The sequence below is a fragment of the Pinus tabuliformis genome, chromosome 8 (genome assembly GCF_031772625.1).
Source record: "Pinus tabuliformis cultivar Carrire ecotype Pingquan chromosome 8, CPIR1, whole genome shotgun sequence".
In the NCBI taxonomy this organism is placed as follows: domain Eukaryota; kingdom Viridiplantae; phylum Streptophyta; class Pinopsida; order Pinales; family Pinaceae; genus Pinus; species Pinus tabuliformis.
In genome coordinates this window covers 1,235,779,981-1,235,852,069 of record NC_142294.1, presented here as the reverse complement: position 1 = coordinate 1,235,852,069, position 72,089 = coordinate 1,235,779,981, and the positions used below count along the sequence as shown (strand labels likewise).

Genomic DNA, 72,089 nt, shown 5'->3' with positions numbered 1-72,089 from the left:
CCAATTTGTGAACACTTAAATTTATATGACTCGCAGATGAAGAGACGGGAGGCCTCCAAACGTTAGAGTGTAGGAAATTGGAGGCGTGGACATGGTGAACATTTGTGGTGAACATTGGTAAGGAAGAAAATTGTTTAGGGTGTGTTCTTCCACGTCCATGTACTCTTCTACAACATCATAGGTAAGTCATTTCTCCCACGTTACATTGTGTTGTTCCACGTCCTACGTTACAAAATAAAAATGTTCCAGATTATATTTACTATGAGTTATCATTTCTTAAAAACTATATGAGAAGAAACGTTATAGCTCATTATCAAAATTTTAGTGGATTTAAGTACTTGCAAGGTGTTTGCATTGTGGCTTATATATTTTCTTAACTTAAAATTTTTTGTACACTCACTAATGGTAATCGTTTCACACACAGGGTTTTATCATTATATAGAATGGGAGCATCATTAGCATTAGTTGTCATGTTCATCCGATTTAATTTTTTTCAGGTCAACTGTGCCTATGGTTACTCTGTTTCTGTGTTTCTTATTCTGTTGCAACATATTCTGTCATGTACGACAGATTTATTTTTAGAGTAGAAAACATGCCCTTTCTTATTTGCAAAAGCATAAAAATCATTTGGATAACAAATCCAAGTGTTAAAAGAGCCTTCATAAAAGAGAAACAAGCCCTAAGGAGGTACTTTATTGTCTTTTAATTTTAATTATCTTCTTTTAATTTCAATTTAGAATCTTCAAAATGGTTCTTGTCAAATTTTCTTTTGTCCAAATCTGTGAACACTTCAATTTAATTAATGATCATAACATCCTAAGTAGTAATGGAAATATCTCAATCATCATTCTAGTAGGAATATAGCTTCAAAATGATGGATGACAACTTTTCATCTCATGGATTCATTTTATCTACTGCATTCGATTATATTTTCCCATCATACTGGGGTTCCCACATTCAAAACATTTTCCCAAAGCAGAACTAATTTTAAAATATTTATGTTCAAAACTTATTTTTAGGGCATTCAAGAGCTAATGTTAAGAATCTATTTTCCTTTTATAACAATGGGGATTTGGTTAGCTGGTGAAGTGAATGGACTATCATTATGCCCACCATACTCCCATTCTTGGCACATGGCATGAGTTTCAAAGGGATGATAGTTGTTGCAAGTCCAAGGCTATGTTGGCAAAATAGATATCCCTCACACCTGACACCTAGGCAAAAGGAATTCTGCTCTTTGTGGGGAAGCCCCTTAGGATATGACTCTCAAAGCAAATCTAATGAAAGGAAATATATTTTCCATACATAAGGATTTCTTGATAAGCCACAACATAGAGCAGTCTTGCAGTGCACAAAGCATTCTTCAATACCCATTTTTAATTTAATTTCATCTGAAGGCACTAAGGGGGCCCAAGAAACCCTTACTCTTATGTTAAATATTTCTCCAATGCACAATTAAAGCACAAACATCTAACCAATCGATCTCATATAACTTACTCAAGATGTTTTAAGAATTACAATCATATAAAAACTATTTACAATAATTTCCAAAAATGTGACTACTGGAGCAAAGAAAACAAACTTGTGTGTCCCTCTCTGCTTGAAGAGAAGAAAAATCCTTTTCTTTATCCCTTTGCATTTGTTTTCTCTTCCTTCCATTGAAGGCATTCAGAGTTGCTTCACTTGTAATCTGATCAGAGCTGATAGATTCTTCATCAGAAGTACTAACTTCTACATCATCGGACTCATTGCTTGATGTTCCAAGTCCTGGTGTACAAGACCTTAACAACCCCCCAAAACAATTTCAATCCCCTACCTGTTGTACAACTAGTGGAGCATAAGCAGCTATAGTCCATGAAACTTTCAAGGATATTGGAGCATCTATATCATCATTGAATTCTTTGTTGATGCAAGCCAAATATGCATGTGAGTTTTTCCAATGCATGAATCTATTATGTTCGTATGCTAATTTCAACTTTAGAATCTTCAAAATGATGCCTGTCAACTTTTCTTTTGTCCAAATCTGTGAACACTTATATTTTAATTAATGATCGTAACATCCTAAGAAGTAATGGAAATGTCTCAATCATCATTCTAGTAAGAATATAGCTTCAAAATGATGGATGGAAACTTTTCATCTCCTAGATTCACTTTATATACAACATTCGATTATATTTTCCCATCATACTAGGATTCCCACATTCAAAACATCTTCCCAAAGCACAACTCAGTTTAAAGATCCATATTCAAAACTTATTTTTAGGGCATTCAGGAGCCAATGTTAAGGATCAATTTTTTTTTTATAACAATGGGGATTTGGTTAGCTGGTGAAGCCAATGGAGTGTCAAGCTGCCCACCAATCTCCCATTCTTGGCACATGGCATGAGTTTCAAAGGGATGATATCTATTGCAAGTCCAAGGTGATGTTGGCGGAATAGATATCCCTTAGACCTAGCACTTAGGCAAAATGGAGTCTGATGTTTGTGGGGTAGCCCCTCAGGATATGACTCTCAAAGCAACAACAATGAAAAGAAATATATTTTCCATACACAAAGATGGCTTGATAAGCCACAACATAGAGAAATCTTCCAGTACACAAAGCATTCTTCAATACCCATTTTTAATTGAATTTTATCTGAAGGCACTAAGGGGGCCCAAGAAAACCTTACTCTTATATTAAATATTTCTCCACTACATAATGAAATCATAAGCATCTAACCAATTGATCTCATATTACTTATTTCTCAACATGTTTTAAGAATTACAATCATATTGAAAATATTTACAATAAATTCCAAAAATGTGACTATTGGAGCAAAGAAAACCAACCTGTGTATCCTTCTCAGCCTATGTATGTTTTATATTCCATTTAAGAGTGATTCCTAACACTCAAACTTCATTGGTTGCAATTTGACTTGTTTATAATTTTTTTTAATAGAAAAGGTTTTATGCCTTATACGTTTTCCATTTAGAATAAGTTTACAATTTTCCAAATTAATCTCGAATATAAAAATGGGTCATTTGTAGCCAGATTACAGTTCTCTTGTAATATCCTTTTGGAAACTTGAGGTTAATGTTTTTTAAAAATTTATGGCATTCTAGGTCAATAAATTTGTTGGTTTTTTTTATGCTATATTTTTTAAACATATACACCTTTAGTTTTGAATAGATTGAACAAATTGTGACAGCTTTTGTTTTGTTTCTTCTAAAAAATTTAAAAATTTGTGGATTATTGTCTAAAGGTAGGGACTAGCTGCAAATTCTCCTTGTTATTCCTTGAACCATATTTCTGTATGGATTAGAATAGAAACAACTAGATTTTCACTAGTATTCATGACATTTTTGGGCTTTGAAAATCCCCATTAGTTGCCTGCTTGCAAGCCAAACTCGAGATACAACCTGATAGAAAACAATATCCAGCTTTTTTCTGCACCTATCAGGATGAAGTGAAGGAAATCTGTATGGTTATTGACTAAAGGTTGAAGCTGAAGCAAAGGGATTTAGAGCCTGAACTGAAGTTTGAACAACAACAACTCAATAACTAGAAGTTTGAACTATGGACTCGACAGATTGAGGTTTGAACTATATGAACTTGGTGTTTAAATTGTTACTAATTAGAAACATATATTCTTATTTCTTTATTGGCCCATTAGGCAGTAATCATGTGGTATCTAGCTTGTGTGTTTGGCACTGAGTAATGATGAGGAGTACACTAAAGAGGTTTTTATTTCTATTTTTAAATTGTTTTGTCTTTGCAGGTTTACGTTATCTAGTTTTCAATTATGCCATCGTTAAAAAAAGATGTAAAGCAACGAGCTCACAAGGAACGCACCCAACCATATGTATTTATTCTTCCTTATAATTTTTAGTCAATGATTTATTTTGGAAAAAGTAATACAATAATATGATTTTTGGCATATTTGTTTGTAAACTTTGGAAACCTAAAAATATAAATTAGGAAGAAAACATTAGACTATTCGAATTTTGTCCATGCAAGGCTAAAAGGAATAAATTTGGGTTACTAGAGAAACACGAGGACTATGTACTTAGGGCTCGTGCTTATCACAAGAAGCAGGAAAACTTCCCGACATCATGCAAAATTTCTTTATATATTATTCTTTTCCATAAATTATTTTTGGGTTGAAATTGTTTCTCATAACATTTCAAAACAGGAAAATCTGCATCTAATTACCCATAATCTTCTTTTTGTGAAATGGCATGGATCCATAGTGGCATCTCTCATTTATGATACAGTTGCCTATGTAATTTATATATATTGGCGTGCATTTTCTTATGCATGTTCGTATCTTACTTTGTTTGTATTCTTTTCTTCATTGTGTTTCCTTCTGATGGTTTATATTGTTATTGATAATGTAGAGGCTTCAAGAGAAAGCAACATCTAGAAACCCCGATGAATTTTATTCTAAGATGATCAACACTAGGACTGTTGATGGCATGAACCTTTCAAAGTGATGAAATTCAAATATTTCATTCTTTCTTTCTTTAATTGCACCGAAGTTTAAGATGTTAAAAGTTGATTATTTTTTGTGCTTAGGAGTGGTGCAAAATAATATTCCAATGAGGAATTGTTATTAATGAAGGCCCAAGGCATTCAATATGTGCTTCAAAAAGCACAGAGTGAAAAGAAGGTACAAACATTACTAAGTACATTGGACAATGTGAAGGTGGATAACATTTTTATGTTTTTTTGCAATATTGTAATGTGTTTATTATGAATGATGCAGAAAGTAGAGTGACTTCAGTCTGCACTTCATTGCATTGGTTGCCCTCCTTCAAACAGACACACTTATTTTTCCAAAGACAGGTATTATTAGCATGCCAAATTTATTCAGTAATCCATAACACCTTTAGTGGTCAAATGTATGATCACAGATATGGAAAAAGAAAATGCATACATCAACATTAATTTCATTCATGAGGTTCAATTATTTCTGTAACATTCTCATTGAGAAATATTCAGTATCTAACATATTTGTCAATGATTTTTGTTAACTAACAAGTTATTCAATTGTTCTTTGTCATTGCACCTCTCTAGTATTTTAGATTCTCTTTGCTATTAAATATTGAATTTTGTGCTTTTGCCTTGCAATGGAATAATAGAGGGAATCCTAGGGTGATCCCTAGAGCAAGGATCCCCTCCACTCCTACCATTGAAGCTCATATGGAAGAAATTTTGAATTGATGACTAGTTGCTCAATTGAGCATGGAGACTATTTCTCTGGATTGAAGGAAATAACCTTTAGGAGTGGGCCCTCATGGAATCCACACGCCTTTGGTCCTTTGAAGTCTATCCAGCCTCTGGGGCATGATCTCCTCAAATATCTATCAGAAATATATCCTTTTAGTCCTTTGAAGTTTATCCCAGCCTCTTGAGCTGGGTCTCCTCCAATATCTATCAGAAGGATATCCTACTGGCGGAGGTTGGGGGAAGAGATTTGAGTCCTCACTACTTTATTATCTGAATGAAACCTAAGTCTTTGGCTATTGTTTTATACTAAAACTTGGTTGGAAAACAAGGAAGAAAGCATTGATTCCGTTGGACAAATGTAGTTGTAGATTCCTAGTTTGATGAATCATAGTTGCTCTAACCATAAGCATATTCCCACTCAATTTAATTTATATATACTCTGTGGTAGTGAGAATATTGTTACCTCCAAAACCTACCTAACACCTTGTAAGGGAAAGAACTATATGTAGTAGAATACATACACCCTACCCTATATTTGATACCCAAATGCTATTGTCTTGGGAATTGCCAACAATGACATTATTGTTAATATGATCATTTTTAGTGTTTCTCTTAAAATTATATGGAAAGTTATAATAGTACATAAATTACCTATGTGGGTCATTAATATTATCCTGGCCAATTTTCTTAACCCCCCCCCCCCCGCTGGAAATTAAACCAACCTAGATCCATCTTAACTTTGGATCTAGTAAGAGCTTATAGGGATCAAGACAATTGATCCTTCAAGTCGCTTGGTACATCATGAGTGAAGATGGATCTAGGTTGGTAATTATTCTATTGCACCAAGTGGAGGGCAGAGATCATAGCACTATGGGGTGCCTTATTTTGTGCCAAATGGTTATCCATTGAGAAGATGAATATATTATGACATTAAAAAGTGGTGATTGATTGGGTCTTGCGAAGGTCTAAATTTGAACGTCATTTTTTTCAAATTGGATTAGGATGATGAATGAAAATTTCAGGATAGGTAAATTTTGGTCATATTTACAAGGAACAAAATGAAGTGTTCAAAGATCTATTAAAATTTGGGCACCAGCATCTTCTCGAAAAATCAGCTATACTACATACTCCAATGATCAATATCAAATTGTTGGAAAAATTAACTTCACATTGTTTTCACCTGAATATGTTGGTTTGTATTTGTAATATTAGTAATATGTAAATCATTGGGTAATCATGTGAATGCATCAGTACATTGTGATGGAATTTCCATCCATACAAAGTGCTTAGCTTTTCCTTGTAACTGTGACAAGATCCTTTTGTTTTTTAGGGTTTTGTGAAAGGTAATTTATGGGTTTTGAGAGAATGGGTGGCCAAAATGGGTAACATGGTTTGTCAAGTGTGGATTTGTATTTCGGTATTTCTATTAAATGGATTTTATATTAATATTTTGGTATTTCATATGAAATAGCTTTTATATTCGACTCCCCGTCACTGCAATTACTTTTTTCCCTCGTGACTCACAATAATTTTATGATTTAGGGTTTTGAGAAAATATGTGGCCAAATGGTTGATCAAGCTCTAGATTTGTATTTTGGTATTTTCAAGTAAATGGCCTTGTTATTTGATTATTGTTCTCATCGTAAGTGTGAAAAGAAATTTATGATTTGGGCTTATAGGAAAGGTATTTTATATGTTTTAAGAGTATGGTCTATTAGAGGCATGTCACATGGTATTGAGATAATGGCTTATTAGGTCCAGTGTATAGCTTTAAGCATGCAATTGTATTGTTGGTGTACATACCCCATGTAGTTAAATTTTATTAAGTAAGTGACATAATCATTGTTCATATGTCCCTTGTTACTATTTGTAGGTGAACTAACCAACTACGTGTCTTTGATGCTAGCTCCAAGTGAATAAAATTGAGTTGTTCTATATTATGTATGGAGTTCAAGCTTGAATATGATCTTGATTAGTTCTTCTCCTGGCTTTTAAACATGCTATCACACAATGGTATGTAGAGATTTCTCCATTACTTTATCTTTTTTCATTGGTGGTGGCCTCGTAGTATCTAAACCTTGACCCTCTAGTTTTTTGAGCTTTTTGTTATTTGTGGAGTTTTAATGCATCTCCCTTGATGTGTTAAATACTCTCTTTGTGGAGGTAGGCTTTTTGTTATTTTTGGAGTTTTAATGCATCTTCCCTTGATGTGTTAAATACTCTCTTTGTGGAGGTCCCTACCGATTGCACTCACATAGATTCTACATATATTTTGGCTTTTATTACACTTATGGTTGCTTGGAGTTCTTATGTGGATCATTGATAGCATTGCTGGCTTGGTGTTACTTGGAATTTTTTAGAGTTTGTAATATATGTTGGTTAGAGCTTTCAAACTACACAAGCTTGATTATTGTTTTAGTACTTGATAGTGTTTTCTTATGTTGAAAGATCTTGCCAGTGTTTTAATTTGTAACCAACACCATTTTTTTCCGATATCATTTATGTAGTTGTCATTGTTAGTGATCCTTGTGCCTCTGCAATCAATCCTCCTTCATGGAAGAATTCCACTATGTTCTTTGAGGGTACTTGGTCCTTTGTGTAAAGTTTTAGTCATATTTTATGACTAGAGCACCCAACCTCCAAAGTAGTGGTGCTCTTTCCTTTTAGTGCATCTATGTGGGATCTTATTTAGTTTAATATCCAACGTGTTTTTAGCATTGTTGGTACTTATTTCCTAGGAGCCTTGTAAATCTTCTTTTCTAGCTTTCATACATTTTTTCCGTGGATGCCTCTGATAGCCTTATAGTTGAGATCGAAGTCACACTATACACCATGTTAGTTAAGTTATCATTGTGCATAATTTGACTTGTTATTTCTTAATTTCTCACTTTTATAAATATGATAGTGGAACCTTACTTTTTTGGTAGTGGGACAGATATTGACTTTTATTCTTTAGTGTATGTTAAATCATACTGAACCATTACAGTTATTCAAGAAAATCATTTCCCATATCACAAGAAATCACGAGAATCCTTCGCCGATGAAACCACAAATATTAGTTATACATGTGGCCGGTCTGATTTATCAGAGCTGGCATTCTAGTGGAGTCATTTATGAAGTAGGTGTGCGTAATCTCAGAATTCTTTTCAAATTTATATTAGAAGCTAATGCTCAATGAAACATGCAAGTATGGATAAACTGAATCTCCTTTATGATTTTATTGATTTCAAGAAGATAAAAACCAAGAAATTACGATAATCCTTCGCCGATCAAACCACACATATTAGTTACAGGTGTGGCCAGTATGATTTATCAGAGTTGGCATTCCAGTGGAATCATTTATGAAGTAGGTGTGGGTGATCTCAGAATTTTGTTTGAGAGTTATATTTGAAGTTAATGCTCAATGAAACGTGCAGGTATGGATAAATTGATTCGCTTTATGATTTTATTAATTTCAAGAAGATAAAATCGATTATTCTTTATAATTTATTGACTTCAAGCAGATAAATATTGATTAAATTTATGTTTTTGCAATCTATATCACAAAAATAAGATTTTATTTTTGGTAAAAATCATATTATCAGAGTTTTTTCAACAAGTTTAGAATAAGCTAGAGTCTAGTTTATAGTTAGGACAAGATCATGTTCTTCATTTTGTCTTGAAAATAAACCACACTGAATAATTAGAAATCTACTAAATTCTGATGATCTGATTTTTGTGCAAATATTTTTGCCTTTTCAAATAATTACTATTTAACTGTCAATTCAAAAAGAACTAATTTTCATGTTCATTCTTACCATATTTCTCCATCTATGAATGTGTCCCTCTGCACTTCTTCCATATCCGCATTCGTTCATCATTTTTGATATCTCTTGCCATATAATTCCATGCTTTACTGTAGCCTTATTGAATTTGGATTTCATTTCATCCTTTAATTTTACCAAATATTTTGTTTCTAGCTTTTCCTGTTTGTAGATCTCTCCTTCATTTGAACAAGCTTTTATTTATTCCAGTCGCCCTTCCAATCAGTTTTTCTTTCTACTGCGTACCTCTGAGTGCCTGGATTTTTGGCCTCCCCATAGAGAAAATATCATGAAATAGATTCTATTGCAAGATATACCAGAGATGAACGAATGCAGATATGGAAGAAGTGCGGAGGGATGCATTCATAAATGGAAAAATCTAGTAAGAGGTTACAACAATCGACGTGAATCAATGTGTTGTGCAGTATTTTAATAATAAATATAGTCGATGAATATGTGGTTCCAATATTTCTGCCAATTCTGCTTTTCCTGGTATTGGTCTGTGTTGTGCATGGATTTCAAACTTGTTTTGTATTTTGTATTGAGTTCAAGCTTTTGTATGGTCCTAGTGAGCACTCCATGTTTTTTAAATGTGCTATCAGGGCATGGGATGTAGAGCTTTCTTCATTGCTTCAGTTTTTATGTTGTACGTTGGTGGTGGCCTTGACATAGTGGCCATGGCTGCCCTTTCTCATGTTGCTCGTTCCTCATTCATGACCTTGGCTGACTACTCTCTCTTAGCAAACCCCTTCTTGGTGTCCATAACCGAATCCTTCTCGTTCGCTTCCTATTTTGGGTTATTGCTCTATTTTGGGTTATTCCAGCCGTGACTCATAGAAGTTAATAGCAGAGGCGTACGTTTCACAAGCTCACAGGAGATACCATGCTGGCTAAGAAATCGTTACTGCAAATTCTATTTCCAAAGTATCTGTATTTGGCTCTAACTGGAACATATATCCTAGCCTATATACATGGGTATGTTGAACATGTCTTTTGGAAATTTAAATCTTGGTGAGGGATAACAACAGCCTGAGTATAAATTATTTTCACTCTAATCAAATAGTCAACAATTGAGGTTGTTCAAAACTTTCTCCCGTTGTTTTGGCAAGCTTCCAAATCATTGTGAGAGTCATTTTTCTCTCTGTTGTCTCTATAATTTCTCTTTATTCATCCTTTTTCGCTTTTCTTGGAAGAAAACCATGAAATTTATGAGTATCCACAAGTTGTTCCAGAAGGTACTTGTCCCAGTTTATCTTTAAAAGCTTTGATCAAAAGATATATATTTTGATCCCGAGAAGGGCCATTTTAATATTTCTCTCACAATAAAGAAATGTGTAAGTCATTATAAGAAATTTCTGGCTATTGATTGCTCTCTTTTTATCTATCTTTGATTAGGTTTAAAGATTATGATTTTGTACTTAGCTGCTTAATGTTCATTTGTTTATGGGACAAGAGATCCACTTTGATATAGTGATTTGACTACCAAAATGTTAAAGTATTATATATATATATATATATATATATATATATATATATATATATATATATATTAAAGTTTTATCTTATTCTATTTTTTTAATTTCCTTTTATTGATAAGAGAAAAAAGATGCTCTTAACAATTAAACCTAGTCAATAAGCTAACACCATACATATTTATACCATTTATAGTGAGTAAATTATTCATTACTAATAATATAAAGAAACATTACAAGTACCACAAAAAAGAACATTATCAAATGGAGTGTTTATTATAAGGATGTGAAATGTTCTCCCAATGACAACGAGTCTACTTGCCATGGCTGTGTGAATGACAATAGCCTATGAGAAATTGATTCATGGTTTGAAACTTACCTTGTATTTTCACTAGTATTCATGACATTTTTGGGCTTTGAAAATCCCCATTAGTTGCATGCTTGCCAGCCAAACTCGAGATATAACCTGATAGAAAAAAAAAAAAAATCCAGCTTTTTTCAGCACCTATCAGGCTGAAGTTCAGGAAATCTGTATGTTGATTGACTAAAGGTTGAAGTTGAAGCAGTTGCCCTCTTGACCTCACCCACTGGTCCACTGCAGAGGGATTTAGAACCTAAATTGAAGTTTGAACAACTGCTACTCAACAGATGGAAGTTTGAACTCTGGACTTGACAGCTTGAGGTCTGAACTATATGAACTTGGTGTTTAACTTGTTACTAATTAGAAACATATAGTCTTATTGCTTTATTGGCACATTAGGTAGTAATCATGGTATCTAGCTTGTGTGTTTGGCACTCAGTAATGATGAGGAGTACACTAAGGAAATTTTATTTCTATTTTTAATTTTTTTTGTCTTTGCAGATTTACGTTATCTAGTTTTCAATTATGTCATCGTTAAGAAATGTTGTAAAGTGGTGGGATCACAAGGAAGACACCCAACTATATGTATTTCTTCTTCCTTAGAATTTTCAGTCAGTGATTTATTTTGTAAAAAGTAATACAATAATATGATTTTTGGCATATTTGTTTGTAAACTTTGGAAACCTAGAAATATAAATTATGAAGAAAACATTAGACTATTAGCATTTTGTCCATGTAGGGCTGAAAGGAATAAATTTGGGTTACTAGAGAAACACAAGGACTATGTACTTAGGGCTCGTGATTATCACAAGAAGCAGGAAAACATCTAGGTATGCCATGCAAAATTTCTTTATATATTATTTTTTCGATAAATTATTTTTGGGTTGAAATTGTTTCTCATAACGTTTTCAAATAGGAAAAGCTGCATCTAATCACCCATAATCTTATTTTTTTGAAATGGCATGGATCCATAGTGGCATCTCTCATTTATGATACAATTTTTTGTGTAATTTATATATATCGGTGTGCATTTTCTTATGCATGTTCATATGTTACTTTGTTTGTATGCTTTTCTTCACTGTCTTTCCTTCTAATGGTTTAGACTGTTATTGATAATGTAGAGGATTTGAGAGAAAGCAACATCTAGAAACCCTGATGAATTTTATTTTAAGATGATGAACTTAAGAACAAATACGAAAAACCCAAAATACTGATAGAAGACTCTTCTCTTCATTTCATAATAGCATTTGAATACGTGGGGGCCCATGTATGGAGATGTAGGACTAGGGCCCTTGGTTTTTTGGGTCCTCAAGGTCTGTCAAATTTATTTTTGTTGTGGACATACATGTCAGGATCCATCCCCAAATGCCATCTTCATATTATGGAAATTCTTTCACAGATGCATGTGCAACTCCAAGAGCTAACGATCTTGTGGAATACCCACTTTGTTACGCTACAAGGTTGATAAGGGATGCTAAGAACTCAATCACTAATATTTTTTTGAGATCTACCATTGATTATTTGGAATGAAGAATCCATCGAGATCACATAATGAAGGAGTTGACATGCTCAATGCTTTGTTGTGGTGTCGCTTTCCTCTGAACGATGCAGATTTTGGATGGGGAAAGCCATTCCATGTTGGTCTAGTTAGAGTAGAAGACATAAGGGAAATTATTTTCCTGCCTTCTCACCCATGTCATGATGATGGTGTTAATGGAGGAGGGTTGGTTCTTCTTCTTTCGCTCCCCATGTCTGTAATGCCAAAATTTGCAGAGTTGATCATACATGAAAGCGATACCACCAACTCTATGTGAAGAGACACTCTAGAATGCTACCTCCAATGGATAGTTGCACAACATGATTAGGTTTAGGCTCAAGATATTCTATGCTATTTATTTGTGTATTTTCTTGGCAATGTATGGGAGTTGACCTACTTTTTTTTTAGGTTTAGCAATAATATAAGAGGCAAGCTTAATGAATCGATAGCAATTGTTCTCCCAAATTGTGCCTTTGATCATGTTGTTTCCCATGCAAATTTATAAGCTCTAGAACATAAACATAACTGGTACAGAAATATCACACTTGTCACTTTAATAACATAAATAAGAATTTTATCAAAACTTAGTAAAATCACATTAAACAAAAATGTTATAAAAACTTAGAAGCACGTTTAAAGTGATGTTTCATTTCAGATATTGAATCTGAGAGTGATGTTTCATTTTATTGATTGTATCTAAGGGAATTTATTTGGATCAGGTCTTTGTTCTAATTCCTAAAACAACGAGTTAAGTACTTTTCTAAAGAAATGATTTCAAGTGAATGGGAACAAACAGTGCTACCAACTACAAATAGAGATGATATCATCATTAAAAATTATGTTTATATTAAAGAGTAGATTGATTTGTTTTTGAGCCATTTTTATATTGAGAGTTTAATAAGGTTGCAGAATTTTAATTTAATTATTAATTATTATAAATATGGTAGGGGTTTTTATTATAAATAAATTAAAATGACTCTACTATTGCATTTTCAGCTGCTCTAGGGAATCAGGTAAGGCAAGGCAAGTGATAATGAAGAAATACTAAGAGTGCACACATTTCTATTTTAGGTACACAGTACATTTATTTTATTTTATTTCAGTAAGTAGCTCTCTTGGAAATGGTATAAAACTTGCCTTACAAGAATTTATTATTTTATTCTTAACAGGAAGAAGGATGGGTGGTTTGGTGTGCCTCCAAGAAACGATTAACTATCCAGAAACAAGCTAGTGATAGAGACTTCTCTGCAACTTCCGATTGCTATGAAGTCGATCATAATAGTTTGTTACTTGAATTAGATTCATTGGATATGAAGCTTCCTCAGGAACTAGATCACCAACAATTTTGACACCAATTGCAACAATTCTCTGGTTGCAAACAGGAGATGGAGCTAACTCGAATTGTGAAAGTGAGTAGTGGAGAAGATAACTTTGTAGGTCACCAATAGATTGAGAATTGGCCCATATCATGTTGTCAGGATCTGTGTCAATTTTACATCTTTTTTAAAACCTTCATGAAGGCAATGTTAATTCAAAGCATACATCACACAGCAGATTTATAATCAAAGACTTAGACGTCAATAGCAAAGAATAATTTCAGAGATAGAGAAATGGAGAAATAACAAGATTACGCAATCAGAAACAGTGAAATAGATAAAAAAATCATTGGAGAAAAGAAATCACTTTGCATTACGTAACAGGCCTGGATCTTGGCTTACTTTCCTTGGCTAGAGAAATTACAAATTTATAGATGCTGAAGAAGGATCTAGAATCATGCATGTCATTTAGATGGAAATATAGAAACTAATGGTGGTGTAGAAGGATCTAGAATCCTACATGTGATTTAGACGGGGACCTAGAAACTAATGGCGGTGTAGAAGGATCTAGAATTCTGCATGTGATTTAGATGGAGATCTAGAAACTAATGGCAATGTAGAAGGATCTAGAATCCTACATGGATTTGGCTTCACACTTAACGTTCCCCCACTTGAAGCCAAACAAGAGTCATGAATCAAGTCACACACAATCCTACCATGCCTCTACATAACTCATGTTTATTTCATGGTAGAATCTTAGTGAGAATATCAGTAGGGTTCCTATCTGTATGGATCTTTTCCAAGGATAATTGTTCTTCCTCCAAGACATGCCAGATTTAATGGTACCTTAAGTCAATGTGCTTGGTTTTTGAATGAAATGATGGGTTTTTCACCAAGTGAATGGCACTCTGACTATCACAATAGAACACATACTTGTCATGTTTTATTCCTTTCTCTCCTAGGAATTGTTGCATCGACAACATCTCTTTACAAGCTTCTTTTGCGGCTATGTACTCTTCTTCCATTGTAGAGGGGCTAATATTCGTTGTAGCCTTGACACCCAAGAAACTGTTGCACCTGCAAATGTATACAAATAACCTATAGTGGACTTTCTAGTGTCCATATCTCCAGCCATATCTGCATTTGTAAATCCTTCAAGCACAGTCTCATCATGACCAAAACATAAACAATAATTACTAGCACCCTTTAGATACCTCAAAATCCATTTTACTGCTTGCCAATGTTGTTTGCCTATATTGGCAAGGAACCTACTCACTATTCCCACTAAATATGCAATGTCTGGTCATGTGTGTACCATGGAATACATCGAACTACCAACTGATGAAGCATAATGAATATTACTCATCTCTTCTTTCTACTTGTCGTCACTAGGACATAATTCAATACTTACCTTGAAGTGGCCTGCAAGGGGTGTACCAACTGGCTTGGCATCCTTCATATTAAACCTGTCAAGCACCTTCTTGATATATTTTCCTTGTGATAGCCACAACCTCTTTTTTTCCTATCACGCATAATCTACATGCCCAATATTTGTTGTGCTGGTCCTAAATCCTTCATTGCAAATTTGCTACCCAAATCTTTCTTCAACCTATTGATCTTATTCTTATCATGCCCAACAATCAACATGTCATCAACATATAACAATAATATGATATACTTTCCTTAATCATACCTCTTGATGTAGACATAATGGTCAGCTTCCAACCTTTGAAAACCATGTTCCAACATGAATGAATCAAATTTCTTGTACCATTATCGAGGTGCCTGTTTCAACCCATAAAGACTCTTCTTCAACCTACAAACAAGGCCTTCTTTGCCTTTTTCTTTGAAGCCTTTTGGTTGCCCCATATAAATTTCTTCCTCCAATTCACCATGAAGGAAATAAGTTTTTACATCTAACTTTTCACATTCTAAGTCTAAAGCAGCAGCTACACCAAGAATGACTCTAATGGATGACATTTTAACAACAGGTGAGAAAATTTCAGTGAGGTCAATACCTTCTTTTTGGGAAAAACCTTTCACCACCAGCCTTGCTTTATACCTCTCCTTCTTTTCGTCACCTTCATGCTTAATCCTCTAAACCCATTTGTTTTGTAGAGCCTTTCTACCTTTTGGGAGGTTTACCAACTCCCAAGTTTTATTTTCCAGCAAAGAGTTCATTTCTTCTTCCATTGCTTTCTTCCATTCTTTATTATGCTCAACTTTATAGTCCTCTTGAAAACAATTAGGCTCACCTTCATCAATCAACAAAATATAGTTTGAAGGAGGATACCTTTGTGAAGGCTTATGAGGCCTAGAAGATCTGTGAACCAACTGTGGCGATGCATTATCAGGTTGAATCTCCTGTAAAGGTTCCTGCAAGATTCCTTCTTCTTTTTGTTGATCATTTTCCACTTATTGTTCTTCATGCTCCTGAATTTGTTGTTCATTTTCTTGTATTGGTGGTATGTTTTCATGCTACTCTTCAAACCTGTCAATAACCTTCTTGACCTCCAACTCACCTACAGTTCTCTTGAACATTTCTGACTCATTAAATATAACATCCCTGCTTCTAATAATTTTATTTTTGACTGGATCCCACAGAAAATAACCAAAATCTTCATCTGCATATCCCAAAAAAAAGCATTTAATAGATTTATCATCTAGCTTAGTTCTATTTTCTTTGGGAATATGTACAAATGCTTCACATCCAAAGATTTTCAAGTGAGAATAATTCAAATTCTTACCAGTCCAAACTTCTTCAGGGATACCGCCATCCAAGGCTGTAGTTGGAGATCTATTTATGAGGTAGCAAGCGGTCCTGACTAGTTCAACCCAAAAATTCTTCTCCAAATCAGAGCATACATCACACACATCAGATTTATACTCAGAGACTTAGACGTCAATAGCAAAGAATAATTTCAAAGACGAACAAATGGATAAATAAAAATATTACTCAATCAGAAATAGCGGAATAGATAAAACAATCACTAGAGAAAAGAAATCACTTTGCATTACATAACAAGCCTGGACCTTGGCTTACTTTCCTTGGCCAGAGAAATTACAAATTTATAGAGGCTATAGAAGGATCTAGAATCCTGTATGAATTTGGCTTCACACTTAACAGAAAAAATTTCCAATAAATTGTAGATTCAAATGCATATACATTATTACAATTATTTGTTATCAAGGAAGCCAATTCCAATTATACAAGGGTCTTGAAATTATTGTTTAACAACTAGATATGAATTTAATTTCCACCATTTAATGTGATTCGAGCTTTGAATTTATATGTTAGAGAGTAAACCCTCTTGTAGGATGGAGAAATTTAGAACATTTTTCTTTTGCCTCATAATATGTCTTAAAATGAAGTTCCAACTGAGGATCATGCATGTTCAAATTACATGCATTTATTTTCAGCAAATATAAGTGTGTTGCCTTAGTATTTTCAATGTTTCTTTCCAGATTTTTTTTTCTTTTAGATTTAAAATGACTTTGTTGTTATCTTTAAAAATAATGGATTTATTTATTTTTTATTCTGTTGGTATCCATAAACAACAGAGATTTAAGGTAATTAAAATCACTATTTGGGAACTTTGAATGTTGAAACCACCTTAAAAGAACATTTAAAATGATTTTATTTATTTATATTTAAATATTTTTTTATATTGTCTCTAGAGAGACAATAGCTTGAATTATGGACATATAGTCTCTATAGAGATAATATGTTTTTAATCTCAGCTATTGTCTCTAAAAAGACAAAAATGTAATTGTCTCTAAAGAGACAAAAATGAAAGTGTCTCTACAAAGACAAATGAAATTGTCTCTAGAGAGACAAATGAAATTGTCTCTTAATAGACAATAATTCCTATCTTTATAGAGACAATAATAATATGTGTTCTATATTGCCTTTATAGAGACAATTTTTTAAGACAAAAATTTTGAGACACCCACTTAAAGACAATATTTAAGACAATACACAAGTTTCCTTTGTCTTAAGTTAAGACAATTGACTCAAATATTGTCTTAAAACCCCCTACATGTAGTAGTGTGAGGTAATTTCTTTTATTTTATTTTTTCAGGGTATTGTTTAGGTAATTCTTTGACAAAGATGCATAAATCACCTGGAATTTGCATTTGAGCTTACCCATGACCATTTTCATCTCATATCTACTTTTATTTTGATATCTATTCTATAATAAATCTCAATAGATAGCTAAACATTAACACATTTTCTAGCGTGGCTATTGTTTTGCTTCAACAAGGGTGCATGGGAAGCTCAAAAATGTCATGAGAATTACCACCCTCTCTCAATTGAACACTTCTAATGGAAAGACACAAGAGGATTTACCAAATGCCCAACATGATCCATAGGGAAGTTGATCGAATGAATTCTTACAATATAGAAGTTTTTTTTTTTTTTTTTATCGTTAAAGCTACACTACTTCTATTATTTACATTAAAATCAGAGAACAGTTACATTCAGGTTTACACACTGCCAGAGGCCTGGGTTGGCGCTCTTGCTCATGGAGCTTCATAAAGTCAGTTACCCGCGCTGGGGCCTTCTTCCTATGATTAAGCACCCACGCAGGGGTTGTATCATTGTGCCCTCTATTAAAACTGGAAGCCCATGCCATTGCAGAGGAGCTATGAAAACGAAACCAAACAAAAGTGCCTTTCCCACGCAGGGGCAAAAAAGAGACCTGTAGAAAATTCATCAGAGTCCCACGCAGGGGACAGGACACGCACTGAACATCGTAATTGTCTGACCAAACAAAAAGATTAACGCCATACATTAAGCATTGGTGGAAGGGTAAACAGCAAACGAAAAAACCTGAGCTCGAGCCCGCGAGCCCGCGACTATTCATCTGAGTCTTCCTCCGAGTCTTCTGGATAGATCCAGTATTCACCTTCTGGTGGAGGTCCCCAGTCATATTTGGCCTTGCCCTTTGCAGGTGCTGGTTGAGAGGCTGGTGAAACAGCTCCTGGCTCGGATTGTGCCCCAGCTTTGTCCTCAGCAGCTTTGGAACTCTCTGCATGCTGAATTGGGGCATGGGGTAGCTCCCTTTCCATAGGGTGAATTGGGGCCTTGGGTTGTTCCCCCTCTTCTTCTTTCGCCTCTTCCACGAATAAAACTGAAACATGAGCTTGAATGCTTGAATTACCTTGAGCATTGCTGACAGAGAAAATCGCTGAGCCAAACGCCGGTAGCGGAGCAGCTCCTGGGTTCTGTGGCCTGGCCTCCATGAATTGCTGAGCTTGGATGGGGTTGGCTTCCTCCACCCTGTGGCACAGACAGCGGCAGCAATTCGACGAAGGATTGACAGGGGGGCGTGAGGCTCCTCCTCTTCCGGTGCCGCGTCGACTGAAGGGCCTTTGCCTTGGCGGCATGTCTTCCAAACTATCAGCACTTCCTTTCGCTGCTCTTTCACCGCTCCAGTGAGCCCGAAGGTGGCTTCGTGTTCCCTCTCTGAGCCCTGAAACCCAGATCTCCACCTCCTCAATTCGAACAGACAAACATTCCCCATACTCTCCAGATTTATGCTGCGGTAGTTGGCCTTGGTGCTGGTGCGCCATAACTCACCTCTGCCACTGCGTCTAAGGCTCATCTTAGACCATAAATGGCCGTCCCTTCGCTCTATAGCTCTCACGCTCGCTGGCCAGGGCGGCGTAGAGCATTTAAGGAGAAGCTTATGCTTGAGCCCGCCCATGTACACCATGTGGCGTACTGCCTTCTCCTAACGTGGCACCCGCATCCGGGACTTACAATATAGAAGTTGATATGTAGGTAAATTTATATTTACTGAGTTAATATGGATGGATAGCCAAACAACACAACCCCCTCTCATGTTTTTTTTAAGATGAATTACTGATATGATTCTATGTGGGCTCATATGCAGTTAAGCAATTCAATATCATGAGAATTACCATACTATCCTAGCTGGAAAGTTCAAATGGAAATGATAAGATATGTAGGGATTTGCCAAATGCTTCTAGTTTTTTTGGGCCAGGAAAATTCATTTGGTTGAGTTTTCCAAGTAACTTAATACTTGCACCTCATTGACAAAAATTGGAGGGAACGAAATGATGGAGCAGAAGACTTGCTCTTTTTAGTATTATGAATCATCTAAATAAGATTGCATTGGAAGCATAAGTAATAAATGACTCAAGTCAAACTCGGTTAAATTGGACTTATCTGAAACTGACCTAGGACACTTGGAGGGGCGGTTTTGACACCTAGCAAGTGGTTGGGATTAAATTCTCCAACACTCCCCCTTAATTACAACCACATAAATATTCAATTAAGATACCTATTGTTCTATGTCTCATCTAGGTTTATAATTTAAAAATTGACTTCAACTTTTCTTCTTCTGTTTTTCCAGATCTTATAGCCTCTAAATTGTTTCAACTTTTTCTTCTTGTCGTAGGCTTCAAATTTCAAATTCTTCATTTGTTGGTGAAGGTCTTCCATTCTTCCAGGCTGTATAAGCATATCATGGAATTTTTCAAATAACAACTTGTATCTGGGTTGCTACTATATATTATCTTATGTAGTGCTCTCTTCATCATCAATCTGCTGCAACATAAGATTATAATAAAATAATATTCCTTTAGGACTCTAATACGTGAAAATTTCATTGATGTTCTCATCATCCAAGATGTCTTCAAAATTCTTTTCTTTTTCTTCTATGCATTTATTACTTCATCTAAACATGGTATTCAAATCCATGCTTCAAGAAAATTTAACTGCTCTTCAAAATCATTCCCTGTACCTGCACATTTGAAATCAATGGTAAGTGTAAAAACATCTACTGAATGACATTGGTTTTGTTATCTTTTCTCTGTAATGAGAGCTTTCGGCTGTTGCACTTCTAGTTGTGCTTCTCCCTTTGCCTCTATTTTCTCTTTATGGGCTTCCTTCTTTGCCTCTTCTTCTATTTCTTTCTTTATCCCTTCAACTTGTTTACTAACTTATGTTGCTACAAGCAGGTTGTCTTCTGCTAATTCACTGTTATGAAACCAGCTCAAGAAAAGATAGAAAAGATAAATCAACGCTTTAGAATTCAGCCTCTTCGAGGGGGCAATCTCCTTTACATTATATAAATGAACAATTCTTGGATAATACAAATTAAAAGACCTCCTTTCTATATATAGGAGTCTAAGGGGTCATAACATAATCAGAGCCCACATAACAATAATAATGTAATGGCACAATAATAAAAATAGTGGGCTTCTATGGGGCACAATAGTAACAATATGGGCACTACATGGGTACATCAATATAATAAGTGGGTTGTACTGATAACAATAAGGGGTTACACTAGGGGCCTAACATGCCCCTCTCCTTCAAAAAGCGTTGTCCTCAACGCTTGAGTAGTTCTTGATGCTTCTGTATAAAATTCTTGTCCTCCCATGTGGAATCTTCAGTGGGTAAGTTCTTCCACTTGATGAGATACTCTGAAATTGATCGATTTCGTAGCTATCGAGTTCTTGTTTCTGTGACTGCTCCAGGTTCCAATATGATTTTTCCTTCCTCTTCAACTTTTGGCAATATTGTTTGAACTGGGAGCTTGTCGCCTATAACCTTCTTTAAACATGAAACATGGAAAACTGGGTGCAATCGAGAAGCTGCAGGAAGCTCCAATTTGTATGCCATAGTACCAATCTTTTGAAACACCTTGTACGGACCATAATAATTTAGTGTTAATTTATTATCCTTCTTAGCTTGCTTAAGGGACATTTGCTTATATGGTTGTAGCCGTAGGAATACCCAATCACCTACATCAAAACTTCTTTCGCTATGATGTTGATCTGCCTATTGTTTCATTCTATTCTGTGCCAACACAAGGTTATGCTTTAAGAGTTGGAAGACTTGTTGTTGATGTTCAATGTGATGTTCCACTGCTTGAACATTTTTCTTCTTGATATGTCCTTCTATCTTTAGAGTTTGAGGAGTGGTAATTTCTTCCAATCCTTTACAAGATATGGTCGGATTCATTTCTTCATGCTCGATGTGATCTTTCACTTCTTGAACATTTTTCTTCTTGATATGTCCTTCTATCTTGATAGTTTGAGGAGTGGTAATTTCAACCAATGAATTACAAGATATGGTTAGATTCATTTCTTCTTTCTCGATGTGATATTTCACTTCTTGCACCGTTTTCTTCTTGATATGTCCTTCTATACTGAGAGTTTGAGGAGTGTTAATTCTTGCCAATTCTTTACAAGATATGGTTTGATTCATTTCTTCTTTCTCTGGGGTGGGGTCATGGCATATATCTTCTTCTTTTGATGTTTCTTGATCCTCTTCTTCCTCCTCTTCATATTCTATGTAAAATAATTTCTTCTCAGCACACTTATGACCTTTAGTGCATTTGCTATCACAATTGTAACAAAGCCCTTTTTCTCTTTTTTCTTCCAATTGTTGTGGTGTTGCTCTTTGTATCCTCATAATGTGCTATCATTTCCTCCGTGAAGATTGACCACGTAACAAGTTGTTTACGAGAACAAAGCCCTTCATACCATAAAAATTGATCCGGTTCTAAATATGAAGATGCAATACATACCTTTTGTAACAATGGTATACCATGTAGATCAAAATATTGCTCCATCTGAAGTATCCATTTTACCGGATCCTTGCCATCAAACTTCCTCATCTTGCCTTTTCTTGATTTTAGGAGCTCAATATTGAAATGACTGTAACTTTGTACTTGCGGATCTTTAAGTTCTAAAATTGCGACCTGTAGTAGCCCTCTTTGTCCTCTTTCCAATGCCACAAGTCTGACCCAAATTGGATTCTCCAAGAAAGAGTTATGGGAAATCTCCCACAGTGACTTGATTATAGACCAGTTCAGTAAATCGAACTTGTACGACATGCCACGAGTTACTGTTTTGACCTTTGGATCTGAAAAATGCATACACAAAACTAAATTCCGTCCTCTTTCTATACCTTTTTATGAAATTTCAATCCGATCCCCAGAGAGAAAGTTATGACGATTTTCCCCAGGTCACCTGTTTGGAATGAAATTCAGGAGTCTGCAAGAAGACCAACTTCCTAAAATCATATCTCCACAAATATAGCGCGAACAGCTCTGAAATTTGGACCCGAGATTCAGCACGATTTCTTCTCAAATGGGTTTTCTTTTTAGCGTCTGAAACATCACAGAAAAAAAATTGTACCAAAAATGCCAGGATGACCTGTTTGGAGCAGTGAAACCCTAGAATCCAAAGCTCTGATACCAAATGTTATGAAACCAGCTCAAGAAAAGATAGAAAACATAGATCAATGCCTTAGAATTCAGCCTCTTCGAGGGGGAAACCTCCTTTACATTACATAAATGAACAATTCTTGGATAATACAAATGAAAAGACCTCATTTCTATATATAGGAGTCTAAGGGGTCATAACATAATCAGAGCCGACATAACAATAATAATTTAAGGGCACAATAATAACAATAGTGGGCTTCTATGGGGCACAATAGTAACAATATGGGCACTACATGGGTACATCAATATAATAAGTGGGTTGTACTAATAACAATAAGGGGTTACACTAGGGGCCTAACATTCACCAAATAGCATCATGTCAATATGATGTTTTTGTTGCAACACTTGCACCCATTCATCATTAGCCAACAATTATTCATCAAAATTTACATCGGAAATATTAATTACTAGATTCACCTTAGCATATACTTGCCCCATTGGCAACTTCATTGTCCTCAACAATATCTGTTGTTGGATTCACCAAACTTTCATCAGCAAGCTCTGTTGCTGGATTTACCAAATTTTCATGAGCAAGCTTTGTTGTTGGAATCATCATATTGTCATCAACAAGCTCTGTTGCTGGAATCACCAAGTTTTTGTCCACTTGTGACTGTGCACAGTAGGGTTCACAACCATCCATGCGATCCTTCTTTGCTACTTCTACAACTTCTTCACAAACATCATCCACATGTGGCTGGGCATAGTGGGATTCAACAACTTTTCATCTCACTGTAGATTTGTTGTTATAAATCGACTTTCACCTTTAACTTCAATACTCTCCCTTACACCAAAACTCTTTTCAAGGGTATTCAAGGCCTCCTTGGTTGTCTTGGCTTTTGAAATCAAGGGAAGAATATTGTTATGAACATATTATTTTATGCATGTCAATGCAAAGGCATTATTTTTCGTCTTCACTTCCAGATCTAAAAAGATAGCAAACATCTCATGTTGTTGTTTTCACCTTCTTAGCCTCTTGGATTTTCCCATTTGGGTGCTGACAGAATACGACTCAACAAAGAAATCAAACTTCTAACATAACGATAGACATCTTTGCTACACAACTTCAGAAAAAATAAATCTACAAATTACTTACAAATGCAATACATTCTTAAAAAAAAATCACAAAACCTTTTTTAAAATCTTTTTACAACCCATTTAAATATCTATTAGTACTTCTAAAAAAACCTATGAATAAAGCTCTTAAAAAAAATATGAACCGAGCCGTCTTTTCAAATAATACATGAGCATTCTTGAAATAATACTATTGAATTTTTTTTTTTTTAAATTACATGTCTCAAATCTCATAAAAATTAATGGAATGAAATATTAGACAAATGAAATATTACATAGTCACTTTTCAGATTAGATAAGTCCTTTTTGAATATATATATATATATATCGAATCTCATAACAATCACATCTCATAAAAATTAATGGAATGAAATATTACATGGGCACTTTTCAAATTACATAAGTCTTTTTTGAAAATAATACTATGCACTTCTCATTTAAAATACAAGTGTGCATTTTATACAATACAACGTGAAATATTTCGCTCAAACCTTTAACCTTCGGCGATATGCACATTTCGATGTGCTTCATGCAACCAACGGGCTTCACCGTACCTTACTGCTGCCGTCGTTTACGAAGGAACTGGACATTACGAAATTTTGCTACCTAAATGCTATGTGTGTTGAATAGAGCCTGCGTTAGTGCGGAAGCGTGAGTAATTGAACTAACACTGATTGTTTTCTTTCTCATCTACGTTAGTAACGCTAAACCATTCTCCAAGACCTCTGGGTTGCATTAATACGCTGTCTTCAATGATGTAGGGTGCTTTAATAGGTTGTTCTCAATGATGTATGTGCGTTGATACGTCAATTTTTTTTGTTTTGTTTTGTTTTGTTTTTTTTTTTTTTTTTTAAAGAAAAAAATGACTTTGAATTGAACCTTTTTTAATCAGTTTCACCTTCGCATTAGCTGGCTTAGCTGTAGCTGGCTTTTTATTTTTTTCACCGTTTCTTCGGAGGCTTCTTCAAACTTCCTGCTCTCTCAAAGAGTCTTACGTTCTCTCTCTGCTTCTCTTACAATGCTCTGTCAAAAAGTCTTATGCCGACTCGCCTATTCTCTTTACTTCTCTCTTGGCTCAAATTGTTGCTCACTGAACGAGTCCTATGCACACTGCTCTCATCTTTGCTACTCTGTCAAAGAGTCTTACGCAGTCTAAGCTCCAATAGTATGATAAAAATTGAAGGGAATGAAATGATGGAGCAGAGGACTTGCTCTTCTCAGTATTACAAATCACTTAAATAAGATTACATTGGAAACGTCAGTAATAAGTGACTAGAGTTAAATTCGACTAAAATGAACATAATTGAAACTATACTAGGACACATGGAGCGCAGTTTTTGACACCAAACTAGTGATTAGGATTAGATTCTCTGACACTAATCTCATCCCAACTTGTCATCCCAACTTCCTTTCCTATCTATTCAGTCCATCTCAATAGATATCTAAATAACACATTTTCTAATGATATGTTTAAGTGTGGCCGTTGTTCTGCTTCAATGCAGGCTTATGGGCAGTTCAACAACCCCAAACCACCACCAGAATTACCATACCATCTCAGTTTAAAGCTTCAAAGGAAGAAATTCACAGGAATTTTCCATGTGCTCAGTTTCTTTTGCAGGTTATAAAGAGTAAATACTTCTTCTTTGCGGGTTATAGAGAGTAAATACTTCTTCAATACAGTGGTTTGTGTAAACTTGAGTCAATAATGAAAACCCATGGTTCTGACTAATAAAACTTAACAAGGATGTTCTTAGACACCACTTCTCTTTTTCTTTAGTGATCCTAGCATTTTGGCTAAGCTGTCGAGTCACCTGGTATCATTTCCATATATTTACTACGGGTTGAACGCTATGTCAATACATATTTGACTACCCAGTTACTTGCATGTGAAGGTTTTTATGTTTGGTTTATATTAATAAGAACTGCATCACGTGACTACTTGAACTATTTCATGTTTGGTATCATGAGTTTTGAACGCTACGCTAATACAAACCAGAACTCAGAATGCTTTATGATTGCAATATTCATGTGCTCTATCAAAATAATAATAATAATAATAATAATTTGTGTAGGTCAGGAAGCGGTAAAGCTAGAAGTGAAGATAATACTAGATAATATTCATGGGGCCTACTCACTTCTCAGGCCATTAACTCGAGCTCATGGATAGACTTGGTCTCTTAGACTCTTGAATGAGACAATAATCGTTTGAATACAATAAGGTCCAGAAACAACAAGCTTATTCTCCAATGAGCAATGTTCCTCTTCAACTTGGAAGCAAAGTCGGTACAGGAAACTATATTGTAACAGCAGGGTTTGGCACACCACCAAAGAATTTGTTGTTGATAACTGACACAGGCAACGATGTGACATGGATACAATGCAACCCTTATTCAGATTTTTATTCACAGGTAGATACCTTATTCGATCCCCAACAGTCATCTTCTTACAAACACTTACCCTATGATTCAGCGACCTGTACTGAATTGAGCACTTCAGAAGGCAATCGGGACCCCTGTAGTGCTAGGGGCTGCGTTTATGAAGTGGACTACGAGGATGGATCAAGAAGCTAGGAAGATTTCAGCGAGGAGACCTTCACTCTTGTTATAAAAATTTATGTGGGTTAAGGAGCTAAGAAATAGGTTGGGACAAAGTAGTCAAAGTCAACTTCAGTTGTGGTAAGGTAAATCTTAGGTTGTAGCGAGGATATCGCAACCACACAGGACTTAATTAAAACATAAATTTTACGCACAACAAAACAAAGTAAAACAAAGGAAGTTGTCGTAAATCTACTTGTGAAGGATTAATGCCATAACGCAACTAGCCACACTTTATATTATATGTTAAAACATAAAGAAATACATTCGAATGATAAATGGAGGCTGCAACTCCAAGTGAAAAACACAACAAACTTACTGTGATTTATGCATCACTCAGGTTGCAGAGTAAATTTTTGTAAAACTTCGTAAAACTGATTTTCACACGCCCACCAATATTTCCTCTATGGTTTTCTTCTCACTACCTCAAAGACTCTCGCTTTGTAACTTGCCCCAACATCATAAATGACTTTTATATCCATATTTATCTTAACATACAAATTTGGCATTAATTACATGAAAGAGAAAATATTTAATATGCAACATGGGCGATTTTACATAGGAAATGATTTTTTGAACAAGCAGGTGTTGTGGAGAGTGGGCAACACTCACGGAGCAAATGTTTGCCCATATCTATTTACTAAAAATTTTTAAATTCCTGAAGTCCTCTAGTGCGCTGCAAAATGGTAAGGGTTGTACTTCTGCTCTGACTTCAGCGCTTTTGCCTGCAAACAAAATCACAACCATGGAGTGGTTGACTCGGCTAGCATGGTTTTGGTCAGTTTGTTTAAGGCGGTGGTTGGGATTATTATTTCCGACATGCCCTCCTAATCGCAACTGTCGCCATTGACAACTCCCAAACTGTCTCTAAGATAAATGAAACTTTCATGTGCCAATGGCTTTGTGAAACTATCAACAAATTGTTCCTGTGACCTGAAGTGCTGCAACACAATTTCATCATTGTTAATCAACTCTATGATAAAATGATATTTAGCATCAATATGCTTGGTCCTCTTGTGAAAAACTGAATTCTTTGACAATGCAAGTGTAGATGTGTTGTCACAGAAAATAGTTGTTGTTCCCTCTTGGTCATGGTGAAGATCCCTCAACATCCTTCTCATCCAAACTGCCTGACACGCTGTTACTATTGCAATCACATATTCATCTGATGTTGTTGACAGTGACACTATTGGTTGCTCCTTGGAGGCCCATGAAATGGCTCCATAACCCAAATGAAAAACGTATCCTGACGTGCTCTTTCTGTCATTGACACTTCTTGCCCAATAATTGTCGGTGTAACCAACCAACCTTAAATGTTCCATTGCGATGTACAAAATGCCATATTGTTTTGTCCCATTGACATACCTTAAAATTATTTTCGTTGCTTGCCAATGTGTCTGCTTGGGTGTCTCCATGAACCTCGACACCAAACTCACTGCATATATTATATTCGGCCTAGTGGCGGTCAAATACATCAAGCTGCGTATCATGCTTTTGTATAATTTTGGATTGACATTGTTACTGCAATCTTATTTTCTCAAATTCAACCCCATGATAGTTGAAGTTGGTGCGAGCTTGTTATTCTACATATTTAACCTCTCCAAAATGTATGCCACATACTTTGCTTGAGAAATAAAAAATTCATTTTCTTTTTTCTTCACTTCTATTCCCAAAAAACATCTTAGCAACCCCAAGTCAGTCATTTCAAATTCATTCTTCATGACTTGTTTGAAATCAGCAATGGGGAAATCATCATTGCCTATAAAAATCAAATCAACTACATATAATATGACAATAAGAATATTACCATCGCTCTCTTTGATATAGTGGGTTCATCGTCACATTTGTCAAAACCATTGACCAACAAGTAAGCATCTATCCTATTGTACCATGCACACGGTGCTTGCCTCAGCCCATAAAGAGCTTTCCTCATCCGATACACATTGTCTTCTTTGCCTTCTACCTCATAACCAGACGATTGCATAACATACACTTCCTCTTTCAGCACTCCATTTAACAATGTTGATTTTACGTCCATTTGATACACTTTCCATTTATGTTGCATGGTAATCACCACAGCTGTACGCAATGTCTCCATCCTCACGATTGGCGCAAACGTCTCCACATAATCTCTTCCATGCTACTGCCTATATCCTTTGACAACTAGCCTTGCTTTGCGCCTTTCAATATTTTCCTCAGCGTTGCTCTTGGTCTTATAGACCCACTTCACTCTAATGACTTGTTTTCCTTGTGGCAAGTCCACTAATTCCCATGTGCCATTCCTTTCTATTGCTTCTATTTCTTCCTCCACTACTGCAACTCATTTTTTTTCTTTAACTGCATCTTCAAAATGGATTGGGTCATCTACATGACAAAACAAAATAAATAATGAATTCAAACCAGAACTACTATCAACCTCATCTTGCTCATAAATTTCATTTAAACTTATGAATTTGGTCTTCTTGTGCTTCTTGAAGATGGGCTTGACATGTCACTTGGTGTTGCGCTTTGTAGCGTGCTTGGAGAAGCACTTGCTTGACTGCGTGATGTTGTCCTATTATTTGTTGATGGTGTTCCTTGTTGCCTTATTTTTTGCACTTGAATAGGAGTATAGGGAGTCACTGTTGAGGAATTACTTGCTATTGTCAATTCCTCTATGTCTTCATGTGGTATACAGGCTTTCACATTGACTTTCTTCTCTAAACTTCCATCCCATGCTTCCTTTTCTATGAACTGCACATCTGTTTTGATTATGCCTTTCTTGGTTAATGGATTGTAGAGTTTGTATGCATAGGATTCATCACTATATCCAACAAATATACATTTCCCCCCCTTGTTGTCCAACTTCTTCCTAAACTCGTCTAGGACATGTGCATATGCCACACAACCAAAAACTCTCATGTGAGTGACACTATACTTTCTTCCACTCCATGCCTCTTCAAGAACTATATTTTGGATGCTTTTAGTTGGACACCTATTCAAGATATATGTTGCACATGTGACAGCTTCAGCCCAATAATCATTTTTCAAATGTTTTTCTTTTAACATACTCCTTGCCATTTCCATAATGTTCCTATTCTTTGTTTCTGCCACACCATTTTGTTAAGGTGTATATCTTTTTCTAACTTGCTTGTGAATTCCATGCTCCCTTCAAAATCGAAGGAAGTCATTTGAGATGTATTCTCCACCTCTATCAGTCTCAAGGACTTTGATGTAGTGTCCACCTTGCTTCTCAAAAAGAGCCTTGTACTTCCAAAAGCACTCAAACACTTCACTTTTCTATTTTAGGAGATAGACCCATGTCTTCCTTATGTAGTCATCTATGAAGGTCAATAAATAGTGACTGCCACCAATTGATGGTGTTTGCATTGATCCACATAAATCTGAGTGGACAATCTCAAAAGGTGCTTTTTCCCTTATTGACTTTCCTGCTGGAAATGTCTCTATGTTTCTTGCCCAAAATACATCCTTCACATACATTGTTCAGTTTTTCTATGAGTGGAAAACCCTTCACCATGCCTTTCCTATGCAGCAAATTCAAACCTCCAAAGTTGAGATGTCCAAATATCAAATGCCATAACGAGTTTTCATCTTTGACCTCTGCTTGATAGTTCACTTGTATGACAACTGCCTCTTTTCTTCCATCCTCTTATGATTTCATTGATAGTTGTGCTTGTGCACCTTCTTCCTTCAAAACTGATCTTATCTTTAGGGGAAACATTATATTGTTTTTCATATGAACCTTTGCAATTAGTTGTCTTCTTGGAGGCCTATCCAAAATTGTGCACACATCATTTTTTAAAAAGACAATGTAGCCCTTTTGCATGAGTTGTCTAATGCTTATGAGGTTATGCTTTAAACCAGGGACAAACTAAACATCTAAGATGTACTTCTTCTCCCCCTTCCTTGTTAAGATATTAACTCTTCCTTTTCCCATGATAGAGATTTTGCTATCAGTCCCAAATGTCACTTCAAATTTCACACTTTCATCTAGATTGGAAAACATTTCTATGTTTCCTGACATGTGGTTGTTGCACCCTGAATCTAGATACCATATATCACTTTGTTTTTCTTGTGCTACATTACAAGCTAAAAACATGTGATCATGGTTCTGATTTTCTTTCGTGAAATTTACACTTGGTTTGTTACTAATGTCATATTTCTTCTTTCTACATTCATTTGCATAATGACCACACTTATTACAGTAATGAAATTGAACTTGAGATTTATCATACCTCTGTCCTTGTGCTTGATTTTGTCTTGGGCCTTGACTTGGATTTCGATTGCTGCCCCTTCCACTTGAGCTTGAAGGGCTGCTTCTTCCACCTCTGTGTGGGCTTTTTCTTCTTCCTCTAGCATATGATCTTCCTCTACCTCTACCTTGATGAAAGGAAACTTGTGTCTTGAAGGCATGCTCCAATGAGGAGCTTGTTGCTCTATTCAGTCTATGTTAATGAGAAACCAGTGATGCATGAAGCTCATCCACTGAGAACTGTGAGAGATCCTTTGTCTTTTCTATGGCCACAACAATGGCATCAAACCTTGCTAGCAAAATTCTCAAAATTGTCTCAACTATTCTTGTTTCTTCAAGTGTCTCACCATGAGACATGGCTTGAGTAACCAACCCAATCACATGTGTAAATAATGAGTCTTCATTGTTAGACTCTTTCATGTGTTTCAAAATCTCTTCTCAACATTTGCAGTTTTGTTGTCTTGACTTTTTCCATGCCTTGGTAGGTTGTCTAAAGGGTGTCCCAATGTGTTCTTGGACTTTGTTACTGCTACAACCCTTGGGAAAATACTTTCATGAACTGCTTGGAAAATATAGAACAAAGCTTTAGAATCCTTCTCCCTTTTGTCCCTTAACAAATATCTTTCTGCTTGAGACAAGACATTGTATGCTGTAGCATTTGCTGGTTCTGGAAAACCATTCTCCACCAAATCCCAAATGTCCTGAGATGAAAATAGGGCCTTCATTGTTATAGACCAATAATCATATTTTTTGCATTAAATTGAGGTATCTAAGGATTAGTCAAGCTTGTGCTTTATGTTGTCATTTCTGAGTGTAAATAAAACTTTCTACCGGCTGGTAAATTTGCTCCAAAGGAGAAAACAATATGCCCTCAAAACGATTTTATTTTTCTCGTAAAAACACTTGTTTTTATACTAACAATATTTAACCTACTTTGATACCATGTTAGAAAAATTTACATGGGTTAAGGAGCTCAAAAATAGGTTGCAACAAAGTAGGTGAAGTAGGAAAAGTCAACTTCCGTTGCAGCAAGGTAAATATTAGGTTGCCCGAGGATATCACAACCATATAGGGATTTAATTAAAACATAAATTTTACGCACAACAAAACAGAGTAAAACAAAGGAGATTGTTGTCAATCTACTTGCAAAGGATTAATGCCATAATGCAACTAGCCACATTTTATATTATATGTTAAAACATAAAGAAATACATGTTGGAAATAATAGTGAGAAGGGGAGTGAATTAGTATTTACAAATCAATAACTTTTTTATTTCCATAATCATATTTATATATGCTACTTTAGTAAAGGGAACTCACATGTGCATGCAATTGTTCTTAAGGCAACCAACGTATATCCAGTGAACTTATGATTTAGTTAATTCATCATATGTTGATAATTAATCAGTGCATCAGTACTTTATTAAACATTAAATAGTAACCATGTGCAGTGATAACAGAATGAACCATCACACATAAGTAACACACATGAACACCAAGATTTAAAGTGGAAACCCAATGTGGGTGAAAACCACTTGTTGTTGTTGTCCTTGTCTTATTTTAATAATAAGAAAATATGTTTACAATCTTGTACTGGTGCAGACTCATATCAATACGCAGGCACCCACCTGCAGAAGGATACAACCTTCTCTCATTTTCCAGCTTCTACTAGAAGGGAGCCACAACCCTCTAGCTCTTGTACTAGCTGATCTATTTTCCAGTACGTAGGCTCCGACCTATAGAAGGCTCCAACCTTCACTCGTTTTCCAGATGCTACTAGAAGGGAGCTCCAACCCCCTGCCTCTTGTACTATCCAATATGTTTACCAGTATGTAGGCATTGGCCTAGGGAAGGCTACAACCTTCTCTCTTCCTCCAGGGACCACGTTTCATAAATTTTCTGACTAGACACTCCCGGAACACAACACCACAATGTGAAGGCCATATTTCATCCAATTTTCATACTGGACCCATCAACAACATTGAAGCTCAAAATCATAACTGCAATACAACCATCAAGTACATCCGAAACTCAATCATCACTCTCCAAATCAACCACAGCTAAATCAATCAACCAACCCATGAATCTCTGACACAAATGAATCAAAAAATCACTGAACCTCTGACACAACTGAATCAACCATTCATTCAAACATAATCAAATTCAACCAATCAACTGGAATAAAGAGATCACTGTAACCAGTACACAAATCTCAACCCAAATGTTGCATCAACAACTAGAACTAACTGTAACCTCAAAAGGCATGTCTCAGAATGTATACGCTCTTTTAATTAAGAAAACCTACATGTATACACTACTTCCTTTTGCCCAACCTGTGTATACCTCTAAAGATACTAAATCATAAGACCTCTGTAAAAATCAGTGATATTCTAAAGATCTATTGTCATATTACAGAGTTCTAAACAGATGGCAATAAAGATCACTTCTTCTCACTTATATAATCACTATATCAAATATAAAACTCCTTATTCATTCAATTTTACTTTCGGATCTAAGAAGATTTCATTGACAGACAACAATAAAACAAGCTTGTACTTTGCATACACTACTTGGAAGAGTCGAACTAGCATGTATACGCACTTTCACCAAACTGAACCAGCGTACAGATCTATAAATACTTACTTCATACATTTGTTCCACCTCCAGACTTCAGACAAACCTAGATCACGATATTTAAAGAATAAAATAGGTGTACATAATCATATCTAGCCCAATATCAGATCATTCAATAATAAGTCATTTCAGGTCTCATGATCTCGATCCGTCATCCATCATCAACCACATATGTGCATCCTTAGTTTAGATCAAGTAAAGCATTAGAAGCCCATTACCTACATATATGATCTAACACTTCATAAGATATTCAATACTTGCACACCTTGGCCTAATGATCTTCTCATATTTATATAGTTTTAGGCCTTTCTCAATACCTTGGACCAAAGCCACTTATGACCATTTACCTTGGATCAATACCTTGGACTAAATACATCGAACCAAAAACTTGGTTTTCCAACATGTATGCGCTTTTCCTCCTGTGAAAGTGTGTGTATACATATACGCTCATTTTGTTCTATTAACCCACGTGTATACGCTGCTTCGACAATGTGAACCAGTGTATACTTCTTAAACTACTCTCTTTATTCAATCTCTGGAGTCTGATCTGTAATATGTTTCTGTTAACTTGCTACACTGTGAATTGTCATCTGAGTGAGTTTCCATCAAGGACAACACCTGTATCATAATGCCATTATACATTACTTCTGAATTGATTCCTTTGAACTACCCAGCATTTTGTTACATCTGTAAACACAACTTTCATGCATTCTGTCACATCTGATATCTCTTTTGTAGATTCATCTAGTTTCCATATACAAGTGAGTTGTTCTGCTACAAGTGGGTAGCCATCAAGTACAACACATGCATCATAATGCCAACAATATCCCCCTTTGGACTTGATGGAAACCATGTTGGTGTTTATTACTACAAGATGTAGAAATTGTTAGAGATAACAACCAACACCAATATACTCTCCCCCTTTGACATTAAGGGAAAAGGGCAGACCAAGATATTCTCCCCCTTTGATATCAAAGGAAAAGGGCTGAACAAAGTGAAGAATTTCATATCTGAATAGCTGAATATAAACATTGATCATGCTCCCCCTAGGCATATGTTGAATTCCCTTATTGAACTCCCCCTTTATACATGTTGTGATGCACTAAGCCATCCATGCTCCCCCTGAGCACACATAGAGTCTGAAAAAATATTTTCCAAAGACTTACATGACTCTATAATTCAACTATGTGAGTTTGAACTTCCTATCACCAATCACTCATACATACATCAATCTCCCAACCAAGTGGACATATACCAAATTTTACTCATCTACGCAACCAAGTGTAGATATACCAAATGTTTATACATGACTCAAATATAACAATTATTACATCATCCTTCCTATGCATAGTGGGGGTACAAATTACATCATATGACCAAAAATGACTCATTAAAAGACTATGATAGACAGAGACATATTATTACATCATGGGCATTTACACGACCTTTACATCAAATGATATACATGAAATTTTTAACAACGACCAAAGACCTAAACAAGACCATGATAGTCATCAACACCTATCATAAACCATATATGATCTGCACTGTAAGCATCTGTCAGCAACATCCAGACTAACAACTTGTATATGTCCATCATCAGTTCCCAATATATGTCAATTTAAATATCGTCAACTTGTGACAAAGTATGCCGCATATAGATATCAACTCATCCTTTTGATCTCATCAAGATCAACTTTCTCTGTTTCCTTAGTATAAAGAGCCTTATCACAACCTTCCATGAATCAACTAAGAATATGTCATATCTTCAAGTAGTAACACAAAATCATATCATATGTATTTGAAAACACCATAGTAATCATCTATGATCATAACATCATCATAAAGAACTGAATAATCTTTCCACAAGAACATTCAAAATATCAACCATGTATCATCACTATGGAACATTCCACATCTGATAAGCATCCACCATGATAATCAACATATGTGATTATCAAACCTATCATCATAAAGTAATAAGTCATCATCATTATGTGACTAAGTAAGCCATGTCTCTGAATATCCATGTCTTCATGAGACCTGTGATAACACCATTCTCTTGGCTAACCAGTAATATTTATCAATATGTGACTTAAGTAATCATCCATGTATCCAACATAATGTGTATCCATCAAAGAGATAGCAATATGTATCTAGCAAACCATGATCTCGTGGTCATTTCTCAAGCTTTCTTGATACCATAAACAACAACAATCCTCAACCATGTGAGAGCCAAGAACTATAGGAATCTTGCATCATAACTGCACCATATGAACTTTATGCCTCTTTGAAAGAATGATGACAATAGCATAAAAGAAATGAGTGGCTCATCATCAAATAATGAAGTTGTGTACTCAAGCTTTGTACTTCTCCTTGTCCTTATGAAGATCACTATGTAAGAAACATATCAAAAATTCATCCACAATAATCCATAAATTTGATCTGAATAACAACTATGTAACCCCAAGAAATACAAGTATCATCTAAGAGTTCATCATGGGAAAGTCATAACTGTAACATAGCATGATGTATCATTTAAACAATTTACCCACATAAGCATCATCATCATTGATAAAAATCATTTGGTACCAAATACTTCTAAACATAATGCCAAAAATGCATTATTAGAAGCATCGCATATTCTCCCTCTCAACCTGTGCCACCTGTTCACTGTCATATCTGATCATCGCATATATCATTAATAAATATCAAGGCATCATCATGAATCAGATATACATCAAGTTATCAACAACTTATGAAGACCAAAATAAGTTCTAAATAACATCCACATACTGTAGACATCAATCATCAAGACAGAAAAGATAATTGATAATTGTCTAAACCATATCAAATCATTTTTCTGAGTCTTTCCCACTTCTTCATAAAACCAACATATATGCAACTATGAAGCTTCAAACTTGCATATATACGTGACTTGTCTTCATGAAAATTGCGTATGAGATTTAGAACACTGAAGTTTCACACTATTAGCTCCCCCTGAGTCTGTTATGTCTGTACACTATGCTATGCTACATCTTTCTAAGTTCTGTGCTTCGTTATTCTTCCATATCTTTGAGTGTGATGATGTTTTCTCCCTTTTTTATGGTGCCCAAAATTTGTTCTTTCATTCCTTTGCTATATTTCCAAACTTGTTACATGCATAAAATATTACATGTTTTATATTTTTTCTATAGTAGTCAATGAATTTGTGACAAAACATATTGCAAGAAAAACAATATCCCTTAAAGTACCTGGAAGCTGATGATATTTCTGTGTGATGGTCTTGAACCATTCCACTTCTGCATCTCACTGCAACATGTCCAAAATTATGAAATGTGTTGAAATTTGGTACCGGAGGATAGGTGGTTCCCTTAGGCTTTGATCTTTGGCCAGGGAAAAGTGTCCAAAAGAATTTAATTTTTCTCCAAAAGTGACTTTATAATTTTATAAAGTTAAATCTAATTTAAAAGTGACTTTAAGTGATAAAGTTACTAAGTCTAATTTTTAAAGTAACTTTTATAAAGTAAATGAAAAATTAGAAAGGAAAAGTGACTTTGGAAATAAATGACTAAGTGGGTCTTTATTAAAGTGGGGTGAATTAAAAAATAGAAAGTGAGATTTAAATGAGCATTTAATCTCAGCCATTGATCTAAATCTATTTCAGCCATTGGATTTAGAGATCACCCAAAAGTCACTTGGAGTTATATTAAAGTAGGAAAAGGAGGAAAAGGTCATTCATTCTTTCATGAGAAGATTGGGAGAAGGAGAGCAAGAGAGCAAGAGAGATTTCTGAGCAGGGAGGAGAAGGAGACAGCAGCTTGGCACACATTCCAAGGCAGCAGCTGAGCAGATTTGTACAGCTGATTCAGCACATAGTGAAAGACAGATTTTTGCACAAAAATTGAGGAGCAGTTTGCTGATTTTTCTGCACACAAAACGAAGGCTATACAACATTTATTGTTGTCCTGTTTGCTGTAATTTCTAGATTGCTGTGAGGCACGGGAAATGAGATAAGTTGTAAATTTGCTTGCTGATTTTTTGTTGAATAATTCTCACTGTAAAAAAAAAGGCAATTTTCAGAAATAAAGAAGAGCTCTCAAACTGGTTTTCCCCAAGAGTTGTAGGGGGTTTTTTTAGGGTCAAGTTGACCAAAAATATCAGTGTTTTAATGTGTTTTAATGGCTGTTTTTGATTGCTGATTTTTAATTCTGCAATTTCCAGCATTTTGAAAAATTTCCAGAATTTTTGTTTTCAGCAATATTTATTTTTTCAGTCTGTTAAATGTATGGTTATGGGAATGGGCATTTAACTACATGGGAGAAATAAGGAGAAACTAAAAACCAGGGTGGGAAAACAGAAATTTCTACATGGTATCGGAGCTTGAGTGCTGAAGGGTAGTTTGGGACAGCAAAAGGAAAAATTACAGTTGCTGATTTTTCACTCAGAAAATTCCAGCAAGCTGATTTTTTCATAAACGACAGTTTTATCTTTACTACAGCAGTGCTATTTTTCAGTTTTAGGACGGCAGGATGTCATTGGGATTAAGGGTGGAGGATAGGCTGGATGGGCATATAAATTACAGCGTTTGGAAGGAGAGAATGCAGAGTATCTTTGAGGAGGCAGAAGTCTGGGATATCATGGTGCATACCGCACAGAACCCTGTTGTTGTGCCCACTGATGTTACTCAGTTGGCTGAGTATAAAAAGAAGAACAATAAGGGTAAGAGGCTGATTCTAGACGGAATCAAAGACCATTGCATTCCTCATGTGAGAGGAAATAGCAATGCCCATGAGATGTGGACAGCATTGTCCAATCTCTACCAGAGTACCAATGAGAACCGGAAGATGGTCCTGAAGGAGAAGCTGAAGAACATTAAGATGGGTAATGATAGTGCAGCTCGATATCTCACAAAGATTACTAATGTGAGAGATGAGTTGGCAGCGATTGGAGAGGCCATTCCATCCACTGAGTTGGTGCATATTGCAGTGAATGACCTCCCCCATTCATGGTTGAACTTTGCTGATGGGGTTTGTGCACGTGAGACCCTTCCCACATGGGAGAGGTTTTGGGATGATTGTATTCAGACAGAGATCAGGAAAGGTCAGCTTGGGGCAGCCAAGCCAGTTGAGCGGGATGAGGATGTAGCACTGGTGGCAGGAGGCAAGAAAGGAAAAGGGGAGAAGCAGGCTTCCACAAGCAGTGGTGGGGGCAAAGGCAAAGGTAAAGGTAAACAGGGGAACACACAGAAGGACTATTCCAAGGTGAAGTGTTGGAATTGTCAAAAGATGGGACACTATGCAGTTGTGTGTCCGGAGAAGAAGAAGAAGAAGGGGAAGAACCAGGACGTGGCAGCTTCAGCAGAGATTGAGGACTTTGCTGGTCTCTTTGACCGGGAGTTTGCGTTCACTACATGTGAGTCCTCTAGTGCAGGATCACCTGCCACATAGGTTCAGAGGGAGCATGCTTTTCCCTCGATTAGCGGAGCATCTACAGGTATCTGGTATGTGGACAGTGGGGCTTCACGTCATATGACAGGAATCCGTGAGTACTTCTCAGAGCTTTCAGAGAGTGGCACTGATATCGAGGTAGTACTCGGTGATGATAGAGTTGTTAGAGCAGTCGGGGTGGGGACAGTGACATTTCAGAGGGAGTCCAAACCTCCCTTGAAGGTGTCAGAGGTTCTTTATGTGCCAGGGATGAGGAAGAACCTCATATCCGTCTCAGCTTTGGAGGACAGAGGATATGAGGTACTATTCAGGGGAGGACAGGTGTTGATCTATCCCAGGGGCACTCCAGCTGATTCAGCTAGAGTGATAGGTGTGCGCCATGCAAAGGTGTACAAGTTTGCATTTCAGCCCCTTTTGGCATTGAGCAGTAGTACCGACAACAGAGCTAGCAGTTCTGAGCTGTGTGAGATTTGGCACTGCAGGATGGGACATATGTATCATGGAGCCTTGAGGACATTGCGGGAGATCACGACAGGTGTGCCAGATTTCAGTACTGATCTCTTTGATACTTGCAGAGGTTGTGCGATGGGAAAGTTTGCCAAATCCCCTTTTCCCAGCAGTGATAGCAGAGCGACGGGGATACTTGATTTGATTCATTCCGATGTGAGCGGTCGGATGTCTCATGTTTCCTTGAGTGGATAGGAGTACTATGTGTTATTCGTTGATGATCACTCCAGGAGGACCTGGATTTATTTTTTGAAGACCAAGAGTGAGGTCTTCAAGCGGTTTCAGGAGTTCAGTGCTCTTGTGGAGACTCAAACAGGTCGAAAGATCAAGTCCTTGAGGTAGGACAATGGAGGAGAGTACACCCTTGGAGAGTTTGTTGACTATTGTGTGGAGGCAGGCATTAGGAGGGAGTTCACTGTTCCTTACAAACCCCAGCAGAACGAGGTTGCAGAGAGGAAGAACAGATCCATCATAGGGGCTGCCAAAGCCATGTTACATGATCAATGGTTGCCATTGTTCTTGTGGGCAGAGGCCTGCAACGCAGCTGTTTACTTGCAGAACAGGAGTCTGCATCGTGCCTTGGGGCACATGACTCCAGAGGAGGCTTTCTCTAGGAAGAAGCTTGATCTTGGTCATCTTCATATCTTTGGTTGCATTACATACTCCTATATACACAAGGAGAAGAGGACCAAACTAGAGCCCACTGCAGAGAAGGGTATCTTTGTGGGCTACAGTGAGACCTCAAAGGCCTTTCGGATTTACATTCCTGCACAGAGGAGAGTTGTTGTCAGACGGGATGTGAAGTTCGAGAAGGACATGGCCTTTAGGAGGTCACGGGAGTTAGAGTATCTGGATCAGCCAGACCCTCCGCAGCACTTGAGTCAGTCGCAGGGATCCAGTGGGCAGGGATCAGGAGGATCTGGAGGTACATCTATGAGAATGTCAGGTCCGTCAGTGAGCAGTGGCTCGCCGAGCCAGAGGGGTGGTGCTCCGGGCAGCATGCAGAGCAGTTCACTAGGGAGTCCACTGATGGACAGTTCACACGGTAACTCAGCTTCTACAGGTTCAGGTGCAGGCAGGAGGACAGCAGACAGACAGTCAGGAGTTCAGGCTACTGATGATGATGAGGAGGAGGAGTTTCATTCTCCGGTGGGAGAAGTGCGCTCAGGGAAGAGGAAGCCCAAGTGGCTTCAGGACACCTTGAGAGATGCCACATCTGTTGCTGAGCCGAAGAGGCCGGTCAGAGAGAGTAGACCACCTGAGAGGTTTTGTAGTTATATGGCGATGGTTACCAGCATCCTTGACTCTGAGCCTTCTAGCTATGAGGAGGCAGCTAGCCAGCAGGTCTGGAGAGAGGCCACGCAGGAGGAGTATTCTTCTATCATGAAGAATGATGTTTGGGAGGTGGTGCCGAGGCCTGAGGGAAAATCCGTGGTTACTTCCAGATGGTTTTACAAGGTAAATGATGCTGCAGATGGCAGCATTGAGAAATTCAAAGCGAGGTTTGTGGCTAGAGGGTTCTCCCAGGTAGAGGGAGTTGATTATGAGGAGACCTTCGCTCTCGTGGCTCGATATACTTCGATCCGCTCCATTATATCGATAGCAACAGAGATGGGTTGGAAGATCCACCAGATGGATGTGAAGACTGCATTTCTCAATGGCTTCATATAGGAGGAGGTGTACATTGAGCAGCCACAGGGCTTTGAGGTGCATGGGAAGGAGTCCCATGTGTGCAGATTGAAGAAGGCCCTTTATGGCCTGAAGCAAGCTCCCAGAGCTTGGTACTCCAGGATAGATGCATACTTGTAGGGGATGGGTTTCACAAAGAGTGAGGCAGATCCGAACCTTTATTTTATTGTGATTGGTGAGGAGCCTCTCATTCTGGTGTTGTATGTGGATGACGTGATCATTACAGGTGCAGAGAGACTCATAGAGCACTGCAAGAGAGATCTTGTGGCGGAGTTTGAGATGAAGGACATTTGCTTGATGCATTACTTTTTGGGTTTGGAGGTGTGGCAGGAGGAGGGGCATTTCTTCCTGGGGCAGGGGAAGTATATTTTGGACATCCTTAGCAGATTCCACATGGAGGATTGTAGGCCCATGTCGACACCGATGATCACCAACTGGAAGAAGCTTCATGCTTCGGATTCCGAGTTGGTGGATCCCACATTGTACAGGCAGCTGATTGGTTCCTTGATGTATTTGGTCAACACTAGACCAGATATCTGTTTTGCAATCAACACGCTGAGTCAGTTTATGTGTGAGCCTAGGAAGGTTCACTGGGTGGCTGCAAAACACATTTTGCGATACTTGCAGGGGACAGTGGATTATGGTCTGGACTACAGGCAGGGAGATGGAGTGAGATTGGCAGGATACACTGATTCTGACTGGGCAGGTTGTGCTTCTGATAGGAAGAGCACTTCAGGGTGCTGTTTTGGGTTGGGTTCAGCAGTAGTGTCATGGTTCAGCCGGAAGCAGCAGTCAGTAGCACTGAGTTCAGCGGAAGCAGAGTATATGGCAGCCAGTCTAGCTAGTTATGAGGCTTTCTGGCTTCGCAAGATGTTGTTTGGCTTATTTGGTCAGCCGTTGAGACCTTCAGTGATTTACTGTGATAATCAGAGTTGCATTAAACTCACGGAGAATCCAGTATTTTATGACAGGTCAAAGCATATCGAGATCAGATATCATTTCATTAAAGACTATGTTCAGAAGGGAGCTGTGAAGCTTGAGTATATTTCCACTTATGAGCAGGTTGCAGATATCCTTACCAAAGCCTTACCAGGGGGCAAGCATGTCTACTTCAGAGACAAGATGGGTGTGGTTAGGAACACCTTCCTCGGTAAGAGGGAGTGTTGAAATTTGGTACCGGAAGACAGGTGGTTCCCTTAGGCTTTGATCTTTGGCCAGGGAAAAGTGTCCAAAAGAATTTAATTTTTCTCCAAAAGTGACTTTATAATTTTATAAAGTTAAATCTAATTAAAAAGTGACTTTAAGAGATAAAGTTACTAAGTGTAATTTTTAAAGTAACTTTTATAAAGTAAATGAAAAATTAGAAAGGAAAAGTGACTTTGGAAATAAATGACTAAGTGGGTCTTTATTAAAGTGGGGTGAATTGAAAAATAGAAAATGAGATTTAAATGAGCATTTAATCTCAACCATTGATCTAAATCTATTTCAGCCATTGGATTTAGAGATCACCCAAAAGTCACTTGGATCACCCAAAAGTCACTTGGAGTTATATTAAAGGAGGAAAAGGAGGAAAAGGTCATTCATTCTTTCATGAGAAGATTGGGAGAAGGAGAGCAAGAGAGCAAGAGAGATTTCTGAGCAGGGAGGAGAAGGAGACAGCAGCTTGGCACACATTCCAAGGCAGCAGTTGAGTAGATTTGTACAGCTGATTCAGCACATAGTGAAAGGCAGATTTTTGCACAAAAATCGAGGAGCAGTTTGCTGATTTTTCTGCACACAAAACGGAGGCCGTACAACATTTATTGTTGTCCTGTTTGCTATAATTTCCAGATTGCTGTGAGGCACGGGAAAGGAGATAAGTTGTAAATTTGCTTGCTTATTTTTTGCTGAATTATTCTCACTGTAAAAAAAAAGGAAATTTTCAGAAATAAAGAAGAGCTCTCAAACTGGTTTTCCCCAAGAGTTGTAGGGTTTTTTCCAGGGTCAAGTTGACCAAAAATATCAGTGTTTTAATGTGTTTTAATGGCTGTTTTTGATTGCTGATTTTTAATTCTGCAATTTCCAGCATTCTGAAAAATTTCCAGAATTTGTGTTTTCAGCAATATTTATTTTTTCAGTCTGTTAAATGTATGGTTATGGGAATGGGCATTTAACTACATGGGAGAAATAAGGAGAAACTGAAAACCTGGGTGGGAAAACAGAATTTTTTACAAAATGCAAAACATCCAACATTATTCATCAGAGGAAAGAACCGATTATCACTTCCATGGATTGGAGTAAATGATTTTCTTTGAAGACTTTCTTTCCTTGGTTGTTGATGGGGTTGACCTCTTATCTCCTTATTGAGCATTTCAGATTTTGCACTAGATTTCTTTGCTTCAGTTTGTGAGCTAGATTCTTCTTTAACAGCTTCATGAAAACCAAGACCATATTTGATTGTAGGAGGCCTTTGACTACTAAGAATATCATCCAAAATCTTAGTATTATCTTGAAATCATAAAAGTTTATCATTTTCTTCTAATTTACTTTTATGATATTTACCTCAACCTGATATTGCTCTTCCTTTTCAAGATACTGCTTCTTCATGATTTCTTCAAATTTTCTTCCTTTTTCCACTTGTTGTCTTAATTTGAGAACTTAGTTTTCTTGTTCTTCAAATTCTTGGAGTAGTTCTTCATTTTGCTTATTTGATTTTTCAAGATATTCTTTTAGAGACAAGATCTTATCTTCAAGACTTTCATAGTAATTGGATAATCTTTAAGTCTCTTGATTGTTGTTCTCTTTTCACTTACTTCATTTCGTAATGATGTCACTTCATCCTGTATCTCTTGAAATTGATCTTCCTTTTCCTTGTACTGCTTCCTTACCTTGTTTGCTTCCTCCAACTGATATTTTAATTTGGTAACTTCTTCTTTTTAGGAACATTCCCTTTTATCAATTAGATCTTTTTGATCTCAAATTATATCTGTGAGCATTTTAAATTCTGCCTCTATTTGATTTCTTTCTCTTTCACGCATAAGAGCAGATTCAGTTGTTTCACTATCACTTTCATTATCTTCAAATGAACAGAGAAATGTATCACCAAACGACAACAAATTCATACCTGATAGTTATTTTTCCTGTTCATCTTCATTCCGAGGTGATTCTAAATATGAAGAGTTGCTTCCACATAATCCCCAATCATATCTCCCACTGTCACATTTCCTTTGAGATGCATTCTTCTTTCCAGGTGCTTTCTTCTTTAACTTCTTTCCCATTGTTTCTATGGATCTCGTTCAAGTGATCAAGCTTCTACCAAATGACCTGATCTGATACCAATTGTTGGAAATAATACTAAGAGGGGGGTTGAATTAGTATTTACAAATCAATAACTTTTTTATTTCCATAATCAGATTTATATGTGTTACTTCAGTAAAGGGAACTTGCGTGTGCATGCAATTGTTCTTAAGGCAACCAATGTATATCTAGTGAACTTATGATTCAGTTAATTCATCATATGTTGATCTTTAATTAGTGCAGCAGTACTTTATTAAACATTAAATAGTAACAATGTGCAATAATAATAGAATGAACCATCACACATAAGGAACACACATGAACATCAAGATTTAAGGTGGAAACCCAATGTGGGTGAAAACCACCTGCTATTGTCATTTCTATCTTGTTTGAATAATAAGAAAATCTGTTTACAATCTTGTACTGGTGTAGACTCATACCAGTACGCAGGAACCCACCTGTATAAGGCTACAACCTTCTCTTGTTTTCCAGATTCTACTGGAAGGGAGATATAAACCCCTAGCTCTTGTACTAACAGATCTGTTTACTAGTACGTAGGCACTCACCTACAGAAGGCTCCAACCTTCACTTGTTTTCCAGCTGCTACTGGAAGGAAGTTCCAACCCCTTAGCTCTTATACTAGCCAATGTGTTTACCAGCACATAGGCCTCAACCTACAGAAGGATATGACCTTCTCTCTTCCTCCAGGGACCATGTTTCATAAATTTTCAAATTGGATTCTCTTGGAACACAACACCACAATTTGAAGGCCATGTTTTATCCAATTTTCATACTAGACCCGTCAGCAACATTGAAGCTCAAAATCATAACTGCAATACAACCATCAAGTGCATCTGAAACTCAATCATCACTCTCTGAATCAACCACAGTTGAACCAGTCAATCAACTTGTGAATCTCTAAGAAAACTGAATCAAATAATTACCGAACCTCTGACACAACTGAAGCAACTATTCCTTCAAACTTAATCAAATTCAACCAATCAACTGGAACAGAGAGATCATTGTAATCAGTACACAAATATGAACCCTGAACACTGCATCAACAACTAGAACTAACTGTAACCTCAAAAGGCATGTCTCATAATGTATATGCTCCTTTAATGAAGCAAACATGCCTGTATACACTACTTCCTTTCGCCCAACATGTGTCTACCTATAAAGATACTAAATCATAAAACCTTTGTACCAATCAATGACATTTTGAAGATCTATTGTCGTATTACAGAGTTCTAAACAGATAAAAATAAAGATCACTTCTTCTCACTTATATAATCACTGTATCAAATATCAAACTTCTTATTCTTTTAGTTTTACATTCATATCTAAGAATACATCATTGACAGATAATAGTAAAACAGCAACACTAATCTAATAGATCAGTCATCCTTGAACATCAAGTTTTTCTTTTGCATATGCTACTTGGAAGAGTCAAACCAGTGTGTATACACACTTTCACCGAAGCGAACCAATGTGCAGATCTGTAAATACTTACTTCATAACTTCGCTGCACCTCCAGACTTCAACCAAACCCAGATCATGATATTTAAAGAATAAAATAGGTGTACATAATCATATCTAGCCCAATATTAGATCATTCAATAATAATTCATTTCAAGTCTGATGATCTTGATCGATCATCCATCATCAAACACATAGGTGCATCCTTAGTTCAGATCAAGTAAAGCATCAAAAGCCCATAACTTGCATATATTGTCTAACACTTCAAAGGTATTCAATACTTGCACACCTTGGCCTAATGATCCTCTCCTCCTTATATAGTTTTAGGCCTTTCTCAATCCCTTGGACCAAAACCACTTAGGACCAATTACCTTGGATCAATACCTTCAACCAAAATACCTTGGACTAAATACGTCAGACCAAAAACTTGGCTTTCCAACATGTCCCGCTTTTCCTCCCATGAAAGTGTGTGTATACGTATACACTCCTTTTTTCCTGTTAACCCATGTGTATACGCTGCTTGGACAAGGTGAACCAACTTATACTTCTTAAACTACTCTCTTTCTTCAATCTCTGGAGTCTAATCTGTAATCCATTTATGTTAACTTGTTGCACTGTGAACTATCATCTGAGTGAGTTACCATCAAGGACAACACATGTGTCACAATGCCATTGTACATTACTTCTGAACTGATTCCTTTTGAACTGCCCTACATTTTGTCACATCTGTAAACACAACAATCATGCATTTTGTCACATCTGATATCTCTTCTGTAGATTCATCTAGTTACCATATACAAGTGAGTTGTTTTGCTACAAGTGGGTTGCCATCAAGTACAACACATGCATCATAATGCCAACAATACATTCATGTGATAAATGAATGTTGCAGCTCCAAGTGAAAAACAAAACAAACTTACTGCGATTTAAGAATCAAATCGCATCACCAGGGTTGCAGAGTAAACTTCTATAACTTGCCCCAATATTACAAATGAATTTTATATCCATATTTATCTTAAAATGCAAATTTGACATTAGTTACATGACAAAGAAAATATTTAATACGCAACATGGACGATTTTACATAGGAAATTATTTTCTGAACTTGTAGGTGTTGTGGAATGTGGGCAAAACTCATGAACTAAATGTTTTCTCATATCTATTTACCAAAATTTATTAAATCCTTGAACTCCTCTATTGTGTTATGGAATGGTAATGGTTGTACTTCTTCTCTGACTTTAGTCCTTTCGTCTACAAACAAAATCACAATCGTCCAGTGGTTGACTAGTCAAGCATGGTGTTTGTCAATTTGTTTAAGGCGATGGTTGGGATTATTATCTCCAACAACTCTGGGTTCTGGTTTTTTCCAGAGCTTTGCCTTCGGATGCGAGCATTGCACTACAGGGATATTTAATGGGTTGGCCAAGCTTTTAGGATTGGGGTGGACTGCACCCGTCTTTCCTTCCTAGACGAAATGCAAATATGGTGGCCAATTTTCATATTGCTTTCCTGATTTAGGATCCTCCAAATCAACAGGCTCATTTAGCATCTGTCAGGGTTCGATTCCTAGCATTGTCGTTTTCACCCCTCTAGTCTCAAATTCCATATCTACATCCTATTATTTTGTGGGATTGAGTGACATAAGCATTGGAGGCCAGAGTCTCTCGATTCTGCCTGCTATTCTTGGAAGAGGAGGCATGATTGTGGACTCTAGAATCGTCATAACTTGGCTCACCCCACAGGCATAAAATGCCCTGAAAACTTCATTTCAGAGCCAGATGCAAAATCTTCCGAGCGGACATCCCTATTTGAACCTAGACACCTACTACGACCGGTCTAGCAACAGCCAAGTCAGGGTTCCAGCTATAACTTTTCATTTCCAGAACAACATGGATGTGAGTGTGAGTGCCCTCGATATTTTGATGCCCATTCAAAGTGACACATCCTAGGTGTGCCTGGCATTCACACTGACATCGCAATAAAACAATGTTAACATTATCGAGAACTTCCAACAACCACAGATGTATGTTGGTTTTGACACGGGAGGCAGAAGAATTGGCTTCGCCTCTAGTTCCTGCACTACTTAGCACGAGTGTTCAAATTTGAACACATTGTAGCCCTTCTGAAGCCCTCTAGACATCAAAGAAGTGCTTAGTGAAATTTACCAGTCAAAATAAATTTAAATTTTGATTTTTAAAAGTTCTAGAAAAAATTAAATAATATTATAAAATGTTGTATGAAAGGTTGCCTATCCATAGGACATTTCAAAAAATTCTAGTTCTCTGACTAATTTAACACTCTAATGTTTGCAGGAGGTTCTGCCAACACTCCAGAAAGTGTTATGGGACATAGTGGAGGTTTTTCATCCATTCCCAGGTCATTAGTCATAATGGCAACACTGATAGAGTTAGCAATCATGATATGAGGTTTATGTTTGCATTCATTGATAACAAAGGTTTATTTTCACATTCATTGATAGCAAAGGAGAAGTAGCTATGTATTTGTATCCATGAATAAGGCATATTTTGAAGGTATTAGAGTTTTAGAAGAAACAAATAGAAAAGATAGAATTAACGATGACTGAGGTAGATTATTCTGAGCTCGTGAATCTTGCCTACATTGATTTTTCCAATCCTAACCTTATGGCCAGTGCAACACAAGTTTGCAGAGTATTTTTAACTCTCACTTTTAATTTTCAACTTTCATTTCCCTGGCCTTTCATTCAGTTCATTAATATAGGTGGAACCGATTAAAATTATTATATATGGAATGGTTGATTGATATTTATATAGTCATGTATAGACTCTAGAATTTTTTTATATCATCTATCATGTCATCAATGAAGATTTTTTGGACTAACTCTTTGAACAAAGTCAAAGGCTTTTTTCCCTTCCTGAGGAGGAAACAATTAAATTGGTGTGGAATGAGAACCATCAAGGTTACACTCCGTATCAAGCAGAATCTCTTAATATTTCCATTCAACTCGAAGGTTTGATGTGGATTTGTGTCTCCTTATATTTACTTCTACTTGTAATTACATCTTTCTCTGCTCAACATCAAAAAATCAATCTATTGAAGTATTTCACTTCATATTTTTTCATATATTCATTTTTCAAGGGGATCGAAAGGGGATGTATGAAGCTTCTGAAGCGTCGATAAAAGCAAGTGATTTCACAGTCCCAATAAATGGCCTTCAACAGGTATGCAGTTCAATATTTGAAACGATATTTTTCATATTTGTCCAGTCCTTAAAAATAGATTAAAGTTACAATATTGACATTTTTACGTCATAACCACATACTACATTTTCTATGGTATCTCCATTTTCTTTAACTTTTAAAATTTTGTTCTTTCATGTCAACCCACTATTAACACAAGATTGTTCAATTATGAGATTACTCCATTAGATGGTGATAACTACGCTTAGTGATTCACAAACCTTTTTTTATCTTGTAAATAACTACTACCATCTACTACATCCTCGAGGATGCCAAATATATTTGAGTATTGATCATGCCGACTATATTCGAGTACTGGTCATCCTACAACTATTTAAACATCTTCCATCCTACCTTTATTAGGCATATTCATGACATTATTTTGATGTTCCACATAGATATCTTGACATAGTATAATAAAGCCGATAAGATTCCTTACATTTTCCATGAAGACATCATTACTTTAAAACTCTCATGTTCTGACATGGAAATCTTAAGATAACATAATAAGACTGATATGGTTCTTTATTTAGGGTTTCCTTTTAGAGAACTTCAATATATAGACAAAGTAATCTCTTTATTAATTCTAATTCTTATTTTATAGTAATCAATTAATACATTCTCATTTTATAGTAATAAATGAAATAAATTAGTTAAAGATGTAATTTTATCGTGTTTAAAAATAGATTAAAGTGATAATATTGACGGTTTTACATTATAACCACATTTTCTATTGTATCTTCATTTTCTTTCATAATTTGCAAAATTTTCTTTCTTTCTTGTCAACCAACCATTCAGAAAAGATTTTTCCATTTTGACAACCATTCAAACAAGATTGTTCAATTATGAAATTACCCATTAGATGGTGGCAACTACTGAAGCGGGAGCATCCAGCTAGGGGAGATCAAGGCTAGAGTCTTTGTCTCAACAGACTGGAAAGGTTCACAACTAGTTTTCTAAGTCTCATTTAATTCTTTTATTTAATAGCATTTAGGATGTTCTGGCAAGTTTAAGGTTGTCTCAGCCTACTGTTTTTATTTTCATTATGTTTTCTTTTAAATTTACTGTTGTAGGTTAATTTTAGAATCTAGATAGAAAGAAATTAACAGTTATCATGAATAACCATATGTAACTGCTGATAGTTTAGGTAACTGTACAATAATCCTCTAAAAAAGGAAACAATCAAAAACTATAATGATTCCGTCATAGTTAAAAAGAATAGAGACATAAAATCATTTTTTAAGAGAGAATCTGAATCCATTTCCATTGCAGCAACAGATTAATTTCTTCCTAATTAAGAACTGAGTGTGTTCCATAATAACCATAGAGAACTAGCAATTTAGTGTTTCTTAACAGCCACCGAGAAAGTCAAATTCAGTGAAACAACAAAGGGCCTCGTTGAAGAATCAACCACAGATACGATGGTGAAATAACCAAGGGAGGAATCAAATACAGCTACAACCAACATCTACAGTTCTTGAGTATACAAAGAACCTGGCAAAGACTACATTCACACATCGACGAAGGGTTTCATAGAACCAATAAACACAATCATAGCAAGGATGCTGCATACATCTACAGGTACCAGAACATATAAATATATTTTCTTTTTCCTTTCAAAATCTTTGCATAAACATATACATAGAAGTATCAAAAATATTTACAGTCCAAGCTAAGAACAAGATTGTAAACTATAAAGACCAAATGGCGAGACCATGGTTCGAAACCCCAACTAATAACTTAAATAGCGTTCAGATATAAGTTACAAATTCTTTAATGCCCAAAGGCATTCAGACATAAAGCCAGTAACAGAGAGGCTGAAGCCCTCGACCACATACCAGAGACAACCAATAGGTAGCAAGAGTGCCGAGATAAGAAAAAAACAAAGAAACATGGAATGACCCTACCCATTGCAACGTGTGGGCAATAGGACCTGAGACCAACAACCAGGACATCTCAACGTCCACCTGCAACCACCAAGAGCCAACCATCAACAAATAGAAGTTACATTCCAAAACTGAAGCAGAGAGATAGGGGTAATGGTTTACAGAGTTGGAACTTACCAGAGGATTCAAGCTCGCACAGAAGAAGGAGAGCTTTCCACTAGGTCATAGCCACAAGAGTGGACCCTACTCAGAAGGAGCAAAAACCCTCAATATGAACAAAAAATCGGAGCAGTGTTGTGAATCAAAGATAGAGGGATTACCTGTGCAAACTTGTCCAGCAGAATCTGAGCGCTGGGTCACCCTGCCACCATGGCCTGAAACAATTGACAAATTAACAATTATACAGTGAAACAATTGCACAAAAAATCGAAAGCTTCAACAGAACTATAACCATAACCACATTCTTAAAATCAAAGCAACCATGAAGTGAAACAGTGCCCATAGAGCCATCAAAGAGGTAGCTAACACCACCATCCGAATGGAGAAAGCAACTTACAGAACCCTGATACTTGGCATCCATAGAGCCGAGATTCAAAACCCCTGAGAGAACCAGCGAACAGAGGACTACAACTAGAGCTAACACATATCCAAAACCATCAGCCACAAGAGCAAGGTGTGTAGACATAGAGCCATGAAACCCTCACCAACTACAAAATGAAACCAAAGCAGCAAACCCTCTCAGAAAAATAGAGAAATGTCAAGCGCAGTAACCAAATGAGGGATTAGGGTTTTTTTGGAGTGTAGTGTAAAGGCAACAGAGCAGAGCCCAAGGTCGGGATAGGTGTCCCCCTCACAATTAAGAGCTAGTACCAAACAATTAATCAGACAATAATGCAAATCAACCGCTAGATATTATCACAAATCACACGTTTAATAATTAATGGGGTACAATAGGGTTGGTCCCATCATTTTTGTATCAGAGCCAGGTTTAAGATTTTTTTTATAAATGGAAGTTGGAATACAAGGTCGTGGAAGAGCTATTCAAAGAGTAGCAGATGAAGGATTGAGAGAGCATATTAGGATCTTGAGTGCTCGTTTGGTGGCAGTAGAAGCAGGAAGGAGAAGGGATCTGAACGAAGGAGACGAGAGTGAGGAAGAAGTTGCATCTACGATAGATGGATCAAATGAGGAAGGACCTGAAATTAGGTTGTGAAAGTCAGTTTTGTTTGCTAGTAGTAAGACAAAGCCTAAGATTTCAACCTATGATGGTAGTTTGTCCGCAGAAGTACTATTGGACTGGATCAGTGAGTTAAACAAGTACTTCGAATATGAGGAGATCAACGAAGATAGAAGAGTTAAATTTGTTGCCACCAAGTTGAAAGGGCATGCAGCCTTATGGTGGGATGCTATACAAGCAGAGAGAAGGAGATTAAATAAGCAACATATTAAAAGGTGGACCAAGATGGAAGCCAAACTAAAGGGTGAGTTTTTGCCCAAAGATTATCAGATTGCTATGTACCAACAGGTGCAGAATCTGAAGCAGAAGGGAATGACTATAAAAGAATACACCGAATAATTTTATCAGGTGAACCTAAGAGTAGGTTACGTGGAGGACACCCCAGAAAAAATAGCGAGGTTTGTAAATGGCCTAAGGCTATAGATATTGGATGAGATAAGTATTATTTCCCCAAAAACTATAAATGAAGCCTATCAGAGTGCCTTGAAGGCAGAAGAGAAGATTACTAGGAGATAGAATGCTAGAAGAGGACGTGGATCTGGCAGAGGGAAAGGACAATCCTTTGGCAAAGGCAGAACTGCCAACCACAGTGAAGAAGGAAGTAGTTCAAAGACTTCAAGAACAACAGAAAAGGAAAGTAGCACTAGGGGAGGAAGGCCATACCAGTGTGGAAAGGGTAGTGGCAAAGGCAGAGGAGATGCCATCAAGTGTTACACGTGCCACATGTGGGGGTCCTATGAGTGTCCTGAAGGTGAACAAGCTGGACCAAGAGGAGCATATGTTGCTCAAATAGAGGAAGCAGAGGCACCACCCTAGGAGGTAGAGAATGTACCGGAGATAGGAGAGGCCTTAATCTTGAATAAGGTACTGTTGAAACCAGAAAAGGAGATAGCTGACCAAACCCAAAGAAAGGCATTATTCCGAACTGTGTAAGTCACATGGGAAATGCTGCAAACTGATTATAGACAGTGGAAGCACTGATAATCTAGTTGCCACGGGGACGGTGGAGAAGTTTGGTTTGAAAAGGTTGAAGCACCCCACTCCGTATAAGGTGTCTTGGTTATAGAAAGGGCATCAACTTCTAGTTGATGAACAATGTGAGGTTGAGTTCCATATTGGAAAACATAGGGACAAGGTAACTTGTGGTATTATGCCTATGGACATGTGTCATATTCTGCTAGGTAGACCATGGCAGTGTGACCAAAAAGTGGTTCATGACAGAAAGACAAACTGCTATAATTTTGTCAAGGATGGGATTAAGCATACACTTGTACCCATCAAGGAAGAAGAGACAATAGAAGCTAGTGGATCCAACGCATTTCTGGTTGGAGGAAAAGAATTTTTGAAGCAAACTAAAGATAATGAGATAAAGGATGTTGTTGTGAGGAGGCCGAGAATAGTGTTGTTACATACTGAAATTTCGGACTTACCTGAAGAAATTCAGGATATGTTGCAAGAGTTCAGCGACATTGTGGTGGATGATTTACTGGATAACTTACCACCCAAGAGAAGTATCAGCCATCACATAGATTTTATACTCAGAGCTAGTTTACTAAACAAGGCTGCTTACCGGATGAGTCTTAAGGACAACAAAGAGATCATGAAGCAGGTACAGGAATTGATGGACAAAGGATTGGTATGGGAAAGTTTAAGTCCCTATGCAGTTCTGACAGTTTTAGCTCCCAAGAAAGGAGGAGAGTGGCGAATGTGCACTGATTCAAGGACCATCAATAAGATTACCATCAGGTATAGGTTCTCACTACCACGAATGGATGACATGATGGACTGCTTGATTGGAGCAACATATTTTTTTAAAATAGATCTAAAAAGTGGATACCACCAGATCAAAATAACAGAAGGGGACGAGTGGAAAACAACTTTCAAAACTAATTAAGGTCTATATAAGTGGCTGGTGATGCCACTTGGATTTAGTAATACCCCTAGCACTTTCATGTCCCTAACAAATGAGATGTTGAAAGAGTTCATTGGGAAATTCGTGATTGTATATCTTTATGATATACTAATTTTCAGTAAGACCATAGAAGAACATTTCGACATGTTAGATATGTGCTGGAGAAATTACAGCAAAATAAGTTGCTGATAAATTTGAAAAAATGTTCTTTTTTTTCAAAAGGAATTAGTCTATTTGGGTTTTGTGATTTCATAAAATGAGCTGAAAATGAACCCAGAAAATGTGGCAACTATAATCAGCTGGCCATCCCCTAAGAGTTTGTCGGAAGTTCAGAGTTTTCACGGGTTGGTGAGTTTCTATCATAAGTTTATAAAGGATTTTAGTGGGATCTACGCACCTATGTTGGACACCATTAAAAAGGCAAGTCAACCTTTCCATTGGACTAAAGTGGCAAAGAAAAGCTTCCAGATATTGAAGACGAAGATCACTGCAAGGCCAATCTTGAGATTGTTTGATTTTAACAAACTTTTCCAAGTTCATTATGATGCCATTGGTACAACCGTTGGAGCTGTACTTAGCCAGGAAGACAAACCAATGACTTACTTCAATGAAAATTTAAATGAAAGTAGGCAAAAATACACATCTTAGGACAAGGAGTTTTATGTTGTCTTCCAAGCATTGAAGCATTGGAGACACTATTTTTTGGGTAATGATTTTGTCTTGTTCTTCGATAATTCTACATTGCAGTATGTTATGTAGCAGCATAAGTTGAATCACAAGCATGTGAAATGGGTTGAGTACTTGCAGATTTTTACGTTTGTATTGAAGCACATCAGTGGACAGGCCAACAAAGTAGCATATGCGTTAAGCAGAAGAGTTTTACTCTTATAGGAGAGCACGATACAAGTGTTGGGTTTCAAACACCTGAAGGACTTGTATCAAACAGATGCAGATTTCAAGGAGGCTTATGAAGCCTACCAAAACCCCTTGTTGAGGAATAATAGTCCATGGTTGGACTATAACTTACAAGAGGAGCTGTTGTTTAAAGGAGGACAACTATGTATTCTCGAATGTTCAATGAGCGAGAACATCATCCGAAAAAAACATAGCGGAGGTCTAGCCAGACACTACGGCATTGAGAAGACCTAGAATTAGCTTAGTAATTTTTATTACTGGCCGAAGATGCGAAGAGATGTGCAACGATATGTGACCAGGTGTAAAGTGTGTCAGTTGGCGAAAGGACACAGTCAGAACACGGGACTCTACACACCACTACCTATTCCAAGTAGACCATGGGACTCAGTCAGCCTAAACTTTGTCTTGGGTCTGCCAAGAACACAGTGAGGGTATGACTCCATTACGGTGGTAGTGGACTGGTTCTCAAAAATGGCACATTTCATCCCTTGTAGGTAAACTAGTGATGCCAATCACGTAGCACACTTGTTTTTCACTGAAGTTGTCAGACTACACAGCCTACCCAAGTCCATTGCTTCCTACAGGGATGTGAAATTCACAAGGCATTTCTGGTGCACCTTGTGGAAAAAGCTAGACACACAGTTCAATTTCAGCTTCGCTTATCACCCACAAACTGATGGGCAGACGAAGGTGATAAACAGGAGCTTGGGAAACCTACTACGAAGTGTAGTTGGAGAAATTTCACAGATGTGGGATCATGTACTTGTCTAAATAGAATTTTATTACAACGATTCACTGAATCGCAGCACGGGAAATAGTCCTTTTCAGATCTTGTATGGAATGCATCCTCGTGGAGTGCATGAGTTATGAGATCTAGGATAGTTGGAAAGAAGGAGTGCTGATGGGGAAGATTTCACAAGAGCAATTAATGACCTACATGAGCAGGTAAAGTCAAAGTTATAGGATAGCAGTCAGAGGTATAAATAGTAGGTAGATCTGAAATGGTAGGATGTACAATTTAATGTAGGGGTCCAAGTCCTAGCACATTTTCGCATAGAAAGGTTCCCTAAGGGTGAATACAATAAATTGAAATTTAAGAAAATTGCACCTTGCAAAATTTAACGTAAATTTTCTGCAAATGCCTATGAATTGCAACAACCTCCAGGAATAGGCATATCACCTATCTTTAACGTGGTAGATCTGTTTCCATACACTACCCATCCTGAAGACGATAGTTTGGCACGGCCTAATCGGGATACCTAGAAAGGAAGTAGTTCTTGGATGAGGCAAATGCCTTCGGCTCAGCCCCTTGAGATTGAGAGAATCCTCGATGCACAGGTGGTCAGGTAGACTCGAATTAAAGAGTACCTACAGTACCTTGTCAATTGGAAGAACTATCCCATTGAGGATACTTCATGGATTGACACAAGACAGATATAGCGTGCAGGGTATTCAGTCAAGGAGCTCATGGACCAGAGCCATGAATTTTTATTACCTCGGGAGCCTGACGTAGGAGCATCCAACTAGGGGAGATCAAGGCTGGAGTATTTGTCTCAGTAGACTAGAAAGGTTCACAGCTAGTTTTCTAAGTCTCATTTAATTCTTTTGGTTAATAGCCTTTAGGATGTTGTGGCAAGTTTAAGGCTATCTCAGCCTACTGTTTTTATTTTCATTACATTTTCTTTTAAATTTACTGTTGTAGGTTAATTTTAGAATCTAGATAAAAAGAAATGAACAATTATCATGAATAACCATATGTAATTGTTGACAGTTTTAAGTAACTATACATTAATCCTTTAAAAAGGGAAAAAATCAAAAACTATAACGATTCCATCATAGCTGAAAAGAATAGAAACATATAAGCATTTTTTAAAAGAGAATTTGAATCCATTTCCATTGCAGCAACATATTAATTTCTTCCTAATTAAGAATTGAGTGTGTTCCATAATAACCATAGAGAACTAGCAATTTAGTTTTTCTTAATAGCCATCGAGAAAGTCAAATTCAGTGAAACAACAAAGGGCCTCATGGAAGAATCAACCATAGATACGAGGGTGAAATAACCAACAGAGGAATCAAATACAATTACAACGAACATCTACAGTTCCTAAGTTTACAAATAACCTGGCAAAGACTACAATCACACATCGACAGAGGGTTTCATAGAACCAATAAACACAGTCATAGCAAGGATGCCACATACATCTACAAGTACCAGAATATATAAATATATTTTCTTTTTCCTTTCAAAATATTTGCATAAACATATACACAGAAGTATAAAAAATGTTTATAGTCCAAGTTAAGGACGAGATTGTAAATTGTAAAGACCAAACGGCGAGACCATGGTTCAAAACCCCAACTAATAACTTAAACAACATTTAGACATAAGTTACAAAATTCTTTAATGCTCGAAGGCATTCAGACATAAAGCCAATAACAGAGAGGCCGAAGCCCTTGACCACAGACTAGAGACAACCAACAGGCAGCAAGAGTGTCGAGACAAGAAAACAAACAAAGTAACATGGAATGATCCTACCCATTCCAATGTGCGGGCAACAGGACTTGAGTCCAGCAACCAAGATGACTCAACGTCCACTGCAACCACCAAGGGCCAACCATCAACAAACAGAAGTTACATTCCGAAACTGAAGCAGAAAGATAGGGGTAAGGATTTACAGAGTTGGAACTTAACAGAGGAGTCAAGCTTGTACAGAAGAAGGAGAGCTTTCGACCAAGTCACAGCCACTAGAGTGGACGCTGCTCACAAGGAGTGAAAACCCTTAGTATTAACAGAAAATCAGAGTAGTGTCGTGAATCATAGATAGAGGGCTTACCTGTGTAAACTTGTCGAGTAGAAGCTGAGCGCTGGGTCACCCCACTACCGTGGCCTGAAACGATTGACAAATTGACAGTTATATAGTGAAACAATTTCACAGAAAATCGAAAGCTTCAATAGAACTATAACCACAAGCACAATCTTAAAATCAAAGTGACCATGAAGTGAAACAACGCCCACAGAGCCATCAAAGAGGTAGCTAACACCACCATTCGAATGGAGAAAGCAACTTGCAGAACCCTAAGAATTGGCACCCACAGAGCCGAGCTTCAAAACCCCTAAGAGAATTGGCGAATAGAGGAATGCAACTAGAGCTAAAATGTAACCAGAACCCTCAGCTACAAGGGCGGGATTCGTGACCAAGGTGTGCAGACAGAGAGCCATCGAACCCTCACCAACTGCAAAATGAAACAGATCAGCCAACCCTCTCAACGAAATAGAGAAATGTCGAGCACAGTGACCAAATGAGGGATTAGGGTTTTTTGAGAGTGTAGTATAAAGGCGGGAGAGCAGAGCCCAAGGTCGGGATAGGTGTCCCCTTCACAATTAAGAGCTAGTACCAAACAATTAATCACACTAATGCAAATCAACCATCGGATATTATCACAAATCATATGTTTAATAATTGACGGGGTACAATAGGGCTGGTCCCATCAACTATGCTTAGTGATTCTAACATTTTTTATATTCTTGTAAAAAACTACTACCATCTCTTTTCTATTTTTAGATTATTCTGTGACTGACAACCATAATGCTTACAAAATCCTAGCATTGTTTCCATTTGAACTTATTGTAATCAAGCTTACTATTAAGCCTAGCATTTGTAAAATCAGACTTTATTTAAAACCCCATATTTCTTCTCTTATCTTAAAAATCCTTTTTCTTTATTAAATCTCAAGTTTTTTAAAACATAGAAATTAATGTTATAAAAAAAAATTGAGAAATAATAATTGTGCTTCCCATAAAATTATGTAGAGTTTTGAATGAGGGAGAAGTGTTAAAATGAAAATCCAAGGCTCTATTAATAACCACACAACTGAAGATTGGTCTCCTACAAGGCTACAACTTAATTTTCTTTTTCCGATTGGTCTTCCCAAAAGATATAGAATGCCAATAGCTATCCATACAACTACTATTGTGTCTTCCGCTTCATTCTCTCCATTTGGCTCTCCATTCGGCATCTAGGAAATAAGTTGTGCCTGTGGGTGTCCATGTAGCTACTGCTATGAAGGATTTTTAAGGAGATGTTGAAATCATATAAAAATTAAATGACATTGTTAATGAAAAGAAACCGTATTATTAGAAAAAGACATCAAGGAAAAGAAACCGCATTATTAGAAAAAAATATCAACCAAACTTGAATTCATTGTAAGGACCAAATTTGAAAACCATTCTTAAACAAAAAAAACAACCAACCAATCCATACAAAAACAATATTGCAGACATGTATTACATATTACAATATTTCACTATTAGATATGGAAAATTTTCCTTTTAATTACATAAATTTTTGAATCTATAAAGCTTGAAGTTTTTAATGGAGATGAAAGTCTATTGATAGTGATATTTGATTAAGCAATGTTAAGAGAAAAGTTCAATTCCCTTGGTTGTTGAAGGTATATATTTATATTTTTGGTTTGTTTTAAATTGTTTCAAGCTGAACAAAACATATAGTATAAATTAGAAACAAATCAAAAATAAAAAAAAAATAAAAAAAAATTTCCATTGTGCAAATAAATTTATAATTTCAATGAAAAAAATTCAAATACTTTTGAAGATTACCTAATGAATAGAAGAAACATATGTTTACATTTTTTTAATAGAATTTGACAAAAAACCTTTACCTATTTACTAAATTCTATTGAGATTTTATAGTATTTTAATGTAGCCACTTTTTAAGTTTTAAAGATTTAGAAGAACACCATTTCATTTTGGCATTTATTATTATAAAAAGTTTATTTAATATACACTTGTTAATAGAAGCACAATTTTTTTTATAACTTTTCATCTTTAAAAGATTAATTAAATAAATGCCCTTGCCAACCATTCAAATTTAATCAATGCTGTTAAGGCTATAATTGCAAAGTTATATTTCACCCGTTTCTGCAAAACACGACAGTTCCTGTTACGTAAAACTCAATAAGCAGATGTCTAGGTGTTGGGTTAGATGGAGGTTTTAACCCCATCCTAGCCTTATCATGGACAATGCCTATCCTTCAACTTTCTATAAGGTATCAACTATTATATTTTTGAAAATTGCGGTTGTTATGTATTAAATAATTTAACATTGTGAGATATCGATTTTTTTTAATAAACAGTAAATTTTAAGAAATTATAAAATAATTTAACATTGACATATATTTTATAAATAGTTCATTTTAATATATTATATATATAAAATAAAGCATATTTCATATTAATATTAATATTATTAATTATTGTAAATTTTTCATGAATGTAGATATATAAACATTTTAATGGGTTATTAAATTAAATCTATTTGTAAATTATAAGGAAATTATGAAAGTATATATCAATTATTTTTAACAACTCCCAAAATATCTATGTATTGTAAAGTTAGTGTCTAATAATCTCTATATTTCATCATTTTTGTTATTATCAAACTTTCCAACACTTTACTGTTTATTATAATTCTATTATATAATTTTTTTTAATTTGTTATTAAATTTAATTGATTTCTAATTTATAAGGAAAGGTTTCATGAATATCTCAGTTTGTTACAATTCACAAAATATGTGTTATAAAGTTAGTGATTTACAATCTATATCACAATTTCATCTCAAGTGTTATTATCAAAGTTTTCAAGTTTTGTTTTGTTTTTTATTATGGTGTATTGGTAAATAGTTGGAGGGCGGGTGTGGAAGCCTACTCCGGGAGCATTATAGCAAGGGGCCAAAGATGAATTTAAAACCAGTTGGAGGGATAACAACTCATTGTGTCAACAACTAAGGAGACAACTAGCTAAAAAATAGTCTTCAAGTTAGGAATTTAAGACCCAAGGAAGTAATGAAACTCTACTCTTTTATGAACAATCAAAATGTCACGTTAAATGGTATAGTTTTCCTTGAACAAGGGTAATGGTTCAACCCATATTTGTGAATAACATTATGTAGGATACGTTTCTAAGTTATCCATAATATATATATTCAAAGAAAAAATCTTTATATATACATGATGGAATATATACATTGGGGTGTGTTACGTCAAATTCTTTTAAAAAGCCATAGAAACTATACATTTTCTAGTATCAAATGTAATTTTATCAACTCTTAGTACATTTCCAATTTCAACATTGTGTATCATATATGTAGTGAACCTTCTAAAAAGAGATAATAATAAAAAATTCCATGTGAGTTTCCATAAGGAGAAAAAGGAAGACCACTTGTGAGTTCCATTGCATCAATTTCCCGTCCATGACTAAATTCATAAGCTCCACAATGTCGAGAGGAGGTTGTAGAGCTTGTTTCGAAACAACATCAAGTTTTTCATTAAGTTGTCTCAGAACATGAAGAAACAACATCAAGTTTTTCATTAAGTTGTCTCAAAACATGGTTGTAGATATCAAGTTTGTCATTAAGTTGTCTCAAAACATGGTTGTAGATAGGAGCTTCTTTCGAAGCAACATCAATTTTATCATTAAGTTGTCTCAAAACATGGTTGTAGATAGTATTTACAGAGGATTTCCTCCTTTACCCATTTTGACGCCTTCCTTTTTACCTATTTTTGTCTTTAACAAGTTAGGTTTCTCTTTACCTATTTTTGTTTTTAACAAGTTAGGTTGTGATGTCTCACTTGAATACCATGCTTTTGTATCACATTAGGGTGTGAGGTACCACTGAAAATGCAGCCAAGTTAATGATTTTTTGAACAAGTTTAAATTTTTTTATTTTTTTTTTGTAAGTGAGAAGATTATATTATATAACAAGTATAATACAAAAACCTGCCGAGGCAGTGTGAGCAAGGATGTACAATATTCCTGGGCTAATCGCTTGCTCAGAAGAAGTGTTACATATAAACCAAAACGAAGCACACCACGCAGGGTGGCGATGGACAGAACAAAACATTTCTAAACCACAGGAACTACCGTGAGTAGATAGTAGAAGTAATAGCCGAGCAACAGACACAGACTAAAGCCGAGATAACTGAGTGAAAAGATAACAGAGAAGCCAGAACTCGAGTCGGGAAAGGAGCTAACATGAAGACCTTAGAGGTGGTAATTCCCCATCTGGGCGATGGTGTCCAAGCCGCTGTTCTTGACGTGGCTGTCGACCCTCGCCTGCAGTTCTTCCAGGGATGCAGGCTGAAACGCTGCAGAAGTCGCTGGCTGAGCAGCGTGGTTCGCACTGGAAGTGGCTGGCTGAGCCGCAGGAGCAGTGTTAATGGAATTTTTGAGAAGCTGGATGAGCAGCATAAGCAGACGGTTGTGGGTTTTGATCGATTCATTCACCGCGGTTAATTTGCTGTCCAGGGAGCTATTGTAGTCTGTGATCCTGGCCATCTGTTCTGTAGTGAGATTAACCTGAGTGGTAAGATTAACCTCTGTGACTGATTCCAGCGCCTTTGCTATTAAGGTTTTCATGCGCCAGCTTTCCGCCTGGGTGCGCACAAACTGTGTGGCCCTCTTCGCGGGAGTGCCGGGGTCTGTTACCCAGTTGACCTCAGCAGCAATTTCCATCTCCGAGCGACCATCCTCCTCAAGCTTCGCCTCAGCCTCCAATTCTGCAATTTTGCGCTTGATCCTGGTCGCAGTCCTGGTTTCGTAGCCACTTCTTGCTGCCTGAAGTTCCCTATTAGCTGCCTCGCAGCGGCTGCTCCCATCTTTCATGGTGAACCTCTTGTGACTTGCCCGAATTGAACCAGAATTGTAAGCGGAACCACTCTCAACACAAACGTTAAGAACAATGAGGAGAACAGGGCAATTGCCCATGTTTTTATAATGAAAGAAGTGATGCTTCCTCAGGAGATTGGAGTAAATGCCTCTGATAGTGGTGGTACCTTGCTGATGGGTGATCTGAGGAGTCGCACAAGCGAGCCTGTCCCTGGAAGAATTGGGGCTCATGATGTAACTGCAAGGCTGACGAGCCGGGTGCCAAGTGTGTGGTGAAAACCTTCTCAAGGGATGGTGGCGCGTGAGGGGAGGTATGCCCCCTATGCTATCATGCCTGAAGCTGTTCCTTCGGGCCTTGTTCCACCGTCTTCCACTCAGAATTGCCATTAATGGTGGTGATACCTTACCATACGAATCCTCTCCGTGCGTGCTGAAAGGACGGTGTCTGATGTACTGGATCCCGTCGCTTAATTCGTTATGATCTCCAATCTGCAAGAGCTGCTGCCGCCAGGAGTTCCACCGCCCCCTGTGTCCAATCAGCCCGTTGAGGGCTTTAGGTTGATAATCCTTGCCAATCTCCTCGTGGTTTCGAGACTGTTGCCAGGTGCCGTCCTCGATTAAGGTTGGGTAACCTGAATAAGATCTTTCGCTGCCAGTTGTATGCATGCTTCCTTTATGAGTGGGTCATCAAACTCCCGCCAGCATCTGTCAATGGCAATGTTGGGGTTGTCTGCTCCACAGTTTGCCAGATGGTCAGCAAGACCATTCGCTTTTCGTCTGGTTGTTTGAAGGATTAGACCTTGCATCCCCATGACTAGCTCCGCTATGTTTTCCGTAGCTTTGGCAAGCCTCCAATGCTTGGTTGCTTTGCTTATGGCCGTGCCTGTCTATAGGCGTTTAGCCGCCAAGAACAAGTTTAAATTAAATGACTTATTATTTCACTTTGAAATAACTCAACCTCCTATCAATTTCGACTTAGTAATTCAATGCTTTGGTGTCCATTCCACAGACATTGCACCCTTTTTGTTACAACAAAAACATTTCTTGAATTTTCAACTCATCTTATGTTTCTCAACTTGACTTGGAATTAATTTTAGACTTTACATCTATTTTTAAAAATTGGGGACTTCACTCAACTTGACAAAATTAAACTAACAACATGAATTTTCAAACTCCTAGAATTACAACATCATCACTCTATGACTCGACCATGGGAAGAAAACCATGGTATCAAAAACCATGTGCAAACCCATGCATAAAACCATGGGTAGGTACGTACACCATTTTCGTTTTTCCTCATCTTTAGGTTTGCACAACTAATATTAAGTACGCATAAAAAAAATACCGAAGTGCTACCCCCAATGGGAAAAGCGCCTCGCTATGCTAACACAACCACAACGTCTCACTATGCCCAACACAACCGCAACGTACAACTTGTGAAACTAGTCCTAAAATAATATAATGCATACCCTTGACACATTCTCCTCTCCTTACCTTACCTATCTCACTAAAAGATCTAATTTGATTTAATAGTCAAATATGTAAAAATACGAGTATATTGTCTTACACTCCCTCATATATACTACTTCAAATCCCATTTCACAACTTTATTGTCTTCATTTTAATCATGTCTTCGAAAGTTTGTTGTCTTCATTTTTATCATGTCTTTAATATGTTATCTATAAGATTATGAAGAAATTAGCAAAGGCCGAAAACCAAAATAGACCAAAAACCTAATATTGTACCAATCAAACAAAAATAAATTCTTCAGAAAATGCACAACAGTATATGTATTAGATTTAATTTCGCGAGAGAAAATACATTGAATTCTTTTTTATAAAAGTCTACCACAACTTTGTTTCTCACACAGTGAAAACAATGTCTTACTTGTACTCGACATGCTCTCGAAAAAACATAATTTATGAACTTATATTTAACCATACATTTTAAGCTTTTCCTATATGGCAACAAGACAACATAATAAACTACTTGATATATAGTCGGGCATTTCACACTTTAATTGCACGCAATGCAATTCATATTGAGCAGGGCAACTTTGTATTAAATAACTATTCCAACAACACATTAATATTTTTTTGATTTTGATTGACAGATGCTTACCGTGGGTCATGGATTTCTTGCATAGAAAAACTATATATTGCTTAAAAATTTCATTTATTTTCATGTTGCTTCATTTACTTTTATGTCGTTTTAACTTTAAAAGAAAAACTTGAAATGTGATTTTTTTTTGTACTTTATTAACTAGAAATGGTGAAAGGGATTCAGTTGACCATGGTTATCCCACCACGAACAGATGCTAATGCCTTGAAGACGGCCTGGCAGGTGTATATCACATGCGTTCTTAATTCCATGGACGACTTCGATTTAACATTTTTATCCATGGATGCACTTAAAAAAACCTATATTAATTAATTACAACTGTTATATTCAGATGAGAATGGTTGACAACAATTCGGCGTGGATTGGATGTACAGATGTACATAACGCCGGCTTTAAATCAGATTTTTGAGAAGGACCATAAGGATTTAACATTTTTATTCATGGATATGCATTTGCACTTGAAAAGCTATATTAATTAATTGCAACGAAATCCAAGAATAATTGCATAAAATCAGATTTTTGAGAGGGAAATATCGATTTAAGATTTTTACTATGCATATGGCTATGCACTTGAAAAACTATATTAGTTAATCGCATCTAAATCCAAGAATAATTGCATAAAATCGGTGTAGTTATTTACATTACATAAAATTAGCAATGATATCAGTGAGGTAGTTATCACATGGTCGCAGCATTGTATTGTGCACTATATAATAATATTTTCCATTCATCTTTCAATGACATGTCTGAAAGATATATCTTTTCAAACATATTCACTCCAACCTTATTCTTTCGTCATTTCGTACATCTCATCCTAATGGGTAACCCAGCAACACATTTTCTGGCCTTTAGTGTAATGGTGGTTGTTGTTTTAATGCTTCAATGCCTGCACATGGGCAGTGCAACACGCCTAGAACGCCAGAATTATCACACTGTCTCGGCTAAATACTTCAACAAATTGAAGTGGGAACAGGGAGTTGCCGAATGCTCAGCTTCAGCTGCAGGTCGGCTAATTTGATTGGATTGGATTTAGCTAATTTGATTGAATTGAAATTGATTTGCTTTTCTTTGGTTGTGTAATTTGATTGGATTGGATTTGGCTAATTTGATTGAATTGGGTTTGATTTTCTTTTCTTTCGTTGTTTTTATTAGAGTATTTTTTAGATAATTTTTTTTTAATCAGGATGCATAAATCACCTAGAATTTTTTTGACAAGGATGCATAAATTACTTAGAATTTGTATTTATCTTATTCATGATCAATTTCTTATCATATTCATTCTATAAATTTAAATCTTAATGGATAGCTGAGCTACAGATTTTTTTTAGTATGGTTGTGGTTTTGTAATGAAAAGATTCATTGTACAATTATTTGATTAGTATGGTTGTGGTTTTGTAATGAAAAGATTCATTGTACAATTATTTGATTGCTGAATCTATAAAAGCATACATACTCTACCTCCTACGGTTTTGAGCCTGTGATCTTTTAAGTGGAAACACATGCTCGTCACCATTAAGTAGACTCAAAGTGTATATGTTTTAATACATGTGAAAGTTTTAATATTTGGTTTATATTAATAAAAACTAGATAACTTGGTTTTTAGATCGCATCTACTTATGGAGTTTTGAAGGCTACTTTAATATAAATCAGTATTATTTTATTTTATTTTTTTATAAATTTTTCCAAAAAAATATCTAGTAAATCTACTAGAAAGAGAAATTTTCTACTGTAAAAATATATATATATGTTTTTATTATTTCCTTGAAATAAAGAAAAAGAATACAGATATACATATTTCAGATTTTTGACTAAAAATTACCATTAATGTCACAGCTTCAATTGTGCTGAAAAAACAACAAATTTCATCTACAAAACTCAAATAAAATAAAAGATATTAGTGACACAGCTTAAGGTTGCTTTACTTATCAGCTTTCCTGAAAAAACAACAAATTTCATCTACAGAACTCAAGTAAAACAAGAGAATTTTTTTTGCCCAATAAAATTCCTTTGGGATCTAAGTAACTTAGTACTTGCACTTCATCCCAACTTCTTTTCCTACATTCAGTCCATCTCAATAGATATCCAAATAACACATTCTCTAATGATAAGTTTAAGCGTGGCTGTTGTTCTGCTTCAATGCAGACTCATGGGCAGTTCAACATCCCCAGACCACCAGTATTACAGTCTAAAACTTTTAAAATTTTGAAAAGCTTTAAATGAAGAAATTCATAGGAATTTTCTGTATGCCTAGCTTCTTTTGCAGGTTATGGAGAGTAAATACTTCTTCCAAATATTCTTTTGTATTAAGATGGTTTCAGTAAACTCGACTCTGTCATGTCAAGTTGCCCGAAGATTTTAAATTAATGAGAAACCATAGGACAGAGTCAAGGTCCCCGAAGATCTTAGATTAATGAGAAGCCATAGTTACCTAGCATAGTCACTTTGTGTTTAGTGAAAAATTTTAAAAATGAAGAAATTCACAGGAATTTTCCAGATGCTTAGATAGAGAGTAAATACTTTTTCAAAAAAAAATTCGTATTAAAATGATTTCAGTAAATTTCACTTACTTAAGTTACCAGAAGGGTTTCAGTAAACTTGAGTCACTCAAGTTACCAGAAGTTCTTGGACGAATGAGAACCCATAGTCACTTACCAAAGATGTTTTTAAACATCATTTCACTTTGGGTTTAGTGATTCTTTCAAGATGTTTGTAGATACCATTTCACTTTGTATTTAGTGTTATTAATATTTTGGTTAAGTTATCCAGTTAAGTGTTTTGACACTTGATCACTGAAACTAGATGAATATATATAAAATAGTATAAATAAGTGAATATATATAAAATAATGTAAATAAAAATAAAAAATAAAAATATTGAGATGTTAAACCCAAAAGTTTTATATTAAATTTTATATTGTCAATTCTTTTGCCAATCGAATCGAATTCAAATTATGTAACTATGGTTTTTATTAATAAGCACTGCATCAGAACGTTTTCATGTTTGGTCATATGGAGTTTTGAACGCTACGTTAGAACAAACCAGAACTCGCTACTTGAACGTTTTCATGTTTGGTCATATGGAGTTTTGAACACTACGTTAATACACACGAGAACCCAGAACGCTTTATGTTTACAATATTCCTATGCTTTATAAAAAAAAGTGATAATAATAATCAGAATTTGTGTGTGCAGGTCAGGAAGCGCTAAAGCCAGGCGTGAAGATACCACTGGCTGATCTTCACGGCCCCTGCTCACCTCTCAAACCCACCAACTCGAGCTCATGGAAAGACTTTGTCTCTCAGACTCTCGAACGAGACAATATTCGTTTGAATACAATAAGGTCCAGAACCGGCGGGACTTATTCTCCACTGACCGATGTTCCTGTTCAACCTGAAGACAATGACGGTGGAGGAAACTACATTCTAACAGCAGGGTTTGGCACACCGGCAAAGAATCAGTCGCTGATGATTGACACGGGTAGCGATGTGACCTGGATACAATGCCAGCCTTGTTCAAGCTGTTATTCACAGGACGGTACCGTATTCGATCCCCGGCAGTCATCTTCTTACAGACACTTGTCCTGTGATGCGGCTGCCTGTACTGAATTGACCACTTCAGAAGGCAATAATAACACCTGCAGTAATGGGGGCTGCGTTTATGAAATGCGCTACGCGGATGGATCAATAACTCAGGGAGATTTCAGCCAGGAGACACTCACTCTGGGTTCCGATTCTTTCCAGAGCTTCGAATTCGGATGCGGGTATAACAATACAGGGCACTTTGAGGGGTCTGCCGGGCTTTTAGGACTGGGGCGGACTCCACTTGCCTTTCCTTCTCAGACAAAAAGCAAATATGGTGGCCAATTCTCATATTGCCTTCCTGATTTCGGATCCTCGTCAACGGGCTCGTTCAGCGTCGGTGAGGGTTCGATTCCAGCCAATGCCGTTTTCACCCCTCTCGTCTCAAATCCCAAATTTGAATCCTACTATTTTGTGGGATTGAGCGGCATAAGCGTCGGAGACCAAAGGCTCTCGTTTACGCCTGCTGTTCTTGGAACAGGAGGCACGGTTGTGGACTCTGGAACCACCATAACTCGGCTCGTCCCACGGGCATACGCTGCTCTGAGAGATTCGTTCCGGCGCCAGACACAGGATCTTCCGAGCACGGATCCCTTAGAGGATTTCCTCGACACCTGCTACGACCTGTCTAGCAAGGGCCAGGTCCACATTCCAGGTATAACTTTTCATTTCCAGAACAACGCGGATGTAAACGTGAGCGCCCAAGGGATTTTGTTTACCGCTGAGAGTGACGGATCCCAGGTGTGCCTGGCATTCGCACAGGAATCTGGATCGAACAGTGTTAACATTATCGGGAACTTCCAACAGCAGCAGATGAAGGTTGCTTTTGACACGGCGGGCGGAAGACTTGGCTTCGCCACTGGTTCCTGCGCGACTTAGCACTGCTCCAATAATTCCAATAAATTCCCTGTACGTTGCTGGGCTAACTGTAGGATTATGTTTCACTGGTTTCTGCAAAAGACGGCAGCCTCTGTCATGCAAAACTCAAAAAGATGTTTAGGTCTTGGGTTTTATGGATGTTTTAGTCCCATCCTAGCCTTATCATTATCATGGACAATGCGTTCAACTTTCCATAAGGTATCAAATATTATATTTTTCAAAATTGCGTTGTTATATATTAAATAATTTAACATTGTACGAAATAAATATATTTTTTAATAAATAGTTAATTTTAACTCATTATAAAATAATTTAACATTGCAAAATATATATATAGAGAGTTCATTTTAATAGCTTTTCACATATATATATAATAATAAAACACATGTAATATTAATATTATTGATTAATTGGAGAATGATTCTTAAACAAGATGGAGACCGGACAGGAGAAGATGCGCGAGGGTTTGGGTTAGGGTTTCAGAAACCCTCTGCAGTTTACTGAACCGTGCCGGACCTCCGTTAACCCGCACTGCACAGCTGCCGTTCACCTTTGCCGACGTTAGCACCTTCATCGTTTCGAACTGGTTGACTATTAAGAAGGAAGGGTTACAGTGTCGCGCCTTCCGGTTGACACCACGTGACGGTTTACTACCTGCCCAGCTCGGTCCGTTATCCTGAGATCTGTCATTTTCCCCAGTTTTCACTACTTTCCGAGGTGTCCGTCGTTCCAAGGCGCAACTGGCGAAATGGAGGACCTAGAAGCTGTCGATTACACTGAAGACCCGCTAGAGGGGGTATCCATCTGGCACTCATCCTTCTCCACATCAGAAGGTATGTACAGTTCGGGCCTCTCCGAAATCTACTCTCCGTTTTCGCTTGGGGAACAGTCAAGGTCATATCCTGTGGTCCTTCCGGATGTACCACCTACTTGGCCTACGCTCTCTACCCCCCCTCACTCTCGAGCTACCCTCGGTTTCGTTTCCGGCTGCTTGAACCCTAACTCTGGTTTAGATCCATCGGCATCTGGTTCCATCTCCCGACCGTTATTAACCCCTTCACTGCCCACTGTCTCGGCCGGTTTCTGTGGGTCACTCGGTCTTTCGTCGGGAAGCTTCACCACCATGCCCCTGCTCTCTGGTCCCCCCCTGTAACTGGCATCGGTGACCCCTCCTCATCGTACCAGATTCCTTCTCCGCCGATTGTTACTGCCCCTCCCTTGGGCCGATCACATATCCTACCTCCCTCACATGGCCCTAAAAAGAAGTACAGGTGTTCCAAATCAAAGGCGGACGACATCTTTCTCAGGCTTGAGGAGGACATTCAGTGGGGTGAGACAATGGAATTTGTTGATCGAGTACTGGTTGGGCGCATCAGAGATCGGAACTACTCGGTTGCACGCTTGAAGACCTGGGCAGCTGAAGTTTGGGGTCATCATTTGGTGGACATCCCTTTCGTGCAAACCTTCGTGAGGGGATGGTTCGCCTTGAGGTTCGCTCGTGCTGATCATACCAATTGGGTCTTGTCCTCTTACTAGCACTTTGAACATGCCTCGGTGCTCCTCAAAGCGATGCACTCTCTTATTCGACCCCGAGACAGAGCAGATTGGCATCAGGCCCGTTTGGATTCGACTGCGAGGACTAGCTCTACAATAATAGAGTTCAGGCTTCTGTGATCCATATCAAGTTAGAGAAAAATTCTTCGGCGAAAATCACATGGAATACCATTTGTTGACGCGTTTCGAACCAACTAGTGTGGTTCATCGTCAGGACAAGTTGAAGAAACAGATCTAGCTCATCATGTTAAATAGTCTAAGCGGAGTCTCCAACAGCTACCTATCCTAACGGCTAGTTTGACTCTAGGACCAGGGTCAAAATTATTATATTAGTTTAATTAGTATAAAAATAAATAAATTATTATTGAGGGTATTTGGTTTGAGAAATAATTAATAAAAATTATAAGTTAATTAATAATTTAAAAGGAAAATTAGTTAAATAAATGACCTTATAATAAATGAATAAGTTAAATGCCTAAATAAAATATATAAAGTAATATATAAAATAATTTTATTTAAAAGTATTATTAAAAATTGTATGTTAATTCCCCGGATGCGGGTGATTAAGGCGATGGGACGGGAATTGGGAGCTGGCCACATGTCGTCCCTCAGGCATCACGTGGCACCCCATGCGCGCAGATGGATAGGACATACCAGGTTTAAGACGAAGGGACCTGGGACAATTAATGCCCGGAGAATGCACTCGATCCAGAGCAACGCAACAGTAATGGCGGATGGGATACCGAGCAGGGTAGGTGAGGATGAGGAGAATAAAACTTGACTGGAGCAGGGAATGTGGGCCGTGTTGCATTCGGTTGGCCTCTCTGTCGTCGAAGCGGTCCCTTCTCAGACGGACGGGTCCATTACGAGGTTGGTTCTTGCAATTGATAGTCTGGTTCACTTGGCAGTTTGCTGGAAGTCTCATTCCACTATGGTGAGACCCCGATAGAGGATGCTGAGCCGTCGAGGCTCATTCAGAGGAGGTGGTTTGCGGAGACCTATAAGGGATGATGCTGGGCATTGCTGCCACTGCAATCTAGCAAGCTCCATTGGAGCCATTCCCCTACACTCAAGCCAAAACATGGATGCCGGGGCTTCTAGCTTGGCCACCTTGCTAGCTTTTCGCTCCACCATCTTCAATTTCACCAGCTCAACGATAAATCCAAGAACCAGTGCGCATGTT

At 37.0% G+C, this 72,089-nt stretch overlaps 1 protein-coding gene and 1 pseudogene across 1 annotated transcript; both read left to right on the top strand.

The window, feature by feature from the left end:
* The first annotated feature begins 19,319 nt into the window (after positions 1-19,319).
* LOC149239868 (aspartyl protease family protein At5g10770-like) lies at positions 19,320-48,006 on the top strand (annotated as a pseudogene).
* Positions 48,007-65,713: 17,707 nt separating this feature from the next.
* Positions 65,714-69,367, top strand: LOC149239867 (aspartyl protease family protein At5g10770-like). The gene is made up of 2 exons (XM_089367228.1): positions 65,714-65,900; positions 68,088-69,367. Exons 1-2 carry the CDS (start codon positions 65,714-65,716, stop codon positions 69,350-69,352), a joined length of 1,452 nt encoding a protein of 483 aa, XP_089223354.1. The 3' UTR covers positions 69,353-69,367.
* Positions 69,368-72,089: the final 2,722 nt, after the last annotated feature.

Coding starts and splice junctions, on each gene's coding strand:
- LOC149239867 (XM_089367228.1), top strand. CDS start 65,714: ATGGGTAACCCAGCAACACATTTTCTGGCCTTTAGTGTAATGGTGGTT. Junction 65,901..68,087: donor ATGCTCAGCTTCAGCTGCAG/GTCGGCTAATTT, acceptor TTGTGTGTGCAG/GTCAGGAAGCGCTAAAGCCA.